General features: G+C 39.5%; 1 protein-coding gene across 1 annotated transcript; it reads left to right on the top strand.

The window, feature by feature from the left end:
- Positions 1 to 29512: 29512 nt before the first annotated feature.
- LOC127508758 (NACHT, LRR and PYD domains-containing protein 3-like) lies at positions 29513 to 39584 on the top strand. Its single transcript, XM_051887109.1, has 5 exons — positions 29513 to 31436; positions 32062 to 32235; positions 35381 to 35542; positions 38673 to 38719; positions 38800 to 39584. Exons 1-5 carry the CDS (start codon positions 29653 to 29655, stop codon positions 39381 to 39383), a joined length of 2751 nt encoding a protein of 916 aa, XP_051743069.1. The 5' UTR covers positions 29513 to 29652; the 3' UTR covers positions 39384 to 39584.
- Positions 39585 to 72089: the final 32505 nt, after the last annotated feature.

The following is a 72089-nucleotide window of genomic DNA, read 5'->3' as shown; positions in this document are numbered from 1 at the left end:
CGCTTTTCACGATACATATCGTTTCAAAGCAGCTTTACAGAGAATGCATGTCAACATTACAATTTGGAGACTGCAGTTAGCCAATAATGTAATAATTTAGGCGATTAACATACAATCACTGTTAGCAATTTAATTGAAGGTAGAAGCAAAGAGCTCCTGGAAAAATGAATTACATATTAACAATAATTAGGATATATAGAAATTTGCGAATGTGCGTGTTGATCCAGATGTTGCATCATCTGAAGTCATCGCAGGAGTTGGCGCCATCTCTTCCAAAGTTTTAGTCATCTGAGGTCTTAAGAGGCTGGATCCAAACTGAAACTGATGTACTCTCTAGTCACCTCGGGACGGGCGTCCCGAGGTAAAACAGAAAAGCAAATGGAGAATAATTAGCATAGCTGCTGTTCATAACATTAAGCAAAGATAGTCATGTGCAATTGATCTGATATGAGATGGATTATGTGAATGCTTGGCTGAAGAGATGTGTCTTTAATCTAGATTTAAACTGGGTGAGTGAGTCTGAGCCCCAAACATTATCAGGAAGGCTATTCCAGAGTTTAGGAGCCAAATGTGAAAACGCTCTCCCTCCTTTAGAGGACTTAGCAATCCTAGGTACAACCAGAAGTCCAGAGTTTTGTGATCTTAAAGAGCGTGAAGGATTGTAGGGCGATAAAAGATCGGTTAAGTACACAGGAGCTAAACCATTTAGAGTCTTATAGGTCATTAGCAGTACTTTATAATCGATACGGAACTTAATAGGTAACCAGTGAAGAGATGATAAAATTGGTGTTATATGAGAAGTAGTCTGTGGCTGTGAAAATGTATTGAAAGCCATCCACAGTTTCAGGTAATGGTCCAGTTAAATCAATGCCAACAAGCTCCCAAACAGCAGATACCTATCAAGTAAATGAAATGTAAAGTAGGTTTAGTGTGTGTGTGTGTGTGTGTGTATATATATATATATAAACTAAAATAACTATATAAAATAACACACATACCCAAAAAGTAGTAAAATCTGGCACAGATGGCAGCATTCACCAATCCCTGTATGCCCACCAATCGGAGAGGAATGTAATTCTTCAAAGAGCATCCTGGCTTCCTCTTTGGTTTTGATCACACTTCTACTTCCAGAAAAAAAGGTCTCCATCTACATTAAAGTGAAAACATGACTTTGACAGAAGTAGACTAAAAGGACATTTGCCATTGTTGGAAAAGAAAGATAAATATGGCAATAAATGAATAATACTGTAAAATAAACATAACTGAAATTTTAAGTTAAAATAACTACCCTAGGTTGAATTTGAGTGCATATCTACTAATGTTCTGCCTTTTGGACTTATCATACCCTAATGGGTATGATCCTACTGACAGGAGATTATATAGTGCTTCCCACTTATCCTCCATAGCTGTTAAAAAAATGCAAGAAAGAAAAAAAAACACCAATAAACAAATAAATTTAAAGAAAATAAAAATGTAAAAAATATATTTTACACCAAACAATCAAATCATTTTGAAATGGTTCACTAATCAGTGGTGCATGCCCCATATCTAGCCTTTTCCATGAAAAGCAGTGTGCTAGCTGTCTTGGTATAATAGAAATTAACATAAAAAGTCAAAAAATTGCCTTACAGGAAGAAATCCATGTGCAAGTAGTAATAAAAAATATGGGCGTGTTGTTCAGCGAGACAAAAATGACGCAATATTGGAGTAAGCCAGTACCAGTAATTACCAGTAAGTAATTACTTAGAGATTTTTTTAAGTAAATCTGACGGGTAGGATGAAATGTCAGAACACAGGCCCTGGCTCATAATCATAGTAAAGAACACAATTTAAGAAGCTGCACTTACATTTTATGGCTTGCCTAAACACTTTTCCTTTTCGGAGCTCCCCACGGAGGTGTTAGCATACACTTTAATTTTAAGTTTTTAATTACATTTTTGACATTAATACACAGGAAATGTTCCTTTCAACCCTAATATTTTTATTTTTACACAACTAGTAAAATAAGTATGAAAGTTAGAAAGCTGTTTGTACTTACATGCATGTACAGCTATACTGTCAATTGTAACGCAGCAGGTCGTGACATTTTCTGTGTAAAACAAAAGTAGGACTGCACACCTAATCAAACTGCGATATGGACTAGTATTTGTGAATAGTAATATTTAATATTTAGTATAATATAATATTAGTAAAATAATTAGTGTTCTGTGTATTTTTGTGATACTATTTAATAATATTAATGTTTTTACTGTATTTAATACTCATTTAACTATACTTTGTTTTGTCAACAGCTGAGACATTACCTTCTAGAAAGGCTTTTGCATAAATTACAACTGGGATTAAGCACAACACCACTAAATTTGGATTACCTTGAATTTTGTTGTTGTCAGGAGCTGTATCTTCTGCAGGCCCTATCCAATCATGTAGAAGTACCCCCAGCTATCACCCAGGCTTTGCAAGAGCTTTTTGACCTTGTGAAGGGACAACTGAAACTTCCAGCTCCTTCTGTCACAGGACAACCCAAAATGTTGATTAAAGAGCAATGCTTGAAAGAAATGCTCCATACTCAACTTCCTGTGCCTTGCATAGCTACACTGATGGGTGTTTCTAGAAGCACAGTCTTCAGACGAATGAAAGAGTATGATCTCTCTGTTAGGAGCATGTACAGTACCATCAATGATGATGAACTTGATAGTTTGGTTGCTTCCATCAAGAATGATTTACCAAACGCAGGCTACAGGATGGTCAGAGGGAGACTGGAGTCAATGGGCCACAGGGTTCAGTGGAGAAGAGTTGCAGCCTCCATGCATAGGGTTGATTCCTTGGGTGTCATCTCAAGGCTGTCAGGTCTTGACTGCATTGTACACAGAGTGTACTCTGTACCAGGGCCCTTGTCTCTGGTACGTGTAGACACAAACCACAAGTTAATCAGGTTTGTGATAATTTAGTGGATTCCTTTTGCTTGGTCAGGGAGTACATTTGAAAAATGTTTGTTTTCTTGCTTTATTTTTTTTTGCACTATTTTTCCAAAACATAAAAAGAAAAACGTGTAAAAATTATTCCGAATACTTAAAAGAGTGTGAGGAAAGCATTGGAAACATTATAAATACATTGAAACTACACTGTATAACTCTAATAAGTACTAAAAACGTCTTGGTTACGTATGTAACCCTCGTTCCCTGAAGGAGGGAACGGAGAGGTACATCAGAAGTGAACCAACGAATTGGGATATCGCAAGAGAGCGATAACTAAATGCAAGAGAGCGAGTGTAAACTAAACGAGCCAATGGACATTGGCATGCGTCACGTGCACTGCCCCCGCAAGCGGGTATAAATGCGGAAGCGGGTGCGCTCGCACTCTGTTTTTCGCTGAGGAGACGAGCACGTCTCCGTTCCCTCCTTCAGGTAACAAGGGTTACATAAGTAACTGAGATGTTCCCTTTCAGTCGGTCACATTCGACGTACGTCAGAAGTGAACCAACGAATTGGGATCCCTAATAAAACGCCACGGTTACTGACCCCTTCCAGCGCCCAGCGTAAGCTTCAGCCACCCGGCACACCTCAGGGCAGAGAAGGGAGCGAGCTTACACTGAGAGAGTCTACTGCTGTTCCGCATGACCCATTCAGTAAGACTTGGATAACACTGGGAAAGCGAGCCCGTAAGGGACGCTGCGGAGACCACAATCCACCGAGAGGGGGAAATTACGTTGGGAAGGGAAAGACACGGGCTCACCGTAGATCGATCGACATCTGATCCTCTGCTGGTGCACCGACTGAAAGGGAACTTATGCTTTAATAATTTTTATCTTTTCTATTTAAAAAAAACCAGTTGTTTAAGAAACAGTCCATTTTAAATGAGCCTTGGCCCACAGGACACGACGACGCTTCTGGACCATGTTCACGTAGGGCTTCCTTTTTGCATGATAGAGCTTTAGTTGGTATTTGCAGATGGCACAGCAGATTATGTTTTTACCAACAGTGGTTTCTGGAAGTATTCCTGGGCCCATTTGGTAATGTCATTGACACAATCATGCCGAAGAGTGATGCAGTGTCGTCTGAGGGCCCGAAGCCCATGGGCATCCAGTAAAGGTCTTAGGCCTTGTCCCTTACGCACAGAGATTTCTCCAGTTTCTCTGAATCTTTTGATTATGTTATGCACTGTAGATGATGAGATTTGCAAAGCCTTTGCAATTTGATGTTGAGGAACGTTGTTTTCCACAATCTTTTTACGCACTCTTTCACAGATTGGAGAGCCTCTGCCCATCTTTAATTCTGAGAGACTCTGCCTCTCTAAGACATCCCTTTTATAGCTAATCATGTTACAGACCTGTTATCAATTAACTTAATTAGTTGCTAGATGTTCTCCCAGCTGAATCTTTTCAAAATTTCTTGCTTTTTCAGCCATTTGTTGCCCCTGTGCCAACTTTTTTGAGAGCTGTTAGCAGGCATCAAATTTGAAATGAGCTCATTTAGTGGATAAAAGTGTAAAATTTCTCAGTTTAAACATTTGCTTTGTTATCTATGTTCTAATGTAAATAAAATATTGGCTCATGTGATTTGTAAGTCTTTTAGTTTTCATTTTATTCAAATTTAAAAAATGTCCCAACATTTCTGGAATTCGGGTTGTATTATATTATACTAAATATCAAATATTACTATTCACAAATACTTGTCCATATCACAATTTGATTAGGTGTGCAGTCCTACTTTTGTTTTACACGCAAAAAATGTCATGACCTGCTGCGTTAAACAGTAAATTACATTTTAATGACAAGATTCTAAGATTACATCCACATTTTCAGCATTGTGGATATCATAGGACTTTTAGGAATATTATGTGGACCCCATGGCTATTATATACTCCATTTTGAGAACCTGTGTTTTAAGGGTTCGTCAGCTAGCTTTATCAAACTAAATATTTAGCTAGCTAGCTATTTACAGTACATGGAAAAAAATACCTTCAAAAAAAGTAAAATGGAATCACTGAAAGGTTTGAGGCTTACTTGGGTTAAACAGCCCATTTATAGACTCATAACAACAACAATAATCAGAGCCATTAGGTGCATCACAAAATTGAATATCAAACAAAAGAAAGAAAAGGATTACATATCCCAAAAAGGAAAAATATCACTTTCTTAGATGAAACTGCGTTCTTACAAGGGACCTCACTACAATCTACCCCGACTTTGTATCGGCGCCCCGACGATATCAAGGAAGAATTTAGGGGGAGAGAGGGATTCAGGGTGACATAGTCAAGCTATGTTTGATTGGGCTTAGTAATTGTCCATAGGGTTTATGGTGCCCTCACGCTACATATGAATTGGTTGGAGATTTGGTAACCTTTAGAGGTTCTGTACACCAAGAACTCGCTATTTATCTTGTAACCTACAGAAAGCCCTGCTTGACTTGAGGTTGCTTCTCCTCCTTCTATGGTGGAAAGTAGTTTCTTCAGGTCTTGACTTGAACTTTCTTCTCCAGACAGATGAGTTGCACTTCCATCATTGTCCATTGTCCTCACCTCATCCAGGAGACTTTACTTCACTTCATCTTTAAGAGAAAAAAGTTGTCATTAAACCTTGGATCAAGTTAAGTTGCAGTGTTCAAAAGAAGCTGCAGCTGCGCATTATCATTGCAATGCGAAGATACTCACTGATCTTTTCCTTCATCTCCTTAGCTAAAGCAGAGTCACTTTGTTTCTGACCGAGGCATTCAAATATCTTCCAAAGTAATGGCAAGACTAAATACAGGGTGGTATGTGTCTCACCACAAAGTGCATCTGTGAAAGGACTGAGTGGCTCAAGAACTGCTTTTACAATTTCTGTAATGTCTTTTTGCATCAGATGCAATTTTCTTTCGATCTTCAGCCAGCACAGCAGAGACAACCTGCTGCTGCTCCAAAAAACCTTTTCACCATATCTTAAGTAGAATTCCAGCGAGTAGGTTTATCGTGTATCAGTTGATGGTCTGGGGATGACAGGTTTTTCTATTTTTTGGTCAGCTGGCATGAAAGCTTTGGTGATCTGGTGAAGGCTTGAAGCCTTGACAATGCTGCAGATACCCTGTTTATCTCTATTGCTTTATTCACATCAAGGTGGAGATAAAACAATGAATCCCTTGGTAGTCCTCAAGGGCTTTCTTGTTATTTGTGGCATTATGAATTGTGATGCCTGTCATTCTTGAAATGTCTAACTTCCGTCTTCAACTTTTTCTTCAAAAGCATCCTTCAAACTCTCAACTGTGTGATTTGTGTTGAAATCACAGCAGCAAAGGCACTAGTGCAATTCCCATGATTTAGTTATGTACTTCAGAGTTACAGGCATGAAAGTGTCTGCATCTCTACTTGTCCACAGATCAGTTGTGCAGCCGTAAAATGGTTTCCCTCTGAGATGTTGGATTATGAGTTCTCTAGTTTCATTGTAGATGCAGGGAATCTCAGTGTACATGCAAAAGTTTCAGCTTGGAAGCTGGTACTTTGGGTTGAAGTGCTGAAGCATTTGCTGGAATCCTCATTTTTCAACCATATAGATTGATTTGATGTGAATTCAGCAACAGCTCGGTTCTGTTTTTTTGCTTCAGGTGATTCAGGTTGCCGCTGACATGCTGAACATCCTCCTCAGGCTGCTGCTGTAAAAGGAAAATAGAATCAAATTTCTGTAATGACAACTCTGAGTGATGCTGACATGCTGAGCAATGTTGACATGTTGCGCTGCTGCTGTTGATTATTGCTGCTACTGCCAATACATACACGACACACTGCTGTGAGCAAGTACAGTGCTCAGCATATATGAGTACACCCCCTTTGAAAAGTAACATTTTAAACAACATCTCAGTGAACACAAAAACAATTTCCAAAATGTTGACAAGACTAAGTTTAATATAACATCTGTTTAACTTATAACATGAAAATAAAGTTAATAGTATAACTTGTATTACACATTTTTCAGTTTTACTCAAATTAGGGTGAAAAATGAGAACACCCCACAACTAAAACTACTACATCTAGTACTTTGTATGGCCTCCATGATTTTTAATGACAGCACCAAGTCTTCTAGGCATGGAATGAACAAGTTGGCAACATTTTGCAACATCTATCTTTTTCCATTCTTCAAGAATTACCTCTTTTAGAGACTGGATGCTGGATGGAGAGTGATGCTCAACTTGTCTCTTTAGAATTCCCCATAGGTGTTCGATTGGGTTCAGATCAGGAGCCACTGAATCACTTCTTCTTCAGAAATCCAACAGTGGCCTTAGATGTGTGTTTAGGGTCATTGTCATGTTGGAAAAGTGCACGACGACCAAGGGCATGGAGAGATGGTAGCAACTTCTCTTTCAGTTTAGAGCAGTACGTCTGTGAATTCATGATGCCATCAATGAAATGCAGCTCCCCGACACCAGCAGCACTCATGCAGCTCCACATAAGGACTGCCACCACTATGTTTCACTGTAGGCACCATGCATTTTTCTTTGTATTCCTCACCTTTGCAATGCCATACAGTTTTGAAGCCATCAGTTCCAAAAACATTTATTTTGGTCTCATCACTCCAGAGTATAGAGTCGCAGTAGTCTTCATCTTTGTCAGCATGGTCCCTGGCAAACTCTAGGTGGGCTTTTTTGTGCCTGGGCTTTAGGAAAGGCTTCTTTCGTGGACGGCACCCATGCATGCCATTCCTCTGCAGTGTACGCCGTATTGTGTCACGGGAAATAGTCACCCTAGTTTGGCTTTCTACTTCTTTAGATAACTGCAGTGAACTTGCGATTTTCTTCAACCCTTCTCATCAGAAGACGCTCCTGTTGAGGTGTTAACTTCCGTGTACGACCTGGACGTTTCTGTGAGATGGTTGCAGTTCCATCTTTTTTAAATTTTTGTACCACTTTTGCTACAGTATTCTGACTGATCAGTAAAGCTTTGCTGATCTTCTTGTAGCTTTCACCTTTCTGGTGTAAAGAAATTATTTTCTTGCTCAGGTCTTGTGACATTTCTCTTACATGTGGTGTCATTGCTGACAGCATGAAATGGGAAGGGGTTTTAACACCCTTTTATAGTCAACTGTCTGCTGGACACCTGTGTAATGAATAATTAGACTCACCTGTGGTTGAATTCTTGTTAACTTAGACATTTGTAATCTAAAATTTAGCTTTGCTCCAGAGACTTTCGGTGGGGTGTACTCATTTTTGCATCACCCTAATTTGAGTAAAACTGAAAATTTTGTTCTCTAAGTTATATTATTAACCTTACTTTCATGTTATAAGTTAAACAGATGTTATATAAAATTTAGTCTTGTCAACATTTTGGAAATTGTTTTTGTGTTCATTGAGATATTGTTTAAAATGTTACTTTTCAAAGGGGGTGTACTCATTTACGCCGAGCACTGTAAGACATGCTGCTGCTGTAGAATATAGCATACATGAATTACCCATATAAGATCTATACAGGTGGAGCTGGGGAAGGTGGAGAGTTTCTGAAAGTCATCTGCTACAGCAAATGCTGACCAAGTATTGAAGGTTGAGCAGCGAGCTCAATGGCTGCTGATACAACAGGAACCAATCCGCTGTGCCTTATAGAGAATGTTGTGATCAATCAAATTGAGTTAAGGCGGGTGCGCACTGTGCGATTTTGGCCACAATTTGGTCATCTGAGACAAATTTTGAGAATCCTAAAAGATTCCTATAATCCTAGGCAAAAATCTGTAGTCTTTGATCACTAGTTTGACATGTTCACCGACAGCTGATTAATGACCGTTGCGATCAAATTTTACCTCAGACGAAATTCTGGCAGTGTCAGAAGATTTGCCGCACAGTCCTGCAGTGTGACTTCTCCTACGACAAATGTCAAATTGTCTTCATTTTTCAAGATAAGCCATGATCAAAATTAACGCTAGAGATTTCTTTGTTAGCCACCATTTTAGTCCCGCGTGTAATGCAGCTCACTGTCACCGAATGTGTGTGGGTTGATGATATAAAACTCCGTACAAGTTTTCAAGCGCGCGTCCGTTTTTAACCCATCTTGACTGTCGTACAGTCTGACATATAGAACAGCTGTGATCCCACAGTGTGACATGATAGGATCATGTTCATACAGTCTGACAAGCAACAATCGTAAAGGACTATTATAAATCGCACAGTGTGCACCAACAGGGTTTCTTCAGGTTTCACCAAGTCAAATTTAAGACCTTTTTAAGACCATTAAGAATGAAATTTAAGACCTATATCACGACATCAAAAACACACACACATAAAAAGGAAAATGCAGAATCACAAAATTACTGGCAAAGTAAATTTATGCGATGCTGTCCCAGGGTTTGGGAGTTGTTTTCTTCTTACTGCATCCATATACTGTGTAAGTGATGGCCAAACTTCAAGAGCCCTCTCTATCACAGGCTGGTTTTCAAGCCACCGATGACCACAGAAAGATAACAGCAATGTAGTCTTCTCTCCTTGCTGGCACATTATGGAATAATGTATGCATGGCTCTTAGCAGTTTCTCCACTTGCCATATGGAAAAGCCACTTTTGACTGCATTATGTAATGTGTGGAGTCCACAGCTCTCCACAGCAACAAGTTGAGAACATCCATACCTTTCTGCGTGTTCTTGTTGGAAGAGTTAAAAACATTTAAAATTCACATTGGGCCCATCCACTGAAATGGACACCAGTCTCCTTAGGTCAAGGGGGTCCACACACTCCTGAGGAAAAAAACAAATAAACATAACACTTCAATTCATATTAATTTACACATATTCTGTTATTTCTGGTGTTGTTTAAAATTAACCAAGAAATTAGTAAGCATGCATTATACTGTGAATACTGCCACCCTTCCTTTTTCTATCAATTGTGTATATATTCAATGTCCATACTTTTTTACTATGCCTATTGAACCATGTATATAAGCCTATTTAATGTGCAACACAATTGTCCTAATACTCAACTATCTAGCCCTTGTCAGATAGGTCTTTTCCTTTCAGCCATGGATCTGCTCAAGGTTTCTTCCTTTATACTGTTATTGATGTTATACAAATTAAGATTAATTAAATACAGTTTAATTATTTCTTGCAAAATAGCCATCTAGCACAGTTATAGCTAAGGATGGTAGACACATACTGTTCAACAGGTAGCATAAATTGGAAAACTTGATAACAATCAACTTAATACAAAAGGAAAAGTAAGCCCAATCACTCATCTGCTAATGAAAAAAAAAAAAAAAAAAAAACTATATACGTGACCGTAAAAAATGCTGTAATAAAACATTTACTTACTTTCACATGCTTCATTAAGTCCTCGGCTGTAGCATGCCCCAACTGGGATTTCAGGTATCTTGACTGTAACTGCCCGCCTTCCCAGATTCAGACTTTCTGGGAAACATTCAGACTTTCGTCAAACATCAGCACGAACGGTCCTGTTACTTTCGAAATCAGGTCTCTCTTGATAAAATCTGCTAGTCCAAAGCGCGGCAGTTTTATCTTTCCTGCACCTGAATGATATAGCGATGTCAGAGTCCGGAAACATCGTCTGAAACAATTCACCGATTTCCTCATTCGCATTATAGGACTGGTGTCTAGTCACGGTGTGGAGGTCCCAGAGCACCTCCGCTCTTAGTGTTGGCTCTGATCCAAAAGCGACACGGAGGTCGCTCACAGGGGTTGCGGAGCTGCAGTGTGGTTCTCGCCTAGGCAGTGTGGAGCCACCAGATACTTGGCAGAACTGGCTGATGACTGTCGTTTGCTGGAGACCATTCACAACAGTTAGATGTTTCTCACTTTTTGCATGAGACTCCAGCGCCCGTACACCCAACGTTCCCAGTTTAATCACTTTCTTGCATACTAAGCAGTAGGCTTCAAATACATTGTTAGCAACTGGCCTTAACCAAGCCCTGAATTCAGTTTTTTCAAGCCAAGTATCGCTAAATTTGCACTTCCCCATAGCTGAAAAGTAAAATCTGTTTTACGTCTGTGGTGCAATCCGAGAGAAACTCGTGCCAATAACAGAAGCTGATTGGCTGTTGCATGTTGGTCTGATTTATAGTCGTAATACAGCGAATTATATTTGGACTAGTGAAAGAAAGAACTACAACACCACGGAGAAAAAAACAAAAACATTCTAAATTGCTGCAGGAGCATTGAAATTAGCATTAGAGGTAGCACTACATGGACATCGGAAAATTAAGACCTGTTTAAAATTATTTATGACCTAGAACAGCGAATTTAAGACTTATTAAGGCCTAAAATTTAGATTTTTAAATTTTAGACTTTTTAAGACCCCGCAGAAACCCTGACCCAGCTTTAAGGACCTATCAGCCTGTGCCATCTAGAGTTTCATGACATAACTATATTTCAGTAAGGCAACTGGCTGACCACCTTAATCATTATGCTTTCTTGAAAAAATGTATTTAATGCCATACATGGTCCACACGCAAATATTAAGGTTAACTGGCACACGCTCATCGAGACAGACAATACTACAGTTTTTCTTCTATGTCCCTTCAACTGGTGGACCACCACAGTAAGACAATTACCACCACATTGCATAGGTAAAATGTGAAATTGAAAATTATAAATCATATAAACCAATATATAACATAGCATAGGCGGAGGGTGAACCAACTCTAGGGTAAGGCTAGATGCGATTCCTCCATGAAAACATGTCTATGTCATGAAATAGTTACGTGTCGCCTATCAGCAACCTATACACATCCCAATATAAATGCAAAAAAAAATGTGATCTTCAAATTCTGAATGAATTAGGCCTATTATGGAAGCCCGTTTCCACCATTAAATAAAAAATTAAAAACCGTAATTGCGACTTTTTATCTCAACATTGTTACTTTTTATCTTGCAATTCTGACTTTTTTTTTATCACAATTGCGAGTTTAAGTCACAATTCTGAGATATAAACTCGCAATTGCAAGAAAAAAAGTCGGAATTGTTACTATATTGCGAGTTTATATCTGGCAATTCTGACTTTATAACTCGCAATAGTGAGAAAAAAAGTCAGAATTCTGAGATTAAGTCGCAATTACTGTTTTTTTTTTTTTTTTTTTTTTTAAGTGGCGAAAACGAGCTTCCATACTATAAAGCCTAGAAAGGGCATAAAAGCGCTCCCTTTAACCACTAAGCTGTCACTCATCTTAATTCATTGCGATCTCACAAAGTTTTACTAATCGATTAAGCTGACTGAACAATGAATATCTTATTTGGCCTACATAATAACTATATTTTTTTGTTAAAAGGTAAATTATAACGAGAGGATTTGAGTGTGCAGATCTCAGCACTGGACAAAAACTCATGCGTTCAAGAAATCATCAAGTAAGTTTGTGATTGGCTACATTGCTCAAAAATACGTTGTAAATAGAAAACCTGTTTATTAGTTTCGACGCTCTCAAGAGCACAATCACCAAATCTGTTTATGATGAGACTGAGAGCATTAGTGAGAGTGCAGAATTCAGTTAGAATTCCGAGTTCAGCTCGCGCACTTAACAAAACTCCGGCGTTTCAGCGACTAATCTGAACACCTCTGATTGGCCATTGCAGTTGTAAGCTCAACAGAATCGTGTGTGATTGGTTATAGGGCGCAAGATCTATATTAAATGCCGCAACCAACACTTTTCATTTAATTTTTATTTTTACTTTATTACTCTTTTTAGTTTAAATGTGCAGACGCATTTTTGGCCAAAGCCCCCGTTAATTTTTGACCCATTGCCAGGGGAAGGCTAAGCCTTCCCCAGCTCCGCCTATGATACATAGCCTAATCAGCATAAAACTTGCCACAGCGCACCAGTAAACGTATTTATTATGAGTGTGTAGTGAAAAAACAGCAAGCAGACTTTCTAAACATTTTAATAATTTATTGTTTTAAGCTTTCTACAGATATATTTCTCGTGTCTGTGAGGGAAGTACGGTTCATGTTTGTTACGTGCTCAAGTTCACAGAGATGACAGAACGCGCATCCTGGTTGATTTCATTTCACAAAAGCACACCGTTTTCTGTTATTGTTTACAGAAATAAAAGTAGACCCTTTACAGTTTGTATTACTCTTATCTGTATGACCAAAATGACGGAGTATTTTAAGTTATCGCACCTGCGCCTCCATGTCATGCAGCGAGCGCGCTCTCCACACAAACGGATATGCACCAAATAATAGTGCACATTTATCTAGGACTACCAGGCTAACATTAGCGGACTTGTAAAGTTGCTACTACTTACATGTTTCAAGTGATAAGCCGTATTTGATGGTCGATGAATGATAGGCGAATGTTTGTATTTCCTGCGTTAACGATCTCTCCCTCACGAACTGCGTGACTTCGCCACGTCTTGATGTATCCAATGCCTTGAAGTATTATGTCAATTTAGGTAATTTTTTCAGTATATCTTGTTCACGTTGTTGTTTTAACCTTTGTATTTTCCGATTTTTTGTGCTCCACTATCGTAATTTCTTTCGGACATTTTGCCGCTATGCTGCCTAGCAATAGCAGTGACATAATGAAAATGATTTACATGATTTGATCAGCAGCTGATTGGACAGATGTGACCCAAATGTCACATCTATCCAATCACCTGATTTTTTAATGTTTCTTATGGGCCAATGAGGGTCTTTTTTTGTTCGCGCTGTAAATTAAAAAAAAAAAAAATAGCCTGGCCAATCCGGGGCCCCTGCACACGTGGGGCCCCTAGGCTGCAGCCTAGGTAAGCCTGTGCGTTAATCCGCGCCTGGCAGAAATGTTATCAAAATGAGTAAAAATACCCATTTAATTAGTTCCTGTGTTTTTATATTTACAACATAAGCCTATTATTTCATAGACACAACACCTTCCGTTTTTGCTCTGTGAAAGAAAATAGAACAAACAGGAGAATGCATCTCCGAGCAACGCTGTTTTGTTCCTCAAAGAATCAGTGTATTTGAATGAATCAGATGAGTGATTCAATTACGTTGCCCATTCATAAATACAGCCGCTTGTTCAGTTAAATGAATTATCATTTTTGAATGAATCGGTTCAATAAAGGATTCAACTGACTCATTAAGACGGAGACTTGCCGCCACCTAGTGGGGGTTTTAGTTTCATACTTAAAAAGTAGCCTACTATTTCATTTATTTCAATCATTTAATATTTCTACATTAAAATTTTACATTTAAAACATCTCTTAACATAATTTATGCAATTATAATTTGCTATGTAAATCCACACATGTCATGTCTGAGCTGCATTAAACAGTATGTGTAAATCCAAAGATGGAATTTATTGATGTACTGACTTCATTTTTTTGGTAATAATAGCCATACACAGGGCCGGCGCGTGCCTATAGGCGAACTAGGCCGCCTAGGGCGGCAAAAAGGAGAGGGATTTAGTTTTTAAGTTAGTTAATTAATTTATTTATTTTTGGGACATTCGTTTGGAATTATTTCACTTATACCAAAAAGTTATCACCCGATTAGTTATTCTAAATCTAAATTATCTTTCCCTCATTCTACCGAGTACCAAACCCCACCCCAACCTAGAGCGGCATATCACTGAACAAAAAACCCGGCGTTTTGAGCGGTGAGTGGACTATGAGTTTGCACGACCGCAAATTCTCTCATAAAAACAAATAAATTTAGACATTATGTAAATAAGAGATTAAATGTGTGACAGCTTCATTTATTATAACAGAACTTTGTGAGATATGACGTCCCCATTTTCCGGGGATAGTCCCGGTTTTTGGTGCTCCGTCCCCGACTGGGGCTGTCCCTGGAAATGTCACCGTTTTACAGCTCGTTCAAAATAACCCGCAAATACATTGCAAAAAACGTCTCAGGTTACACATGTAACCATGGTTCCCTGAGAGGGGAACGAGACGCTGCGTCGCCGTGGCAACGCTTTGGGGATACCCTCCAGCGTAAGCGCTCCTGAGGACGTGTACAACTAGTCCAATCGTGATTGGTGCAACGTCATCCCATGACGTATGCCGGCGGAACATGGAAGCTATAAAAGAGCTGTCAAACACAGCTGTTTCAGCTACTGATCTGAAGCAAGCGGTTGACAGGCATGCAGGAAGTATGGCAAGGGGACGCAGCGTCTCGTTCCCCTCTCAGGGAACCATGGTTACATGTGTAACCTGAGACGTTCCCTTTCGAGGGAACTCGCGCTGCGTCGCCATGGCAACGCTTTGGGGAACGAATACCCGCGTCGCCATACTGACGAAATGCCTGTCCTGATGTGAAGCAAAAAATGGCACAAACTAGGACATAAGCAGTTGGGAACCGGGCGTGACCGGTAGATCCAAACTATAGAATCTAATAAAGGTGTGAGGGGAAGACCAACCCGCCGCATCACAAATGTCTTGGAGGGAGGCCCCCGACCATAATGCATAGGACGATGCCATACTTCGAGTAGAGTGGGCCTTAAGAGGCAGAGGTGAAGGCAACCCACGCACCTCATATGCCTTGGATATGGCCTCTACAATCCACTTGCTGATGGTAGGTTTAGTAGCCGGGCAACCCTTCTTTGGGGGCCCGAAGCATACTAATAACTGATCTGATTTTCTCCAGTTAGAAGTCTTCCTGACGTAGCACTGGAGGGCTCTGACTGGACAGAGCAATTGCAGCCTCTCGCGTTCAGCCGACGTTGGAGGATGAAAGGCCTGGAGGATTGTGGACCTCGCCACGTTGGTGGGTACCTTTGGTACGTAACCCGGTCTAGGGTGCAGAAAGGCTTTGACTCCGCCAGGGGCAAACTCCAAACAAGATGGAGCCACAGAGAGAGCTTGTAAGTCCCCAACTCTTTTAAGGGATGTAATAGCCAACAAAAACACCAACTTAAGTGTGACAAATTTGTCAGATGCTGTATCCAAAGGCTCAAAGGGTGCCAAAGACAACCCTTCTAAAACAACAGTCAGGTCCCAGGAGGGAATTCTGACTTGAGCCGTAGGCCTCATCCTCAAAGCTCCACGGAGGAAACGAGTTATTAGATGGTGTCTCCCTAGGGATGCACCATCTAAAGGTGTGTGGAAGGCAGATATAGCCGCCACATACACCTTCAAGGTAGATGGTGTAAGACCAGCCGAAAAGCGGTCCTGGAGGAATTCCAGCACTGAAGCCACCGGGCAGTTAACTGGGTCGAGTTGACTCCTCCTACACCATATAGAAAATACTCTCCACTTGAGAGTATACAGTTTCCTCGTGGAGGGAGCTCTAGAGTTAAGTATGGTATCTACCACCTCAGCAGAGAGACCCTCCTTTATGAGCTGGTCCCCCTCAGGGGCCAGACCCAGAGTTTCCACATCTCCGGCCGGGGGTGAAATATTGAGCCCTCGGCCTGAGTCAGGAGATCTCTCCTGAGCGGAATCTCCCACGGGAGACCGTCGAGGGGAGCTACTATGTCCGAGAACCACACTCGGGCTGGCCAACATGGGGCTACCAACAATAAACTGACCCCATCCTGCCGAACTCTCTCTAGAACTCCCGGGAGCAGAGCGATCGGGGGAAAAGCGTACAGCCGCAGCCTCGGCCACGGCTGTACCATAGCGTCCAGCCCCAGAGGGGCTGGATGAGCAAGGGAGAACCACAGAGGACAGTGTGAGTTCTCTTGGTTTGCAAAGAGATCCACTTGCGCCCGTCCAATCTTTCTCCAAATGAGCTGCACCGTCTCGGGGTGCAGTCTCCACTCCCCGGGCCTCAGCCCCTGCCTCGACAGGACGTCTGCCCCCACATTCAGATGTCCCGGGATATACATTGCCCTCAGAGAGAGCAATTTTCCCTGAGACCAAAGGAGGATCTGATGAGCCAGCTTGCACAAGGGGCGCGACCTCAGACCCCCCTGGTGATTTATATAGGCAACCACTGCCGTATTGTCTGTTCTGACTAGGACATGGTTGCCTCTGAGGTCTGGGAGAAAATGCCGCAAGGCTAGCCAAACGGCTAACATCTCCCGGCAATTTATATGCCATGAAAGATGCTTTCCGCTCTACAGACCTTGGGTAGAGCGGCCTTCCATGACCGCCCCCCACCCCGTGTTGGATGCGTCTGTCGAAATTATCTTGCGATGACAGGACGCCCCCAAAACAGGGCCCTGGGACAGGAACCAGAGTTTTTTCCATATGACCAAGGAACGAAGGCATCTGCGCGTTACCTTGATCCCACGGAATGGGTTGCCCCTCGGGGAAAACCCCCTGGTCCTGAGCCACCACTGTAGGGGTCTCATGTACAGCAGGCCAAAAGGTATCACGTTGGACGCTGCTGCCAAGAGCCCTAACAGTCTCTGAAACTGTTTTACAGAGATGAGTTGGCCTAGCTTGATCCTGGACACCATGGCCAGAACCGACTCGATACGTGCGAGAGACAACTGTGCCCGCATCGTAACCGAGTCCCATATTACTCCTAGATACCCCGTCCTCTGGACGGGAGTTAGCATGCTCTTCTTCGCATTCATTCTCAGCCCCAGGTGTTTCATGTGGTCGAGCACAACATCTCGATGTTGTGCCGCCAATTCTTGAGACTGAGCTAACACAAGCCAGTCGTCTATATAGTTGAGTATTCAAATTCCCTGAAGTCTGAGGGGTGCTAGAGCAGCATCCATGCACTTCGTGAACGTGCGAGGAGAAAGAGCTAGGCCAAACGGAAGGACCCGATATTGGTACGCTACGCCCCCAAAAGCGAACCTCAGGAACTTCCTGTGTTCCGGAAGGATGGAAATGTGGAAATATACATCCTTTAAGTCTATCGTGACAAACCAGTCCTCGGACCTGATTTGGCTCACGATGAGAGGCAACGTCAGCATCTTGAACCGAAATCTCCTCAGAGAGCGGTTGAGCTGACGCAGATCTATAATAGGACGTAATCCTCCATCTTTCTTGGGAACTATAAAATACCGGCTGTAGAACCCGGTGTTTCTCTCTGGGGGGGGAACGATATCTATGGCCCCCTTTGCCAGTAGAGACTGAACCTCCTCCTCCATCACTTGTGTCAGCATGGGGCTTACTACCGTGTTCAAAACTCCGTTGAACCTGGGTGGGTGAGACCCAAACTGAAGTCTGTAGCCCTTGCGAATGGTGCGAGTGACCCAGCTTGACACATTGGCTAATTTTTCCCATGCTGGAAGGAAATTCACTAAGGGTACCAGCCTCTCGGGGCTGGCCCCAGCCATACTCGATGGAGCAGGTTGGGTGCCCTGAAGCGCGTCTGCGGCAGGGTTCAACCGTTTTATATTTTCTACAGGCCTCTCTATTGAGAGCGAACCCCTCAGCGTCACAAGATTGTGCAAACACTGAGTTATGGGTTCGTTGGAAATCGTTGTGCCCCGAACACAACGCGGCGGGGTTAACAAATCGATTTCCTGAGGGCTCCACGGGGGAGCGGCTGTAATAAGCTCCCGCCCTGGAGGGGGCGCCCTCAGAGGCCTGACAAAAACATCAGGACCTCTTTCCCGAAGCCCGTCTAGAGAGAATGACGTTCCTCAGATCTGTCTTCTCTCTTTGGGGCTTCGGTTGAGAGTGTTGCTTCTGCACCTTAGGTTTTGCAGGGGGCGCTCGAGAGGCAACACTCTCCTTCTGTGCCTGCCGGTATGAGGAGCTCGGCGTATATGGGCGGGGCTGCTCTTTGGGTGCAGCCCCTTGGGATTTGGATTTTAGCGGGATGAACCTCTGAAATGCTGCCGCCTGTTTTTTTGACTCCTGAAATCTCTTGACGACCGTAGAAACAGCATCGCCGAAGAGACCAGATGGCGACAGCGGGGCATCAAGGAGGAAAGTTCTATCCCTCTCCTTAATGCCCGAGAGGTTCAGCCAGAGGTGCCTCTCCGTTGCCACTGAAGCTGCCATGGAGCGGCCGATGGCACGAGCCGTCTCCTTTGTGGCACGGAGAGATAAATCAGTGGCCCGACGGAGCTCTTTAATATCGTCGGGCCGCACCTCCTCCGCCTCATCCATTTCCCTCAGCAGGTCGGCCTGATAAGCTTGTAAAAGTGCCATCGTATGTAAACAGGCACCGGCCTGACCTGCTGCCATATACGCCTTGCCCACCAAAGATGATGTAGTTCGGCATGGTTTGGTGGGCAGTGTCGGGGCTTTGAGGGACGACGCAGCGTCAGGAGACAAATACGCCGCCAGGGTATCCTCCACCCTGGGCATCGTCCCATAACCTTTCTGTTTGAGCCCCACCAGGGATGAAAAAAGATGGACGGTGGGGCTCGAAAGCCTCGATGAATATGGTTTATTCCAGGATCTCGCCACCTCGGTGTGGAGATCCTGGAAGAACGGCAAACCCCGACGTGGAGGTCGTTGTGCTGACTGGAGGAAACGTTCATCAAGCTTGCTTTTACTACGCTCCTCCTGTCTCTCGGCTGGCCAATCGATGTTTAATTTCGCCACGGCCCGAGAAACAACCTCCACAAGCTCCTCATACTGTGGTGATTGGGCTGGCGAGTCACCCAAATCACTCATATCACAATCAATACTGAGAACATCCACCTCCTCAAAAGCAGATGGACTCAGCATTAAAGGCTCGCACGGGGCGGAAGAAGCCGCGGAGCGGGCTTCCGGATCCCGGTATTGAGCACTGGGCCCAGCGGTTGAGGGTTGAGAAAGGGCCGCAGCCGTCTCAACCCCCGCCGCCAGGTCCATCTGCGAACCCCACGACTGCAGGCAGTGAGCTGCCTCAGCAGCCGCGGGACCTGAGCCGTGAGGAACGCCAAACTGGCCACTTTCAGAAAATAAAGCCAGTCGGGAGCGGAGCGTTTTAACAGGGAATGCTTCACACGCTGGGCAGTCAGCCTTCTCAAAGGCTGATCGTGCATGCACCACTCCCATGCAGTAAACACAAAACTCATGTGCATCTCCCTGCGTTATAAAGCGCTGGCAGGGAGGAATGCACGGTCTAAAGTTCTGCTCACTGCTTTCACTCGCCATTTCTAGTAATATATAGCTTTTTATTTTTCTCTACGGGACAAACAACACCAAATAAGACGGACAGAGACACAGAACGCTTGCTGAAGATCAGAAAGCTGAAACAGCTGTGTTTGACAGCTCTTTTATAGCTTCCGCGTTCCGCCGGCATACGTCATGGGATGACGTTGCACCAATCACGATTGGACTAGTTGTACACGTCTTCAGGAGCGCTTACGCTGGAGGGTATCCCCAAAGCGTTGCCACGGCGACGCAGCGCAAGTTCCCTCGGAAGGGAACCCCGACCAACATACAGCAGCCTGTTGGTTATCGGAGCAATCGTGTAGTGATTATATTCCCCAACAGAGGGGGCTGTGCAGCTACATAGTCACTGCTATACTTGGTCGCGCGCGCGCCGCTAACCTGGACCAGAGCAGAGCGCCATTATCATCAATTATCAAAAGAAACATTGTTATCTGTTTCGACTTTCAAGGTAGTAACATAACTATTCATGTTAAATTAAAGTAATATGGTTATGTGTTTTATAATAGGGTGCGGGATTGTTTTGGACAGTTTAAACGTCCCCAGTCACAACGCAGCAATTTCCACACGTCTTATCAAGTGGTGAAGGTACACTCAGACAGTGACGCCTGCAGCTGTACGGCTGTACGCACTGTGCGTACCATGAGAGGGCGCTAGTTAATGCCGTTTTTATTTTTTACATCATTTTTAAATTGATTATTAAAATCTATCTGCATACACTCATGACATATTAAGAGAGCAGGAGAGAATGAGAATAAATAAAGGTGTGCGTTTGTCAAATGTGTGTATGTGTGTGCATGGGTGGGCGTGGGGGATTTGGGTGAAAAGAAATCTGATTGGCTAGTTAGTTTTTTCCACACATGAAAAATTACGTTACAAATAGTTAATGTTAGAAACAGGCTCAAAATGAGTAAACGCTCTCTAAAACAGCAAAATTCGACTGAAACATTTGCAAAAAGGCCTAAAACTATTGAGTAGGAATGGAGAAATGAAGCCTCTTAAATCTTTGAAGCTTTTCTCTAAATATTTCGGGAAAGGTTTCAAAGCATCAAGAGTGTCGAAAACAGCGCCATCTTGTGGTAGGAAAAATTTACAGCAGCCATAAACCTGAGTGCGCAGTTCCGTTGTTTATATGACAGAACATATGATGATGTCATATAGGCTACAGGCTTATATATTTAAAATGTTTCTCACACGCAAAGTGAAGCATTCACGTGACTGGGGGGTTCTGTGTTCTGTGCGTACCCTGAGATAAAATCCTGCAGGCGCCCCTGCACTCAGATATGAATAAATAATACACTTGCTTAAAATGAGTCTAAAATGCAAAATAATAATTAAAAATAGTTACAAGTTTAAAAAGTTGAAATTTCTGTAGGCTACAATAGGCTAGCCCAGCTCGTAAAAATGAAAATATTACATTCACTAATAAATGTTAAAAAATATTTGTTAAATGCTGTTTTATTTATCTAATCTAATATTTATGTTGTTTTATTTTTGTAATGCGATTTTTCAAATAGTGTAATAGTTTTTTTTTTTTTTTTTTAGTTAGGCCTGGTTAATAGTGTAATATTTTTTGGTGAATTGTTAAAACAAAAATCCAAATAAAATTAAATCATAATAATTATTAATGTAATGATATAGGGAACCTGCAACAATTAAAAAAACAAAAACGTTCAAAAATGTATTGTCCCCGTTTTTTATTAATAGATAATAACAAATGAGATTTCGGTGAGATTTTCGCCTATGTGTGTGTGAGAGAAAGCGGAGTCACGTTGCTCACCTTTGTGTACACAATATTTATAAATGCCATATATTATAACCTCTATTCATAATGGAGAGATGTGCACGCGCAAGTGATGGGATTTTGGGTGTGAGAACCGCTTGCACACCGTCGCTTCGCAACTAGTTACTAGATTTACCACCGATTTGCGGCTTTCGTGTGTCTCTCATTGAAAATGAACTAGAGACTTGTGCTTTGCGCGTCCAGTAAACTGTCTTTATGTCGAAGTAGGCTACTGCCGGCCCAATTTATCTGCGGCCCACCAGGAATTCTCCTGAATCTTTCAGGAGATATTCTTACTATATAACATAAGTGTTTGCATTTGTAGTTAGTGGTTACGTGCTGATTATTTTTTACATTGCAGAATGAAAAAAGAAAAAAAAGAAAAGAAATCCGAAAACATGCTTGTACATGCTTTTATATTAGTGCAAGTTTATTATTAAATCAATAAACAAAACCTCCAGTCTTTCACATGCATCTCAAAGATCGAGTTTAATTGTTAGTGTGAAGTGGGGGCGGCACGACCAGGTTTTGCCTAGAGCGGCACTTGAGCTTGTGCCGGCCCTGGCCATACACAGTGTCTTTGTATTCTGATTGAATTTACTGATTAAATTGAAAAAATCTGACATAAGATGACATATATGACAATAAATTTAAAAATACAATTAATCTCTGGCTTTACTGCTCAGTGTTATTTCAGGATTTTGATTTTCACTCAACTGAGACAGCACATCCTATTGTATTATAATGGCTATTTAATATTTCTACTAAACTTATATATTTTAATTTTTGTCATTTGTAGCATGGGGCCCAAACATAAACTCAAGTCCTGCCCTGTTTATAATACTCCAAATGTAGATTGGCGCTCGGGAGTAATGCTGATGAATGCATTAATCAAGTCCTTTATATTCAGTTGTTCAACGATGTCTGTGTGAACATGCATAAGTGTCAGATCAGATGAGTTAATCTCTTCTGAGACATGCTGCTCCTCAACCAGGTTTTGAGACATTTGTGGGTGGAGAAACTCCTCTCAGATGAAGCAATAGAAACAGGAAGGCACAGGCAGAGTTTTAGCAGTTTTTCTGCTTCTACAAATAGAGATCATGTTTGAGAATGAATTCTGGAGAGGCCTGCTGCAACATCTTCCACTGTTTCACACAGAGCAGCCCCTCTGAATGCATTTCCTAACATCTGTAGCTGAAGTTTCAGCCGTTCCACATCAATATCTGGAATGGGTGAAAGACCGCCCCTGCAGAAGAAAATCAACACCTACTTCATCATTGCAACTTTGGCCCCGCCCATTGCATAGTGAGATGAGGAAGAGAGAAAAGCGCAGGATTACTCACTGGACTGAAAATAACACCTTCCAAAGGATCCTAATGCTAGGAATGTGGTTATTTTATTTATTTTCAACAATGTGAATGTCTCAGTTGAGCATTGTTTATTTTTTATACGGTACAATTCACTGTGGATACTTTGGTAAATCAGTCACAATTTTGGAACAGGCTTTGCAAACAAACGTCTACGATATGGACTCGACAGTAATGCGTAAAATCAAAATGGGTATAAACAGTACACGAGGGTTAACAAATGATCAAGATTAATTTCTCTCACTGGTCATGTGACATTGTCGAAAGTGAAACTATTTCAACAGAAGAAGGAAGAACATGAACAACATCCATGGACCCTCCCCCTAAACTCAGTGATGGAGCAGTGACCTCTGATCCTGAGTGAGTACAATGTGATTTCACTGCTAGCGAGACATTTCAAAGACAGTCTTCAATTGGTAATTGGTAAAGGAAATCAGATCAGCTTTATTTGTGTAGTGCTCTTTAAAATATATATTATTTCAAAGCCTCTTTAACTGAACAACTTCCAATGACAAACCGAAGGTGACTGCAGCAAAGAAAAAAGCACATGTTTTTGTTCAGACATGCAGCAAAAATCTTTTTCCATGAAATCTGAAAGTTACAAGCCTAATCCAAGACACCTTTGAAATCCTGAATTAAAATCGGATTGTTCTTAATGAGTCTCGGTCAGAATGATTAAAACAGATATCATGCTTTTGTCCTACATTGTGCTAAATGACAATGACCAGGAACACGGGTTAAGAGTGGCTACTACAGGAGCCTGGAGTAATGAAGAAGTGGCCTGTCTCATCTCAGTAGTTAGTATGGTACCTTCAATACCAAATATCTGCTGATAAAATTCAGTCTAGCTTTTGTGGTCACAAGCAAATGAACAATCCTGTGAAAATGTGCAACTGTCAGAGCTGGTTGTAAACGTAGAGAGGAAGCAGGATCAAGTTGTAGCAGCAAAGGGTTTATTCACCAATAACTAGAATACAAAACACTCAAACTGGAACAGAAACAACCAACATAACCAAAGACGAGGACAGACAAGGGAGTGCAGGAGGAGTGAGTCTTTAAAAGGAGTGCTGATGAGGATGTGCAGGTGCAGGGAATCCATGTGATGAGATGAGCTGACTGGGTGCAGGTGTGGATCAGGAGGGATTCTGGGAAATGGAGTCCGGGAAGGTGAGACGAACAGTGACTGTGACAGTACTCCCCCCTGGAGACGTGATGGGTGAACCGGGTGATACAGGGCAGGTCGTCTCCAGGATGGAGCTGGCCACTAGGGAGGCCAGGGAGGTGTTGGCCACTCGGGAGGCCACGGAGGTGCTGACCAGTCGGGAGGCCACGGAGGTGCTGACCAGTCGGGATGCCACGGCAGTGCTGGCCACTCGGGACGCCATGGTGGTGCTGGCCACTCAGGTTCCGTGGCCTTGGCCCAGACCCCAGGCTCGGCCTCCAAGTTTGGGGATGGATAGCTCCCCCCACCCCCCAAAAAATACTTGGGCGAGACTCTGGGTGTTTTGGTTAGCAGAGACTCTTGAAAGCGCCTGTGGGCTGGAACGGAGCCTGGAGCGGGTTCTCGGGCTGGAGCGGGCTCGCGGGCTCGCGGGCTCTTGGAGTGGAGCAGGTTCGTGGAGTGGAGAGGGCTCGTGGAGTGGAGCGCTCTCTTGGCATGGAGCAGGCTCGTGGAGTGGAGTGCACTCGTTGACTGGAGCGGAGGCTGGAGCGGGCTCGTTGACTGGAGCGGAGGCTGGAGCGGGCTCGCCGACTAGAGCGGAGCCTGGAGCGGGCTCGCCGACTAGAGCGGAGCCTGGAGCGGGCTCGGCGACTGGAGCGGAGCCTGGAGTGATCTCGGCGACTGGAGCAGAGCCTGGAGTGGAGCCTGGAGCGGGCTCGGCGACAGGAAGCGGAGTCTGGAGCTGACTCGGGGACAGGAGTGGAGTCTGGAGCTGACTCGGGGTTCCAGGACATCCCTTCATACTCCACTAACAGGCCAAGGGGCACAGGCGTGGGAACCATTACGGTTGAGGGCTCAGGCGTGGCGGCGGCGGCCATCTTGAACGAGGGCTCTGGGCTGGCGGCCATCTTGCTCACTGGACTGAGGACTGGGATGGCATTAGCAGCAGTGGTAGGAAGGGAGGCGGACTTCAGCGCTGATCTGACAGATGTTGACATTGGGTCCGCAACCTTGGCCCCCAGGTCAGCGCTGTTGGAAGCCCATTTTCGCCCATGGGGAAACACAGGCAGCCAGGAATGGACAGGGCCATTGGAGTGGCATGTGAAGGGAACTGGCGTGAGGTGAACTGGAGAGGCCTCATTCGTTTCTGACAGTCACATATGGATTCACATTTGCTGCATCCCAATTCACATACTGTCCATCCTAAATTGTATTTGAAATTAGAATTAGTATGTCCCAAATCATAGTATGTTCAAATCAGTATTCCAAAGATACCCGGATGGCCTGCTTTTTCCAGTTAGAATCCAAAGTGCAGATCCGTGCACACTCTAAACGCTAATATTGCCCCAAACCCATTGCACATTGGATAAGGGTTCAATTAGAACAACAAACACGAATAAAAAGTGTCAAAAAACGATAAACGTGGCGGATGTGTGTGACCGACGGTTAAGTAGAGCGGTTTAGATAAAAGGGTTTGAGTGATTAATTATCAGTATCTAAGTTGACGAAAAGATATTTATTCAATGTTATCCACATTATATTTAATCTGCAACAGCATTGTGAACTTTTGTAATGACACATTTGGACATTAACTTTTAAATGCGTCATTATGAAAACATGAGGAGAGTCTTCACATGAAAGACCCACGACTGGCAGATCAACGTGCTATACTACATTTGTCTCCGATATGGTAGGAAATAAAATTAAATTGAATGTGGAGGATTTAAACTGTGACAAGATGCTTCACATATTGGCTCTGCAGTGATCAGCCTATCTTGAATTCTGTAATGTCATTTTTAACTCATCATCAGTAATCAAATCATATGTCAATACTTATTTATGAAAACTGGGAATGACTTTTCCCTTGCCATATTTGTCCTTTTCTGTGACTCAAAGAGAAAATAATAACATTTCGTTACATTCACTTATGTAACGATTCAGCAGCCTCACAGCCTCACAACCTTCACGCCGCTGCCACGAAGTTCATATTCTTATTAATGTCTAAATTGTTGTACATTTCTGTTCTGCGTGTTCCAGTAGTACTGCCTGCAAAATGAGTCTCGATGAGCGGAGAAAGAAGGAAGTTTGTGTTCAGACGTGTAAAGCAGCGTCTCCAGAACGCAGCCATATGTCTACGAAGAGTAACGCATCCATAAGCTATCCACCTAATCTCAGTGATGGAGCAGTAACCTCTGACCCTGAGTGAGTACAATGTGATTTCACTGCTAGAGGGAGACATTTCAAAGACAGTCATTTTATTTGTGGAACATATTCACATAAACACCTTGATAACATAATTAAGGTGAAAATGTCAATTGCTGAAGTCTCACACTGGGCATATGATTATACTATACAGTGACAACCGTTCTGGATATATGTTTACAAAAGCGACTGCAGTTTGAACAGAAAAAAGTCAGACCTGTTTTTACCCCTGCGGTATGTTCAAAGACATTTAGTTCAGTGCTATTGTATCTTGTTCTCAGTTTATGACTGTTAATTATTTATTTTCAATTTGATTGAGGATCTTCTAATGTATACTAATACAAATGGAACAATTTTAATCTTGTCATAATATGGGTGCAACAGATCACAAAACCCATGGTTCAGATCATATTGCGGTTTTTGAGTCACGGATTGAATAATTTTTTGAATCAGCAAAAAAGAAAAAAAGGAGAGTAACTTTGCTACTAGCCTAACTAATAAAGTTTAAACACTGAACAGTGAACAGTCAGTAATAAAATAAGAACTAATTACGAGCATAGATAATTATCATGATAAATGTCAAATTTATTTCAAAGTGTAAAGGCAGAGCTCCTAAGTGAAAGTTGTAGAAAGTAGACCATTCATTGTGGTTTTAAACTATTCTTTATTGTCAGAACAAAAACTTGCCAAACAGGGAAACATTTCACAAATCTGAGGTAGAACATTCAAAACATTTTTGAATTCTTTACACTTTTCCAGTCATTTTTCCTTAACAAAATAAATGTCTTAATAGAAAAATGAATTTCTTAGTTTTTGCATGTTCAAACAGGTGCTAGTGTTTCAAGTCATGAAACGGGTTTGTGTTGCCTGATTTTGATGACGTGTATCTACAGCACAGTTTGCAGTGCAGGCTGCAATATTAATAATATTACATGTATTGTCTTTTAGAAATGCACATTTGACAGCAAGTTGAAGGTAGTACCTTGAGTTGGGATGCAGATGTAAATTTATGTTTATTAACAAAAACAGTAACATCTGTAAAAACTGTAACCTCATTTTTTTTATATGGTAAAATGTAAATATTTTGACTGTTTGAGTTTATTAAAATTAACCATTGGCCATCCATAGTAGCATACATTTAGATCGTGATAACCACAGTTAAAACCACGCATATAGCACCTCAGTACCATGGTAAAATGTAACTACATGATTTCTATGGTATTTGTATGAAAAACATAGCCTAAATGCACAAATGCTATAGCTTAATCACAAAAATACTGTAATTATATTCCATTACTCCTTAAATACATTTAATATGTCTACATTAATAATAAAGTTCAATATGAACATCCAACATTTCTGCCACATTACCATGGTGCAGTTAGTGTTATACATAGTAAATGATGGCAGTTTGTTGATTAAAAAGCCTTCTTACTGTTTCGTTGCCCACAGTGTTTCTCCTGTTTGTCAGCGCTGTTTCATTTTGCTTTAAGCTAGTTTAATTCATTAAGACGTTTGTGTTCTTTGCTGAATTCAAGCGCTTCCCACTGGATTTCACAGCGCTGTTTAGTGGTTGGTTGACCGAGACCAATCAGCGAGCAAACGCATCTGTTCTAGTAAGCTCACGCCGCACTGCCGTTTGAACTTTTGGTGCATAAACATTATCAAACATTTATCGAACTCTTGATATAATTTTTTTTTATTGAGGAATATTGTATCGTGATAATTATCGCTATCATTTTATCACCCAGCCCTAGTTGGACTTTATTACAAAAAAACAGTACTGAACCATGAAAATGTACTGAACTTTTTAAAGAAATAAATATAGAAATATGAATCTCTATATAAAGCATACAGACTTTATTAAAGCCACAAAAAGACAAATATTTTGCTGAAAACTGCACAATCTTTCAGCCTAGGGTGAAGTCATTATGCACATTACCAACGATTTGGGATAAATATAATGTAATTTAATGGAAAACTATGTGAGTGGTGTGGTAGGATTTTAAACAGCTTCCTGATTCATAGCTGGGCGCCATCGGTGTGTGTATACTCAAAACAATGTGTTTGAATTTTAAAGATGCGGCACTGTGACCCCTTTTACAATGACAATAAAAAAAGAACTGAAATCTGATTTGTTTGTTTATTCTGATTTGGCTGCATGAACATATCAGTTTGCTTTCTCATGTCACTAGCTTTAAATATAAAACTTCGCTAGCTAACAAATGCATAACCGTGACCAGCTAGATATAAACAAATGCAAATAGATGGTAACAATTGTGACATTAAACATTTGAGTTGGACTTGTGTGTACTTTTGTCACATTGTCTTAACCACTTGAGGTAATGTTAGTGTCCTCTCAGCCTTGACGGCAAACATACTGCTGTTCTTTCACTACTAATGCAGCATCTAGTCAACAAATTAATTACTTCATAATAATATCAAAACATGTACTGTAGTGCTCTGTATACATAGCGTTTTGTTGTCTATGTTTTAAATCCTCATCTGAAGTGTCCCGCTCCGTGCAGCATACAGTCTCATGTGTCAAAACAAACTCTATGAGGCGTCAGTGATTTGGCCTCATCATATAAAGTAATTGTGTCTCTTTAGAAAATTTGGACTAAACCACTCAATTCATATGGATTAGTTTTAGTTTTTGAAGTGTCAAAGTGTCAGTCGCATAGATGAATAGGGGGGGGGACAGAAATCTCTTAGATTTCATCAAAAAGATCTTTATTTGTGTTCTGAAGATGAACGAAAGTCTTACGGGTTTGGAAGGACATGAGGGTGAGTAATTAATAACAGAATTTTCATTTTGGGATGAACTATCCCTTTAATCAAGAGTTCTGAGTGTTCTCACATAACTCTGTCCTCATTCATTTGTAAGTTCGTCTGTAAGTGTTTTTGGGCTGTTTAATATTAGGATTTTGTTTAAAATCCTCCACTATGGCACCACCCTGCAATATTGAGCCCCACCCCCCAGCAATATATGTTCCCGTGGCTATGCATACATGTTGCATCTTAAAGCAGTCTATTAAACTGTGGCTTCTGTATAAGTGTAGGGGTCAAATCAGGTTTTAGGGTTTTGGTGTACTCAAAACATTTGTAAAAAAAAACAAAAAAAAAAAAACATTTTCTGGGTTTTTTTGTGTGTGTGTCTTATTTCATCTCACTGTTTCTGCAGACTGAAAAGAGATGATGAGATCAGATCAGTGACACACCATCTGACCCATCTAATTAATCAGAAAAGATGCATGGGAAAACACTGTCACAAAACCAGCATGAAGAACAAGTATGAGATCTTATTTGAGGGAATCAAACTAAAAGAGAATCAAACCTTCCTGAACAGGATCTACACACAGCTCTACATCATAGAGGGAGAGAGTAAAGGGGTGAATGAAGAACATGAGGTTTTACAGATGGAGAAAACAGCCAGAACACAAGACACTCCAGTCTACTGCAATGACATCTTTAAACCCTTACATCAACCAGGATGTGAGGAGAAAGACAAAATCAAGACTGTTCTTACTAAAGGCATCGCTGGAATCGGAAAAACCGTCTCTGTGCAGAAGTTCATTTTGGACTGGACAGAGGGAAAAGCCAATCAGGATGTAGATTTCATGTTTGTGCTTCCATTTCGTGAGCTGAACTTGATTAAAGATCACCAGTACAGTCTTCATAGACTTCTGCTGGACTTTCATCCTGAACTTCAAGATTTGGACTCCAAGATTTATGAGGAGTGTAAAGTTGTCTTCATCTTTGATGGCTTGGATGAAAGCAGAATGACACAAATGTTTTCAGATGATGAGAAGGTTTGTGATGTGAATGAGTCTTCATCAGTGGGTGTGTTGATGTCAAACCTCATCAGAGGAGAGTTGCTTCCCTCTGCTCTCATCTGGATCACCTCCAGACCAGCAGCAGCCAATCAGATCCCCTCAAAATACATCAACCGTGTGACAGAAATTCAGGGATTCAGTGAACCTCAGAAGGAGGAATATTTCAGGAAGAGAATCAGTGACGAGCATCAAGCCAGCAAAATCATCTCGCACATTAGAAGATCAAGAAGCCTCCACATCATGTGTCACATACCCGTCTTCTGCTGGATCTCAGCCACTGTGCTTCAAAACCTCCTGAAAGAAGATCTGAGTGCAGAAATCCCTCAAACTCTGACTGAAATGTACATCCACTTCCTGCTGACTCAGATCAACACGAGGAATCAGAAGTATGATGAGAGAGATCCAGAGAAACTCCTGAAGTCCAACAGAGACGTGATTGTGAAACTTGTTGAACTGGCTTTCAAACAGCTGATGAAGGGCAATGTGATGTTCTATGAGGAGGACCTGATTGAGAGCAGCATAGACGTCACTGATGCATCAGTGTATTCTGGGATTTGCACTGAGATCTTTAAGGAGCAATCTGTGATTCATCAGAGGAAAGTCTATTGCTTCATTCATCTTAGCTTTCAGGAGTTTCTAGCTGCTTTATATCCGTTTTACTGCCATGTATTTAAAAACATGAAGTCATTGAATTTCTTTCTGGATATGTGGTCCAGGTTCAATGAAATCTCTCTGTATGATCTCCTAAAAGCAGCAGTTGATAAGTCCTTACAGAGTGAAAATGGACACCTGGATCTTTTCCTGCGGTTCCTGCTGGGGATCTCACTGGAGTCCAATCAGAGACTCTTACAGGATCTGCTGACACACACAGAGAACAGCTCAGAGACCATCAAGAGAATCACACAGTACATTAAAAAGAAAATTAAGGGTAATTATGAATGTCTCTCAGCTGACAGATGCATCAATCTGTTCCTCTGTCTGCTAGAAGTGAAGGATCAGACTCTTTACAGAGAGATTCAGGAGTTTGTGAAATCAAAGAAACACTCAGTGAATCGACTCTCTCCGTCTTACTGCTCAACAGTTGCCTATATGCTTCAGATATCAGAAGAGGCGCTGGATGAGTTTGCTCTGAAAAAATACAACACATCAGATGAGGGTAGAATGAGACTGATACCAGCTGTGGTGAACTGCAGAAAAGCTTTGTGAGTATTCCTTTATGTGATTGGAGAAACTGTTTTGTTATAATAAAATAACATTATAATTTCTCTGTCAATTCTTTTTTTTTTTTTTTTTTTTTGACAACAATTTAAAGGGAAATCAGAAACTGTTTGAAGAGAATTAAACTGTTTTAATGCAAGCAGGAATCCAGAAAACATGAAAAGTGTCAGTGCAGCAAAAGACAGAGACTGTTAAACTGTGAAGATGAATGATCAGGACTTGAATGATAAAGTATATTATTGCTAAATGTACAAGAACAGTGACTGTCATTCTTAAATGTTTTGATCTCTTATTTCAACATTGTATTATTTAAACATTTTACTGCACTGTTTTGTCAAATCAGTTGCTGTGGAATATAAAACAAAGTGTATTGGTCATGTGATTTCAGCAAACAGAGCTTTACCTGCATCAAATATATGACTAACTTGTCTTTAGTCAGTTTTATAATAAACTTATAATAATGACCTGATTGTCAGTCAATATTCAGAGTCCACCCCCTGATGAAAAATAGAGCATCAGACATGTGATCAATGTGCAGAAAACAGAAAACAATATTTAATCCACCATTTCCTCTTTATTGAACCCTGTTTCATCCTGTGTGTGTTACAGACTTGCTGACTGTAATCTCACTGATCAGTGCTGTAAAAGTTTGTCTTTATGTCTACAACCATCCAACTCCTATCTGAGAGAGCTGGACCTGAGTCACAATGACCTGCAGGATTCAGGAGTGAAGCTGCTCTCTGATGGACTGAAGAGTTCACATTGTCAACTCAACAAACTGAGGTAAGAAAAACAGATAAAGGTTCACTTGGTTATGAAATTAAAGATGCCCTCTGCTCTGGTCCTGATCTCCTGGACCCAGTTGTACAAAAAGTTTAATCTGAATCAGAATGATTTGGATATCCCATGTTTTGTTATCCAGTACCAAATAATCATCTTACTTTTTTTTTGCCATTTTTTCAAAGCAAAATTGGATAGGATCACCCTGATCCAGATCCATACTTTTTCAGATTACCACATTTGGATTACTATTGCTCTATGGAGCCCCTAAAGGGACATGGTGATGTAAATAATATGAGATTGGGGGGGGGGGGGGGGGGGGGGGGGGATATTTCAATGCTTTTACGTAGCTTTCAGCCAAGGAACTTTGCATTCACTAGCAAAGAAATTTTGACTGGTTCATCTCTTATGATTGTGCCAATGTAGTTTAAAAAAACACTTTAAATAAAATATAATATCATTTTTTTTCTTTTGAACAACCTATTTTCAAGATTTAATCCAATCCGATAGCTGAAATCCGATCAGACTACTTTAGAACAGGGGTGTCAAACTCAGTTCCTGGAGGGACACTGTCCTGCAGAGTTTAGCTCCAACTCTAATTAAACGAACCTGATCCAGCTAATCAATGTTCATTCATTCAGCTTTATTTCCAGACTCAAGGTCCATTACAAAAGAAACATACAACAAACACCAAAAAAAAAATACATACAATACACATTTAAAAAAGACAATTATACCAATAATTTCTCATAGGTGACTGGTATCGAATCACACTTTGCCTAGGATTCGACAACAGCATAATAATATCATTCTGTGAATTATCCAGCCGACAAATACATTTATACATCAGATTTCTCATTAAAGCCATCAAAGTTCTTACTCTTGACATACAAAATAGATTACTTGCACTGCTCCACCTCATTTTTTTTTTTTTTTCAAAATAATTCTCATACAATCATTGTAGGCAATCTGAAGCTTACATAAGCTCACTTTTTTTAAACTTAACCCATAAAGGAGCAGTATAAAAAGAGGTACAATATGTTCTAAAAAGCTTTATCTTAACACATATTCTTACTAACATATAGGCTTGGGCATATAACATATGGCGCTGCCTGTACATATCCTCATCATCACCCATTTCATCATTAATTATATGTCCCAAATATTTTATTTTAGTACATACATTTAGTATTTGCCCTGCCAGATAAAAATCTGGAAAATTTAAGATCCTTATCTCCTTTTTTTTCTACATATCATGACAGCACTCTTTTTTGTATTATATTGCACATCATATTTGATCCCATAATCAGAACATATATTTAGAAGCTGTTGAAAAGCAGCACTACTTGGAGAAAAAATAACCAAATAATCAGCATACATAAGATGATTAATTAAAATATTAACAGCATACATCCAGTCCTACAGTCACTTAATTGTTCTGATAATTTATTCATATAGACAAAAAGAGGTCTATTGAGAGTAGACCTCCCTGTCACACTCCATTACCTACTCCAAAAGGAGCTGAGACACTATTAACCCATTTTACTATCATAGTCTGATTAGCATACCAATATATCAAAATTCTTAGTATGCTATTAGGCACACCCCTTTGTCTTAGTTTACCAAACAGCCTTTGATGATTAACTCTATCAAACGCTTTAGAGGCATCAATAAAGCCAATTATAATAGAGGAACTTTGTCTTTTATACATGTCTACTATTTCTTTCAGGGCATTAAACACAAATCAGTACTATACTGCGCCTTAAAGCCAAATTGGTTGTCTGTAGTACCAAGATATCCCCCTAATTGATCTAATAAAATTCTTTCCAAAACTTTAGATAACATACTAGCCATCGCAATTGGTCTATAGTTATCCAAACTTCCCACCTTGCCAGCTTTATCCTTGATAACAGGCAGCAGGGCTACCGACAACATAGACTCTGGCAACAGCCCATATGCTATCAAGCCATTAAAGCAAATGGCAAAAAGAACCGCCACCCTAGGGCTCGCAGTTCAGCAGTAATTTGATCCAAGCCACTGGCTTTCCTATCTTTGAGATGCATTATTGCTTTATGGACTTCATTACTTGTAATGCCCACCATATCAGAACAATGTCTTCAGGGATTACTAGAAACTTCCTGGCAGGTGTTTTGTCTTTAGAGCACAGAGAGACAAATGTGACGGCAACAAACAGCATTTGTATAGAATTTGGCAAATAAAATCAGCCACAAATGCAGAAAAAACTGCAGATATGAAGGGGTGAGACCTAACACACTCACACAAACACACATGCACACACACACACAAACACTTTCACATGCACATGCACACAACTCCTGTTTTTTTCTGCTTATTGCTATTGGTTTTATTTACAATTTCATATTTTAACGGTAGTGATTTTTTTTTTTTCATTTGGTTTATTGAAATGAATGATCTGTGAATACTATCTGACTCTAGTGTGGCATCCTACGCTATTTCCATCCAGCGCTTCAGTGTTCTACATCAGAATGCTGGCTCAGTATTGGCCGGCTCACACGCAGGCATCGTGCTGCTCATGTGAACAGCTTCGGCCAATACTGAGCCGGCGTTCTGACGTAAACACGGAAGTGCTGCAACATAAATAGTGTATGAGAATGACAGGGCAGAGACAAATTTGTTAAATAAAGTTGTTATTTTTGTTTTGTTTTTGTGTACAAAAGTATCCTTTTCGTTTCATAATATTAAGGTTGAACCACTGTAGTCACGCTATTTTAACTATGTTTTTACTACTTTTCTGGACCTTGAATGTGGTAATTTCGTTGCTTTCTATTGAGGATAAAAAACCTCTTGGATTTCATCAAAAATATATTAATTTCTGTTCCAAAGATGAACGAAGGTCTTATGGGTTTGGAATGACATGAGGGTGAATAATTAATGACAGAAATTTTATTTTTGGGTGAACTAACCCTTTAAGAAAACACACCAAATATTAATTACACAGGTAGTATATTTATTTTCAATGGTTTTTCTACGTTAAATGACGGCAAGTTAAATTTGGATGAATAGAAATCAAAATTGTGGTTTTCCCTATATCCAAATGAACCTATATTGCCCAATTTTCTTTTTACATTCCAACACTACAATTCAATATATTTGTGTGTGTGTGTAGATTATCTGGCTGTATGGTGACAGAGGAAGGCTGTTGTTATCTGGCTTCAGCTCTGAGTTCAAACCCCTCACACCTGAGAGAGCTGGATCTGAGCTACAATCACCCAGGACAATCATTAGTCAAGCTGCTCTCTGATCCAAACTACAGACTGCACAAACTCAAGTATGTTCAACACTAACAATCATCCTGTCATGTGTGTTTGGACATGTGTGTGCTATAAAGTCATTGAAGACTCATATGTACATAGATCCCTGCATACAGCACATACAGTCATATGAAAAAGTTTGGACACCCTTTTGAATTCCATGGTTTTCTGTATCAGGGCATAATAAAAAATTATCTGGTCCTTGGCAGGTCTTACAATTTGTAAAATAAAACCTCAGATGAACAACAACACATGACACATCACACCGTGTCATTATTTGTTTAGCAAATGGGTGAGAAAGTTAGAACACCCTTACTGTTAACATAGGAATTTAAGAGGGTAAGTAACAGTCAGGTACTGCTAATCAAATACCTTTGATTAACTGATCATCAGCAAGTGTGATCACCTCTATAAAAGCTGAAGTTTTGGCAGTTTGAGTGTCTGGAGCCTTCAGGTGCGTGTTCACACAAAAGGAAAGACTTTAGCAATTTTAGCAACGATCTTAGAGAAGAATTGTTGCTGCCATTAATCTGGGAACAGTTACAAGGCCATTTCAAAACTAATTTGAAGTCCATCATTCACGGTGAGGAAGATTATTCACAAGTGGAAAACATTCAAAACAGACACCAATCTTCCCATGAGTGGACATCCCAGCAAATTCACCCCAAGATCAGACTGTGTAAGAACTACACATCAGGCTCTACAGGCCTCAGTTAACATGTTAAATGATACAGTTCAAGACAGTACAATTAGAAAAAGACGGGTCAAGTATGGCATGTTTGGAAGGGTTTCCAGAAGAAAGCCTCTTCTCTCTAAAAAAACATGGTAGCACGGCTAAGGTTTGCAAAGTTGCTTCTGAATAAACCACAAGACTTCTGGAACAAAGTACACAGTTTGATGAAAACCAAAAGAGCATATCAGCACAAACATCAAAAGTCAAGCATGTGGGTATAGGGCTGATGATTTTAGACTTGTTTTGTAGCCATGGGCCCTGGGCATCTCCTGGGCATTCATCTACACCACAATGGCTGAAAAAGAAAAGAATCATTAGAGACTGATAAAGTCATACAGAAAATGATTACTTCAAGTTATTGCTGATAAAAGTGTACCTACAGGCAATTGAATCATAGGGTGTCCTGACTTTGTCACCCATGTTTTTTTCTATTTTGGCTTTATTTTTGCTAAATAAATTATGACTGTGTGATATGTCATGTGTTGTTGTTCATCTGAGGTTTTGTTTTTCATATTTTAAGACCTGCCAATCACTAGATGATTTTTTTATTATGTCTTGATACTTAAAACAATTTAATTCAGTAGTGTGTCCTTACTTTTCACAGGACTGCATATACACGTACATACTGCAAGGAAAATAAGGATGTCTTGAACTCTGTGACTGAAGATGATCTTGATTCAGATCATCAGCTGCTTGTGACTCATAACAGCAGCATCTTAAAAACAACCTCAAGCCTCTGATCCCAAAACATCAATTCAAAGCTTGTTGCTGCTGTAGAAATGAATTCTCAGTGCTGTCTGAGACATGCAGCAAAAACAGATCAGAGATACAGACTCAGAGATCACAGTCTAAATGAGAAGAAATTATATTTGTCCTCATGATACTGAATAAAGCAGAGCATCTGAACAGAAAGAGATTTCTGCAGTTAGTAGATGAATATCAGTTGATTAAAACACTTACACAAATGAAAGGATAAAGACACAATTGGTCAGTAAACTTGAGTCTGTAGCTCAAGGCTTGAGAATCTTATTCAATGATAGAGGCTGTGAATCAGGATCTTCATCAGAAGAGACACTGGCCTGTGTCTGAGATATAGTTCACTATTTTCCAGGTCTTAAGATATACACCGATCAGGCATAACATTATGACCAACTTCCAAATATTGTGTTGGCATGAACTCCACTAGACCCCTGAAGGTGTGCTGTGGTATCTGGCACCAAGATGTTATTTGGATTGAGATCTGGGGAATTTGGAGGCCAAGTCAACACTCAAACTCGTTATTGTGCTCCTCAAACCATTCCTGAACGATTTTTGCTTTGTGGCAGGGTGCAGTATCTTGCTGAAAGAGGCTGCAGCCACCAGGGAATACCGTTTCCATGAAAGGGTGTACATGGTCTGCAACAATGCTTAGGTAGGTGGTGCTTGTCAAAGTAACATCCACATGGATGGCAGGACCCAAGGTTTCCCAGCAGAACATTGCCCAAAGCATCACACTGCCTCCGCCAGTTTGCCTTCTTCCCATAGTGCACCCTGGTGCCATGTGTTCCCCAGGTAAGTGACGCACACGCACCTGGCTATCCACATGATCTTGAAGAAAATGTGATTCATCAGAGCAGACCACCTTCTTCCATTGCTCCGTGGTCCAGTTCTGATGCTCACGTGCCCACTGTTGGTGCTTTCGGCGGCGGACTGGGGTCAGCATGGGCACCCTGACTGGTCTGCGGCTATGCAGCCCCATACGCAATAAACTGTGATGCACTGTGTATTCTGACACCTTTCTATCAGAACCAGCATTAACTTCTTGAGCAATATGAGCTACAGTAACTTGTCTGTTGGATCGGACCACACAGGCCAGCCTTCGCTCCCCACATGCATCAATGAGCCTTGGCCGCCCATGTCCTTTTCGCCGGTTCACCACTGTTCCTTCCTTGGAACACCCCACAAGAGCTGCAGTTTTGGAGATGCTCTGACCCAGTTGTCTAGCCATCACAATTTGCCCCGTGTCAAACTCGCACAAATCCTTTATGCTTGCCCATTTTTCCTGCTTGTAACACATCAACTTTGAGGATAAAATGTTCACTTGCTGCCTAATATATCCCACCCACTAACAGGTGCTGTAATAAAGAGATAATCAGTATTATTCACTTTACCTGTCAGTGGTCATAATGTTATGCCTGATCGGTGTATGATAACTTTTGTTTGTCGAACAGACAAAAATTTAAGTCATTCACATGTTCCTTATGAGCTCAGTTCAGACTTTTCATGTTTGCAATTTAAAAATGTTACTTAATTTTGTCTGTTTTTGATAAATTAACATGAGCATTTAGATGATAAAATCATTTTCAATTTAATACCCACTTTTATTTTTATAAATAATCATTATGTAAATTGACTGTGACAATTTGTTTTTATAGTGTGGATCATGGAGGAGAGATCAGAATTACAGCAGGACCACAGAAATGTAGGTCACACAGACACACACTCAACTTAATCATTGTTTTATTGTGTTATAAATGTTATAATCTCTCTTCTTGTGTTCAGATGCATGTGATCTCACGCTGAATTTAAACACAGCAAACACTCATCTCACTCTGTCTGAGAGGAACAGAAAGGTGACACGTGTGGAGGAGAAGCAGCCATATCCTGATCATTCAGAGAGATTTGACCATCCTCAGGTTCTGTGTAGAGAGAGTCTGACTGGACACTGTTACTGGGAGGTTGAATGGAGCGGGTGGGTTAATATATCAGTGACGTATAAAGGAATCAGCAGGAAAGGATGGAGTAATGACTGTGTGTTTGGATACAATGAAAAGTCCTGGAGTCTGAACTGTATTAACAGTTTCTCTGTCAGACACAATAAGAAGATCACAGAAATATCTGTCCCTTCATTCTCTAACAGAGTAGGAGTGTTTCTGAACTGGTCGGCCGGTACTCTGTCCTTCTACAGCGTCTCTGACACACACACACTTACACACTTACACACATTCAACTGCACATTCACTGAACCCCTCTATGCTGGGTTTGGGGTTGATTTTGGTAGTTCAGTGTCTCTGTGTGAGATTAAACAGCTTCCTGTGAGAAACAATTGGGAGACACAGTTGAGTGAAAGAAACACACTCACATGATCAGGTTAAATCATTCCTTGACCAATTTCAGTTTGCATATGTGGGATTACAAATTTAAGAATCTGTTTAAGATCTGCTGATCCTACATCCTGACATAACATCACATGAAATACTAAGGTGAAGTGCATTGTTTAACATTCTAAGGAGATAAAGTCTTGCAGCCCAGGTGTCTGAGACATTAACCTTTTGTCTTTATGCACATCCTGACCATTTGGCATGACAAGCTCAAGGCACAGCTGTGCCTTTGTCTCTATGATAATGTAAAGGTATGGGCGATACTGTCAGACTGATTGGATTAGCACCTATGCATTTGAATGACACTGTTATGCTGAGGGCATTCTTAGTTCTCATGACCAGCTACTGTTTATACTATTTGGGGTACTATTATCTACACAGTCGGGGGTAATTGCCTGTATTGTCTTTAGATGCTTTTGTTTTAGTGGTCACTTCTAAGGCTGTGTGTAAGGGCAACACCTTTAAGGACTGCCCACTGAATGCCTATAAAATATCATGTATACACTGCCTTAGTTAGACTTGATGACTGCAGCTACCGACAGCACGTGTTCTCAATAAAGAATCCTGCTGAAGATACATCGAAGTCTTCTGGTCTTTGCTTCTGAGATTTCCAACAGTTTTGGTGCCATGACCCGGATAGAGCTTCCCACCTGACTTCGCTCCAGACTGAATTTTTCCATCTCAACCATGATTTGGTGAGTGTCACTCTATCCAAAGAACCGCTACAGACCAGTACATGTGGTTATCCTCTGCGCTGCCAGAGAAGTGTTAACAAACAGCTGCAGGGTTTTATTAACAGGTTAGTCATCCTCTACATTGCTAGAGAAGGTTTATCCTCTGTAAAGTTAGAGAAGATTTATTCTCTGCTTTACAGGGAAGGTGATTTATCTGTTTAACCAGGGAAGGTTAACAACAGTTACAGTGTGTTAACAGTAGTTTATCCTCTGCTTTGCCAGGGAAGTGGTTATCCTCTATGTTGCTAGAGATGGTTTATCCTCTGTAAAGTTAGGGAAGATTTATCCTCTGCTTTATAAGGGAAGGTTGTTTATCCTCTGTTTAATCAGGGAAGGTGGTGTGTTAACAGAATATAGTAATGCTCTACTTTGCTAGAGTAGAAAGTTCATCCTCTCTTAAGTCAGGCTCTTACAGTGTGTTAGCAAGTTGGTTCTACTCTGCTCGCCAGGGAAGGTTGAATACATTACGATGTGTATAAACTAGGTTATCCTCTGCTCTGTCAGGGAAGTGTTGAAAGAGTACTGTTGTGCCAGAAAGACATTACAAAATGTTGAGAAAGAACGCTAGACTAATTCCAACAACTGAGCAAGGTGCACTAGCTACCCCTTTATGGACAGATAATGAGTTTAAATCATTGTTAGGAGAGCACATGGACTCAATAGTGACTGAGTCAGTCAGGTTGGATTTGACAAAGAAATTTGGGATTCATCCAGAAAAAGTTTGGTCCATTGAAGAATGCAAAAAAGTACTTGGTACTTGTATTCGGAAGAAAAATATTGTAGGAAACTTTTTCCTCGTCGAAGCAGAGACCAGGAGACGTTGGGATATCTTTCAAGCAGAAGTTACTCTTTATTGAGAAACGCGCTGTGCGTCGCTGTAGTCATCCAAGTCCAACTAAGGCAGTGTACTTGGTAGTTCATATACATTCAAGGGGGAAGGATACATAGAGTAGAGGTGGAGACAATCTAAACAAAGCATGCAAATGTAGTGCAGGAATCAGCCCATTCCCTACATTTCCCAGCCATGATCTAATCAGCATAACGGTGTCATTCAAATGCATAGGTGCTAATCCACTCAGTCTGACAGTATCGCCCATACCTTTACATTATCATAGAGACAAAGGCACCGCTGTATCTTGAGCTTGTCCTGCCAAATGGTCAGGAAGTGCATGAAGACAAAAGGTTAATGTTACAGACGCCTGGGCTGCCTGCCTTGATCTCCTTAAATTGTCATTATCTTTACCTCAAAATGTTAAATACAATATACTTCACCTTAGTATTTCATGTGAGGTTATGTCAGGATGTAGGATCAGCAGATCTTAAACAGATTCGTAAATTTGCAATCCTACAGTCCACCCTTTGAGAGTTCTAATAACTCTCACATAATACAAATTTAAACCTTCTTAAATCCCTTCTATAACCTATGTTTGTTAACATAAGTCCCATCTTCCAGTCATGTAACTTGTAACAGATACAGGCACATACATCTTATTCTATGTCATGTCCAACATTTACATAAGTGTTGTTCTTTAACTTGAGTATACTGTTGACACACATATACAACGCAGGGTGGTAACATGTTGTATAAACTACATGATGACACAGAAGTCCTAAAAGTCCATGGCGCCTGAATATCTGTGGAGTCTGTTCCCTGTAGAGTCCATTTCCAACGCATTTCCATGTCTGTTCCAAGTTGCTCAGATATTGTCATGAAGGTTGTACATGGATATCTGAGGTGATGTTTTACACCAGGTGCTGCTTATGAGCTGTCATGGCATATACACATACCTGCAACACAAGAAAACAAAGAAACAGCAGACCAGCAGTATTCATGCATAGATTTTAGTACGTTAGACCTCTGATGATCGTACAGTTTTTATGTCTATTTTTCTGATCATCATAAACTTCTAGTGATCGTATAGTGGTTTTGTTCCTTTTTTTAACCTAGTCTTAATCAATTTGACACCTATAGACCAGTAGGGTGGGGATAAACTGAGAGGGGGAAACCTATGAGGAAGTCTTCACCACAGGGTTGGCCCCCGAGGCCTTATGCACTTTGGTTCTTCCCTGGGCTCCTCACTGGTCTGTGTGTCCTATTCTCTCCCTGTTGGTAATTTGTAAACTTTACTGTGCTACATCTCCATCTTTCAATGAAACATCAGTCATAGCAGACATCATAACCCATAGAGGATGGATAAGTGAATGGAGTGTGCTGTAGCATAACATTTAAGGCTGTGAGGTTACTTAACCAGTGTACCCCAAATGGTGGAAGTGACAGTCAACTTTCTTTTGTTCAGAATGAGTTTTTCAGCTTTCTTGTAGATTACTGGGGAAATTAAGCACTCACAGCCCAAATGGTTAGCATGTCAGCAAGCTGTTGCTCCAAGTGTTTGGAGAAGAGGGGAGGGGCAGTTTCACTGTAGCAAGTAGACTGAGTAGGAGCTGAGTAAAGCTGTTCATTTCTTTAAATGTCTTTTTGTTTTTCCTACACTCTTTCATCCAATGTCCAGGTTTACCACAGTAATGACAACTGCCTTCTCTCTTAGGACATTTACGTTTCTGTCGATTCTCTGTGTTGACCTTAAAGGATGCTGCTGCAATCTTTACTCTTGTCTTGACATCCGAGTCTCTTTCCCAAATAGCTAACCTATCCAAGTTGTTTTGCAGGGTTCCATTGGACCATGTGAGGTCTAAGAAAGGCAATGCATTTCTGTATTCTGATGAAAGCCCATCAAACCACATGCGGACCAGTGGTCCATTATCCTCTAACACCTTCTCTGGAGTGTCAGCTATTCCACTGTATGCTGCAGCTGACTGACAAAATCTTTCAGTGTACTCACTTACAGTTTCATCCTTCTTCTGTACACAACTAGTGATCTTTGACCAGTCCACCTTTGGTCCAACAAGGTTCTGTAACACTCTCAGAACTCCTTCTCTCAATTCACCTTTGCAGGAATTCTGAAACTCAGAATTATTTACAGCACTTTCAAAATCACTGAATTCTGACTCTTTCAGGATTTGTGACATTAGCTGGGTGACTTCAGCTAGGGACATATCATAGAGCTTCATTTTCCTGGACAACTCTGTCCTAAACTCAGAAAAATTTCTCTGCACTGATGGCAAACTCTCAGCAAGTCTTTCTATGTCTTCAGGACCTAGAGCGGTTACTGACTGCTTGTAACTGCAGTATGGGGGTTACAGATATAACTGTGTCAACCCCTTTTACCCTACTCTGAGCCTTTTGTCTCGCTCCACACACTTCACCTGCATTTACATCTTTATTCATGAATCCAGTATTGCTATTGCCCTCTAGTCTACAGAAAGACTCTTAAGTCAGGATAGCTTTCATCTGACTGTTGGTCTTTTGAGTCACATTTGGTTGAGGCTTTGTTGAGGCCCAACTTCTGAGTGAGACGAGACACTCGAGTGTGCAACTGTTTGTTCTGCTTTTCTAACTTAGCAATACGTTGGATTTGTTCTTGTGCAATGGATAGAGTAAATTCTCTGTGGCAGCAGATAATGCCCTTCATATTTTTCTTCCGAATACAAGCACCAAGTACCTTTTTGCATTCTTCAATAGACCAAACTTTTTCTGGATGAATCCCAAATTTCTTTGTCAAATCCAATCTGACTGACTCAGTCACTATTGAGTCCATGTGCTTTCCTAACAATGATTTGAACTCACTATCTGTCCATAAAGGGGTAGCTAGTCCACCATTCTCAGTTGTTGGAATTAGTCTAGCGTTCTTTCTCAACATTTTGTAATGTCTTTCTGGCACAACAATACACTTCAACACTTCCCTGACAGAGCAGAGGTTAACCTAGTTAATACACATCGTAATGTATTCAACCTTCTCTGGTGAGCAGAGTAGAACCAACTTGCTTATACACTGTAACAGTTGTAACCTTCCCTGAATTAACAGAGGATGAACCTTCTTCTCTAGCAAAGTAGAGGATGACTATTCTGTTAACACACCACCTTCCCTGATTAAACAGAGGATAAACAACCTTCCCTTATAAAGCAGAGGATAAAACTTCCCTAACTTTACAGAGGATAAACCAATATTAGCACGTAATGCTAATCTTCCCTGCCTGAACAGAGGATAAACTTCATCTCTAAAAGAACATTTTTAGAGGATAACTTAGTTAACCAAACCCTACAGCTGTCTGTTAACTCTTCTCTGACGGCGCAGAGGATAACAACTTTGTACTGGTCTTAATGGTTCTTTTGGATAGAGTATCACTCACCAACCCTTGGGTGTACAGGAAAATTCAGCTTGGATCTTCTTTTGGATCAGATCTTTGTTGTGCTTGAAGTTTCAATCAGGATTGAGGTGAGAAGCTCTATCCGGGCCACGGTGCCAAAACTGTAGGAAACTTTTTCCTCATCAAAGCAGAGACCACGAGACGTTGGGATATCTTTCAAGCAGAAGTTACTCTTTATTGAGAAACACGCTGTGCGTCGCTGTAGTCATCCAAGTCCAACAATAGCAGTCTACTTGGTATTTCATATACATTCGAGGGGGAGGGATACATAGAGTAGAGGTGGAGACAATCTAAACAAAGCATGCAAATGCAGGGCAGGAATCAGCCCTTTCCCTACATTTCCCAGCCATGATCTAATCAGCATAACGGTGTCATTCAAATGCATAGGTGCTAATCCACTCAGTCTGACAGTATCGCCCATACCTTTACATTATCATAGAGACAAAGGCACCGCTGTATCTTGAGCTTGTCCTGCCAAATGGTCAGGAAGTGCATGAAGACAAAAGGGTAATGTTACAGACACCTGGGCTGCCTGCCTTGATCTCCTTAAATTGTCATTATCTTTACCTCAAAATGTTAAATACAATATACTTCACCTTAGTATTTCATGTGAGGTTATGTCAGGATGTAGGATCAGCAGATCTTAAACAGATTCTTAAATTTGTAATCCTACAATATGAAGGGCATTATCTGCTGCCACAGGGAATTTACTCTATTCATTGCACAAGAACAAATCCAATGTATTGCTAAGTTGGAAGAGCAGAACAAACAGTTGCACACTTGAGTGTCTCGTCTCACTCAGAAGTTGGCCGTAACAAAGCATCAACCAAAAGTGACTCAAAAGACCAACAGTCAGATGAAAGCTATGATGACTTACAGTCTTTATGTAGAATATAGGACAATATCAATACTGGATTGATGGATAAAGATGTAAATGCAGGTGAAGTGTGTGGAGCGAGACAAAAGGCTCAGAGTAGGGTAAAAGGGGTTGACACAGTTAAGAGTTTGCCATCAGTGCATAGAAATTTTTCTGAGTTTAGGAGAGAGTTGTCCAGAATTAAAATTAAGCTCTATGATATTTCCCTAGCTGAAGTCATCCAGCTAATGTCACAAATTTTGACAGAGTCAGAATTCAATGATTTTGAAAGTGTTGTAAATAATTCTGAGTTTCATGAGTTTAATTCTGAAGATTAAGAGATTGAAGAAAATGAAAAATTTAAATGCATTTACACTAAAGAAAAAACTTGTTCATGAAAGAAGACAAATAAAAAATATATATATATCTTGCTGTATCAGTGAAGTTGAACTTGTGAAGTTAGTTTACAGGTGCATCTCAATAAATTAGAATATCATGAAAAAGTTTTTTTTTCTTTTTTTTCTGTAATTTAATTCAAAAAGTAAAACTTAAATATATTCTAGATTTATTAGACATAAATTAAAATATTTCCAGACTTTTTTGTTTTCATTTTGATGATTACAGTACCACTGATTACAGTGGACTGAAGCTGGAGTCAGTGCATCAAGAGCCACCGCACACAGGCGTCTTCAGGAAATGGGCTACAACTGTCACATTCCACGTACCAAGCCACTTCTGAACCAAAGACAACGTCAGAAGCGTCTTACCTGGGGTAAGGAGAAAAAGAACTGGACTGTTGCTCAGTGGTCCAAAGTGCTCTTTTCAGATGAAAGTAAATTTTGCATTTCATTTGGAATTCAAGGTCGCAGAGTCTGGAGGAAGAGTGGAGAGGCACAGAAACCATGTAGCTTGAAGTCCAGTATGAAGTTTCCACAGTCAGTGATGATTTGGGCTGCCATGTCATCTGCTGGTGTTGGTCCACTGTGTTTTCTGAAGTCCACAGTCAACGCAGCCATCTATCAGGAAATTTTAGAGCACTTCATGCTTCCTTCTGCTGACAAGCTTTATGGAGATGCTGATTTTATTTTCCAGCAGGATTTGGCACCTGCCCACACTGCCAAAGGTACCAAAAGGTGGCTCAATGACCATGGTGTTACTGTGCTTGATTGGCCAGCAAACTCGCCTGACCTGAACCCCCTAGAGAATCTATGGGGTATTGTCAAGAGGAAGATGAGAGACACCAGACCCAACAATGCAGATGACCTGAAGGCCGCTATCAAAGCAATCTGGGCTTCCATTACACCTGAGCAGTGCCACAGGCTGATTGATTCCATGCCACGCCGCATTGATGCAGTAATTCATGCAAAAGGAGGCCCAACCAAGTATTGAGTGCATAGAAATGAACATACTTTTCAGAAGCCTGACATTTCCGTTTAAAATATCCTTTTTTTTATTGATCTTATGAAGTATTCTAATTTATTGAGATAGTGAATTGGTGGGTTTTTGTTAAATGTGAGCCAAAATCATCACAATTAAAAGAACCAAAGACTTAAAGTACTGTGTGCAGTGATTTTATTTAATACACGAGTTCCACAATTTGAGTTGAATTACTGAAATAAATTAACTTTTCCATGACATTCTAATTTATTGAGATGCACCTGTATATAGTTGATATATATATATATATATATATATATATATATATATATATACATATATATAAACATGTAAGGTCACATGTAGTCATTTTTAAAGAGTTTTCTATTGATTTTACAACTTATTTATATTACATATTATCTGTATTAATATTTATTTAAACTAAATGCTTAATAATAACTGATAAACTAAAATTGCTTGTGTAATGGATTTATAATAATATAGATCATAGTCAAACCAAAAATTATTCAGACATTTTTGATATATTTTTACTAGTGGGTGCAGGACACTATAGTTCATTTATGTAAGTGAGGATAGCAAAATAAAGTAAACTGTGACATATTATACCCAAAAATTCTTCATACAGTGGATTACCAGTAAAATTGATAAAAAAATTTGGGACCAAAAATTATTCACTTTGACCTGACCGTGTTTTGCTTAAGTGATATCTGACATAATCAAGATTTTTTTTTTTCTGACACAGTTTAACTCTGAGTTCTTGTCATATTTATATATAATATAGCGAATAAACTGAGATAATGTGTGAAATGTTGAAGGTGTCTGAATAAATTTTGGTTTGACTGTATATAAATCATAGCCTATATAATCATAAAAATATTCTAATTATCATTAAAGCCATACAATTTCATCGTTAAATATTTGTTTTTACTAAAGTGACCTTTAATTTGGAGGAAGAGAAACTGGAGGAGTGACTTTATTGCGTTGGATGTGTCAGCAGAGATTGTATATAATGGGGAGATAAGAGGGTCTGTATCTCTTACCATTGGAGAAAGCGTAACGGCTAACTTAATCACGTGCGGCTCTTCTCAGCCTATCGTGTAATGGCAGTGACATCAGATGCAACGTTCCCTAGTCTGCCTTATCTTAAAAAATACATTTTTATCAAGCTAAAATGTACATATAGTTCCCAACGAAAGTATTGTTTAGTGTAAAACATGCTGAAGATTAGCAAACAGGCTGTCAATTAATTAAATGATTAGCTATCTCCCCACAAAAGCGGTTTAATCACCAAAGTGAAGCCTCTCATCCATTGACATCCATTCAAAAAACAGCCTTTGGTCTCCTTCTCTGCGTACCGCCAGGGGCGGGGCGTTAGCATTAGCCGTTACGCTTTTTTGGCTAAAGGTTGCAGGCTTGCCTTCCAGTGGCTTTGGTGTCAGTGTCACTTTACTCACATCTGATTGGTCCAATTTTGGTTTGAAATCTCTTACCCAGAACAAAACCTGGAGCAGGTTGGCTGTGGAGCATAAGTTACTGTGGTGATGAACACCGCTAAAATCCAAGTCACTTTCATGGTACCTAAAACTCAGGATTGGCGAAAACTAATCTGAAACTTACCTGGCCAGTTAATCCGGCTTCATGGTACAGGACCCAGGAATTAAAGCATGTTTATCAGGCTTGGGAGACACATAGACATAAAAGGGGGCTTGAGCACCTGCCCTTTTTCTTCCTCGAGAGAAAGTGCCCTTTTTTCTGGTGTTTTTTTTTTTTTTGTTTTGTTTTTTTTTTTTTAAATAAATGAATATATATTCCTGTTTGTGCACAGCTTCCCTGTCAAACAAATATATTTACTGAATAAAAAAATACTATATATCAGGTCGGCTTTGTCGAGTTCAGATGCCCTCCCTCCGTCAACGTGACACGCCATTCCCGCACACACGCGCGCCCTGCCCCACCTCGTGTTTGCTGTTGGCTGACAAATTGTGACAACTATAATATTTAACTAATATTATATTTTTAATTGTGCTGGTTGGCCAAAAACAAGGATTTAATCGTGCTGTGTAACAACAACAATTACCAGGCTTTTGCCGCTCTCTGTAGGCATTTGTTATAATACATATTATGCACTTTTAACATTTCAGGGGAAAAGACTCTTGATGTGTTTAAATATGCAGATTAGCTTGTTTTGGTTAATTTAGAAGAAATCTACAGATGCAAACAGACGGAGGGTAGTAGGCTTAAAACAAACACCATCTAAATGTGTATTTTGGAAGTTTTCTTTCCATAGAGTAAACGAAGACATGGAAGCAAAAATAGACCATAATCTTAAAATTGTCCACTACATGAAAGAAATGTTCCAATAACACCAAAATAATTAAAACGATTTATTGATTTGAGCAAAATAAACAAATTATTAGTGAAACTATGTCCCGCTCCTTGGTGCAGTCATTTATTCTAAATATATAGCTACTTAAATAGTAGCATAGAAAACAAGCACATTTAGGCATAGTTTCCTTTGCTGTTGTGATAAACCTAGTGAATACTAAAGAAGACCAAGGTCTCTGTTTGAACTGATTATTTTGTAGAAATCTGTGGAGTATGAAACAACTGCGTGAGTGTGGGGGAATTAAAATAAATTGGTAAGGAAGTCAGAGTTGTTAATGTCAGGTACTGCTGCAGGAAAACAGGCGAAGGAAGATGAAGATTCTCAAAACATGTAGTTTAATGTGATCAGACAGGCAACAGGTAGCAACACGTACATAAAGACAATACTGGACAAAGAACTGAACTCAGGCAGGAACCTAAATACACAAAGGTAAATGACAAACAGCTGTGGAGATGATTAGTGTCCATTGTGACTGATGAGTGGCGGGAACAGAGAAGCACATGACAATCAAAACAAACAGAACATGACAGTGACCGTGACAGTCCTGGAGGTGGGCGGAGTGATGATGGTGGAGTGGTAAAGGGAAGACAACGATCCCCTGGCGGCGTTGATGGAGGATGGCCGATGGCGCAGACCCAGAGCTCCCCAGAACCGACAGTCCACGGCAGAGTCGAGGAGGGGAGGAGCCCAGATGGTGTTGGGCGGACTGAAGGCATCTGGGGGACGACCGATAGAGACTCAGCAGGTGGATCCAGGGGCGCAGACGGAGAGCTGGCGAACTCCTGCGACATCGCAGGCTTAGGAGACCCCAGTGATGTCACGGCGATGACCGGTGAAGGTAGAACTGGAGATCCTGAGGGCTGAGGTGACGCCGGTGCGATGGAGGACAGAGGCGACCCCGAGGGGAAGGAGGAACCCCCTGTAGCCATAGAGGTGGAGGGATGGAGTGGAACGGACGGCCCACAAGTCTGTGGCGGAAGAGGTGGGACGACTGACCAAGGGGGATCCGGCCGGACGAGGGAGACCGGAGGAGCCGTCAGTCGGAGGGTCTCCGGTGGAACCGTAGGTGGGAGGAGCCTGGATGGAGCCGGAAGGTCGACGGGCCGAGAAGGAGAGAAGAGGTCAACGGCGGGAGGTGAAGCCACAGGATCCTCTTGCTTGGGCGCTGCGGATGGATGAACGACCTGCGGCTCGACGTCACAGGGATTCCCCGGCGCAGGGCTGGAGACATCCGGCAGCGATGGGACTGGAGGACTGGCTTAGCACTGCGGTGACGTCAGCGTGGGCAGATCAACGGTAAGGAGGTCAGAGTTCATTGTGTAGTCCATAGAAAATAATGCTGCTGCTGATGACGATACCGGGTGGGATAGGGTGTGAGTTGAATCCTCACTGAAATCAATCAGCCAGTCCTTCCTCTCCGTGGACGTCTCTCCGTCATCTGCAGATGTTGTGGGCTCACACCCCTGGTCAGACGTCAGATGGAGTTCCCCTTCCGGGGCGATGGTCACGTCTGTCCTCGTAGTTTCGGGCTCTAGTTGACACGTCGTGGCCGGTGGAAACTCTCCGTCTGCGGGGGGCTCACACGAGTACTCCGCGGTCCGCGGTTCTGGACCGGGACGTGACGCTCTCCAGACACCGGATGATTGCATCTCTCCAGCTTAGTCCGGTGGTGTCTGGGAGGTCAACGGGATGGTGGAAGTTAGCCCCGATCCAGAACAACGACTTTAGGGTCTCATCGTCGTAGGGGCAGGTGAGTGCTAGACGAAAAAAAACTCCTTGGTGAAGAACAAAAAAAATCGTGGCTCAGGTGCAAACTTCATTGCGCTGTCCATTTTTTTGGTCCGGTATTCTGTCAGGTACTGCTGCAGGAAAACAGGACGAAGGAAGACAAAGATTCTCAAAACACGTAGTTTAATGTGATAAGACATCAGAACATGACAGTGACCGTGACAGTTAATATATTTAATGTTTTGGTTATTTTTTTTAAATAAATAATTATGAGAAGTGCACTTTTTTCCACTTGAGCCCCTGCCCCCCAAAATGTCTGTGCATGTCCCTGCACGACAACGAAACAAAAAAAAAACAAAAAAAATAAAGCATTCTCTTCCTTTAATCCTTCCCTATTCTAGCTTATGCTACTCTAAGCAAGGTCTGAAACTTGTATTGTGAGCACTTCTTGTGTCTATTTGCCTCTTCACGATGACTCGCTTATTGTATTCCTCACTTATAAGTCACTTTGGATAAAAGCGTCTGCTAAATTAATAAATGTAAATGTAACAAGTGAATAGGGAAATAAATTATATATCAATATTCCTACGAAATATTACATATTATTATGAAAATGTTGCCTATCATTACTCCTCTATTACACTTCTTGTTTTTTCATTACATATTGCTCCAAGAACACATTAATATGCAAATTAGATACAGTGTATGCATTGTATTGAAAGGGACTACCCGTTTATGGACATTTTACATGTTGCTTAAAGTAAAATCATATATCAATTCTTTCTGTTATATCTTTCATAGCATTAGTTGAGAATCATCTTTATACAAAGTTTGATTAAAAAAATTCTGAAACCTAAAAACAAACTAAAAATTGTTTTTTGCCTACGTGTCATTTCATGTCTTTTTTATTTTTTAAACTGAGTCCTGGTGTCACAGAGGACATAGCATAATATTTGAATAAAATATTTTTTCAAAAATATTTTTACATGACTGGTGGCAGTAAGCAACCAGTCATTATCATGTTCATTTGACTGCTTTAATTGGGATAAACTCACCTAAAACGTCAATCATACTATAGAATAGAGTCATAGGAATATATTCATAATAATAAAATAATGTATTTCCATGCAGTGAGAGTGATAGGGAATGCGTTACACTCTTACAGCCATCGGCTCGCCACTGGCAGGTCACGTGACCTGTCAGTGGCTGCCCCTGCCAGCCAGCTGAAGATGAAACCCCTACTGCATATATGTATAACTGTGTATATATATATTTATACCTTGGTCTGTTTAAATACTCGATTCTGATTGGCTGGAAGGTGTTTGACCGTGTAATGCAAAGGTACTTCCAGTCAGTTTGATTACAGATCGAAATTAATCTGCCACTATAAACATTGGTAACCATAGTAACACAGTTACACTTGCAAACAGAGTGAGAGACATATATGAAAACGTGGTAACACTTTACAATAAGGTGTATTAGTTAACATTAGTTAATGCATTAGTTAACATTAACTAACCATGAACAACACCTCTGTTGAGCATTAGTTAATGTTTGTTAACGGTAACTCACGCATATATTAATGCATGTATTCATGTTAACTGCACAATTAGTTAACATTAGTTAATGCATTAGTTAACATTACGTAACCATTAACAACCCCTCTGTTCAGCATTAGTTAATCATTGTTAACGTTAACTCACACATATATTAATGCATCTATTCATGTTAACAGCGCAAGTAGTTTACATTAGTTAATGCACTATAATATGAAATAATCACGAACAATGCCTGTAAATAGCCTTAATGTTTTAAGGTTAACTTACTGTACTTATTTACATTAGTTTATGTAACAGTTGACATACTAAGGGTGAACATTTCTAACTCACCATCTTACCCTAAAGGTAAAAATGCCATTGTGTACCTTATCAGCATTATTTAATTACAAGGCATTGATTTGGGCTGTAGGCCTAAACATAATTCTGAAGTGGAAACCATCTGAACATGAACAGATATGTTGTGAACAGATATCATTACTTACATTCAACAAAGCATTCATTAATGGAATTTGTGAACCTTATTGTAAAGTGTACACTATTTCAACATTAACTGATGTGTTACTAACATTCGTTGACCCTTTATTAACATGACTTACCATTAACAAAGCATTTATTAATGCAATTTGTGAACCTTATTGTAAAGTGTACACTATTTCAACATTAACTGATGTGTTACTATTTGTAGAGTCAAGTCAAGTCAAGTCACCTTTATTTATATAACGCTTTTTACAATGCAGATTGTGTCAAAGCAGCTTTACAGTAATAACTGGTATATAATTTTGGCTGCACAGCAGCTCTTAAAGAAAATGGTGTCAATGCAGGCAGATGCAAAGCACTGTTGAATATCAAATGTCAAATGTCAAGTGTCCCCAACTAAGCAAGCCAAAGGCGACAGCGGCAAGGAACCCAACCTCCAACAGGTGACATCAGGTGGCAAACAGGTGGCAAATAGGTGTTAAAATGGAGAAAAAAACCTTGGGAGAAACCAGGCTTAGTTGGGGGGCCAGTTCTCCTCTGGCAAACAGTGCTTTGTTACGATTCAGGTAGCTATCATAAGCCCGATAGGATCGCAACATTCAAAGTATTTATTCCAGTTCAATCCAGTTGAGGATCGCATTCATCACGCGGGTATGGACGGTTTGTTGAGGAACTGTGCCACTGGCTGTCGTGTTGATGAGGCCTTCACAATGGATGATCTAGTTGACTCAATCTCTGCTGATACTTCAGGGGTACGTTGTGGTCGTGTCAATCTCACCTGGATACGGCCCGGATCCGGTTGACTACGGTAAACCTTCGGGATAAACAGAAAGACTAATATTAGCGTAGATGCCATTCTTCTTCTGATGTAATGAGTACATCTGGTGTTATAGGAAGTGTTCCTGGTTCCGGCTGCCTAATTTATGCAGCCTAATAATCCTTTAATGGATTTGGAAAAATAAATTGATAATGTGTTATGTATATTCCAGGTTAAAGAGATGCGTTTTTAGTCTAGATTTCAACTGACAGAGTGTGTCTGCTTCCCGAACAATGCTAGGAAGATTGTTCCAGAGTTTAGGTGCCAAACAGGAGAAGGATCTACCGCCTGCAGTTGATTTTGATATTCTAGGTATTATCAGCTGGCCTGAATTCTGAGATCGCAATAGACGTGAAGGACTATAATGCATTAAGAGCTCGCTCAGGTACTGGGGAGCTAAACCATTTAGTGCTTTGTAAGTAATTAGCAAGATTTTAAAATCTATATGATGTTTAACAGGAAGCCAATGCAGTGTTGACAAAACTGGGCTAATATGGTCATACTTCCTAGTTCTAGTAAGAACTCTAGCTGCTGCATTTTGTACGAGCTGTAGTTTGTTTAACAGACGAGCAGAACAACCACCCAGTAGAGCGTTACAGTAATCTAGCCTTGAGGTCATGAACGCATGAACTAAATGTTCTGCATTTGTCATTGAGAGCATATGTCGTAGTTTAGATATATTTTTAAGATGGAAGAATGTGGTTTTACAGATGCTAGAAACATGGCCTTCAAATGAAAGATTGGTATCAAAGAGCACACCCAGGTTCCTAACTGACGACGAAGACTTAACAGAGCAGCCATCAAGTGTTAGACAGTATTCCAGGTTATTACGTGAAGAAGTTTTTGGTCCAAAAATTAGAATCTCTGTTTTTTCTGAATTTAGTAGTAGGAAATAACTGGTCATCCAATTTTTTATATCAGCTATGCATTCCATTAATTTTGTGAATTGGTAAGTTTCGTCAGGGCGCGAAGAAATATAGAGCTGAGTATCATCAGCGTAACAGTGAAAACTAACGGCATGCTTCCTAATGATATCTCCTAAGGGTAGCATGTACAGAGTGAACAGCAACGGTCCTAGTACTGAGCCTTGCTGTACTCCATATTGAACTTGTGATCGATATGACATCTCTTCGTTTACTACTACAAACTGATAACGGTCAGATAAGTATGATTTGAACCATGACAGTGCAATTCCACTAATGCCAACATAATTTTCGAGTCTATTTAAAAGAATATTGTGATCAATAGTGTCAAATGCAGCACTAAGATCCAGTAACACTAATAGAGAGCCTTTATTAATATGACTTACCATTAACAAAGCATTTAAATGAAAAAAAATATATATATCTGTAATTGTTTAACCATTTTGTAATATTTAGTTTGTTTGCTGTGCAACACAGAAGGCGTTTTCTCCTATGCAGCGACTGACAATGCATAAGATACACCAATGCACAACATAAATTCCCAAATCACATCAACTTTATTTGTTCGCTGTACTCCAAATCTTTATAATCCATATGTTTGTGAGGAACAGATCCAAATTCTGCACTTTTTCCGGCGATCTTCATCTTCATTCTCAGCAGCGACATTCATAGTCAAAGTCCACGCTCGTTATGATTCAAATTTGAAAGTTGCGCCTTCGAGAAGCTTTACGGCATGGTTTACAGCACTGATATCAAACGCTCATTGGATCTCACCTGCTTCGTCACAGATTGCGACATGCCGTGTTTCAGTGGACTGACATTTGAAATGAGTGTGGGCCCTCACGGAGAGAAGCCGGATTCATTATTTCATGGATTAATAGCTTAAATTCTGCTCTGAACCCTATAAAAACTATTACCGCCAGAGAGGAATGCGACTGGAACTCATCATGATTTGAACTACTTTTGGTACCACCTTTGACATTTTCGCAAAAATAAATTATTGTTATTATGCTTGTTTGTCTGTTATTCTTTTATTTATAATAGTACGGAGTTTTAAGAAATGGTTATGGGTAGGTTTAGGGGTAGGTGTGGATTAGTGGCTCAAAATATCGTTTTAATGTTTTATTTTTACTAAAATTGTCATTTTCCTGAACATTTATTTCCATTATGTTTTATTATTTTAACATTCTGTATAAAATGGGTATAGGTTCAGGATGGGGTTTAGGGATCTTACATTTATCTACAAAACGATAAAAGGAAAATTATGCATATATCTTTATCATTATGACATGAAAGATTTGTAAATATATTCGTAAAAATATAGTAAGTATTTTTACGATTTAGTGCTATAAATACGTCAATGTTGTACGTTTCAGCACCTTTCTAAACATACAAAAATGTACTTTTTGTGTCTTTGAAACTTACGTATTAATACCTACGTATTAACAATGAGACCAGGCTGGTAATAAAGGTTCTGAAAATGTATTTGAAGAATGGCTTTCACTCATTTAAGGTTCAGTAAAATCAATAAGGTTCACAAATTACATTAATGAATGCTTTGTTAATGGTAAGTCATGTTAATAAAGGGTCTACAAATGTTAGTAACACATCAGTTAATGTTGAAATAGTGCACACTTTACAATAAGTTTCACAAATTCCATTAATAAATGCTTTGTTAATGGTAAGTCATGTTAATAAAGGGTCAACAAATGTTAGTAACACATCAGTTAATGTTGAAATAGTGTACACTTTACAATAAGGTTCACAAATTCCATTAATGAATGCTTTGTTGAATTTAAATAATGATAGTAAAGTGCATATAAACATGAACAACATATCTGTTCATGTTCAGATGGTTTCCACTTCAGAATTATGTTTACAGCCCAAATCTATGCCTTGTTAATAAATAATGCTGATAAGGTACACAATGGCATTTTTACCTTTAGTGTGAGTGGTGAGTTAGAAATGTGTCAACTGCTACATAAATTAATGTAAGTACAGTAAGTTAACATTAAAACATTAAAGCTATTTAGAGGCATTGTTCATGATTAGTTCATTTTATCTAATGCATTAACTAATGTTAACTACTTGCGCTGTTAACGTGAATAGATGCATTAATACATGCATGAGTTAATGTTAACAAACATTAACTTATGTTGAACAGAGGTGTTGTTCATGGTTAGTTAATGTTAACTAATGCATTAACTAATGTTAACTAATACAACCTTATTGTAAAGTGTTACCATTTCATATTATAGTGCATTAACTAATGTTAACTACTTGCGCTGTTAACATGAATAGATGCATTAATATATGTGCGAGTTAACGTTAACAATGATTAACTAATGCTGAACAGAGGTGTTGTTAATGGTTAGGTAATGTTAACTAATGCATTAACTAATGTTAACTAATTGTGCAGTTAACATGAATACATGCATTAATATATGCGTGAGTTAACGTTAACAAACATTAACTAATGCTCAACAGAGGTGTTGTTCATGGTTAGTTAATGTTAACTAATGCATTAACTAATGTTAACTAATACAACCTTATTGTAAAGTGTTACCCATTGCACTTGTATTTTTAAAAACACCTGCAGCTTTTTATTTTTTTTAATTACATAAGGACACCAAATATAATTTTTTTTTTTTTTTTACATTGAATCTATCTATTATTTTCTGACGAATTAAAATCAGAAATTGTGACAAGTGTCTCCTGTCTTTTTAAATTTATTAATTTCTGTCCAAATATCACTTCTACCACAAAACAGTTGGCAAATTTGGAACTGTGAGACCTTTCTGACCACATGTTTTGTCAAGATTAGAAAAAGTTTTGACTATAAAGTAACTAAAATAAATGGTAACACTTTACAATAAGGTTCATTAGTTAACATAAACTAATAATGAACTGCACTTCTACAGCATTTATTAATCTTTATTAATTTCAACATTTACTAGTACATTATTAAAAGTTAACATTTGTTCATGTTAGTTCACAGTGCATTAACTAACAATGAACAACTGTATTTTAATTAACTAACGTTAACAAAGATTAGTAAATACAGTAACAAATGTATTGCTCATGGTTAGTTCATGTTAAATACATTAATGTTTAACTAATGAACCTTAGTGTAAAGTGTTACCAAATAAATATTGTAATATGAATCCTGACATCACCCACTAGGGGAGGAGCTCACTAAAAGAAATTAAAGTACCATTTCCATGGTAACGCAACATCCGATTTCAAAATGGTTTTCATTGTCTGAATCTTGAGTTCATAAGCTTTCAAATGATACCTAATTTATGATGATTACTAAGATGTGATATGAAAAAAGGCACTAAATAAAAAGTCAATGCGTCGCAGGTTAAAGCGACTCGTCATGCTCTTTCTAGTGAATTTATTACATCTGACTTGATACCTTTGTAGAGTGTAGGCATGACTGTATCTGAGAAAAAACTTTCTTGACAGTATGACGTAACGTGGCTCCAAAGTGTGAAGCATGTTTCTGAATCCACCATTCTCTACAACGGCATATAGGCCTAATTGAATGTCTTTGCATATAAAAATAGCAATTGACCTAGTGATCCACTTTGCTTTATCTGAAGCGCTGGGTATCTTATTCAATGTCTCAATCATAGTTCGCTGACTTGCAGCTACTTCTGCTTTTACAGGTTGTTTGGCTTTAACTCTGGATGGTGTCAAGTGTGACGGTCTTGCCTGGGCGATCTTTCTGCCGAGTGGAGCTGCACAATGGAGATACAAAATGTGGAAATAAGGTAAAACTTAATGGAGAATAAATCAGTTCCACCGCATGTCACATTATCTCTGCCTCTGTTTATTTAAAACAGTACTTTCTTTTTAATCTTTTTAAATCAATGAAATCTTTTAGCGTTTTGATCGTATAAATGTAAATTTTGTAGATTGACAATTATAATAAACATCTTCAATGAATGAATCACAAATCAATGAAATACTGAATCAACGATTAAATCTGAACAATTCAATTAAATTCAATATGAAGGGAAACATACCCATCTAGTGGTAAAAATGTGCAATTCAATTCGAACCAATAATTAATCCATTTAACACATTAAAACAACATATCTTACAACATACCTGCACAATGGAGATACAAAATGTGGAAATAAGGGAAAACTTCATGGAGAATAAATCAGTTCTACATAAAAAACAGACAATGCACAAATTAATTACGATTGGGCCTCGTAATACAAAGTCAAAATAACAAGTTCATTGCTGGATATATCCAAAATAAAGCAGTTATTTATATTAGTGATGTGACGTTCAACACCGAAGCTTCGAAGCTTGTATCAAAAAACGAAACATCTCACAGTGAAGCACTGTGTCGGAGCTTGATTCGTTTTGCCATAACCACGTGACTGCTTCGGATTCTGATTCAAATAACGCGAAACTTTGCGTAGGTGTCAAGTGTCATTCGCTTTTTTGATAAGAATAAATTATAATACGAATAAATATGTACATGTGTTGTTTTGTGCATGTTCAGTTTGTATTTATTCCCAGTTCATAAGTACTTCAACTGACCATTCTATGATAATCTTCGTTTATTTTGGTAATATATGCCTAAGCTTGCCCATTTTGTACACTTTTCATAGCAGAAACAGACTTATTACATGACAGTTCAAAAATGGCTGGGTCTTCTGGGACGCAAAGGCAGCCTTTTCCACCTTTTGACCACAAGATGTCGTTAGTGTGCGCTGTTTTGAAAAGCTTCGAGTAATGAGCCTACGATACAGTTGAGGGGAAAGCCTCGGTGCTTCGCAAAGCTTCATTTCGCCATCACTAATATATGTTTTGAACACTTTAAACTGATAATTCTCCATGCTCAAAACGTGCAGCTCACCCACAGCATGTCTCGTTATCTCTGCTGCTATTTCATACACTAAATGCCATCACGCAGCAGACAGATGGCGCTGTCCCCATTTATGCATTAAAGCTGCAATATGTAATATTTTCTGTCCGCTAGAGGTCGCTAAAGGCCTATTCAAAACAAAGGCGTAGCTTGATGACGCCAAGTTTGAGCGCGGAATCTTGGGACATGTGGTCTTCACCGCACAGCTGTAGAAAACAATTGGGATAGGACTCGGGAAGAAATCATGTTCATGGATGTGATTATTAACGTTACTGTAGTATGAAGCAGAGCAGGACCGAGTGTTGTGGGAGCTGAACGAAGCCGCTGGAGCGATTGCGCAACACACGCCTCACGAGCAGCGGAACTTTTATTATGTCACAGTCACCGGCGCTGCTTCCGCTTTTCAAGTCATGAGTATGAGGTAACGCAGCTCTGTTTATCATATTAGGAGTGTGTTGAAAATGTTATAACGTTACTCTGTGCGTTCGCTCGGCGGCTGCTGTGAGACACTTGTTGCACATTGCAATAAACTAGATCGATTTTAGAATATTAAATGCTGGATGGCTTGTGTTGATAAATGGCATGCAATTAATTTTAAAACGTATTGTATGATGGAGAAAATGCTGTATTACTGTTAGTAAAAATAAAGCTATAGAACGGTTTTTTTTTTTTTTTTTTTTTTTTTTTTTTTTAAATTAAGTCACCAGTAAATTGTATGGCTCCTACAGTAAATGTTGTATTGTCTTATATATGTTTTATTTTACCAGTTGTGGAATCCAACCATTCATCCATCTGAGGTAACGTAGTTAGCTTACTTTGAGTATTTCCATTTTATGCAGTTTTACACATTTATTAATAGTAAATTAATATATTTTTTTTTTAATTCAACTTTTTTTATTTTTTTTTATTGTTCAACAGTCAAAACTTAAAAGTACATCATCACAGCATTCAATAATCATCTTTGCAATAACACATTCAGCCACTAGTCACCATCAGTGGAATACAATCATAACAAAAGCACATGGAAATTAAACAGTTGTTAATCAGTCCTACTTATTCAAACCATTTTTATATGTTGCCAAAAATGATCCCATGTTTTTTCCATTTCTCCCTCACTATGCAGTCTCCCTAACATGCTCTCGTATGAAGCAATTTCAATCATCCGATCAATCCAATCTTTCAAGTCTGGGGTTTTGGGGCATTTCCAATTGCGTAAAATCATCCTGGCAGCTGTAATACAACCAATCTTAATTAGGGTAAACACATTTTTTGCTACGTTGGGTACCACTGATTAATCTCCAAGAAGGCATAGACTTGGTTCCACAGGTAAATTAGATCCCATCCACTCTTCCATTACTCCCAGAATTTTACACCAGAATGGGTGAACTAAGGAACATTCCCAAATCATATGTAAATAAGTACCCTCCTCTTCCTCACATTTCCAGCATAGATTATTTCTAGCTATACCCATTCTGTAAAGCCTAGATGGTGTATAATAATATTTATGTACTACTTTGTAATGAATGAATTTCCCCCTAGCTTCCCTTATATTCTTACCCACATTAGAAATGATGTACAGCCAGTCGATTTAATGGATATCTATCCCCAAATCCTTCTGCCATATAGTTTTCAGGTTATTACAGGTATCTGCAGTTACATTAAGCATTGATTTGTAACACACAGAAGCAGTCTGAGCTTCATATGGCAACTGAAGATAGGCATAAACAGGGTTATCACTTGCATTGAATTTGTTCTTGACACAGTGTCTAATCTGCAGATATTTCCGTAAATTAATAATTAATAAATTTAAGATCATCATGTTTGCAGCGAACAATATATTTTAGACCTAGTGGAGTAATAGTAATAATAGTATCTAGGTCTGAATTGAAATAGGCTATATTGTACGTTTTAATGGATCATGCTACAAACATAACGATCTTATAATACATGATGCATTGCTGTGTCCGTTATCCCATAATTCCCACTTTTGGACACTTTTGCTTTAACAGATGTTGGACAACATTGCAAAAACAAGCTGTTTTTATATTCATATATTTATTGTCCAACATCCCCAATTTTTCTGATGCATGTCCTTGATTTAATTTCATATGTTGGTATTAATTCAGTGTTTATAATGCTAATACTTGAACTTCAAAGAATTTTAACCCAAACTGACTGGGTTTCTAGAGAGCAAAGGTTTTGTGGAAAAAAGTGGAAGACTTAAACACAAAGTGTGTAAAATAAACTGTTAAAAGGATTTGATGATCACAAGTGATAGTATTTTATTCTGTGTTGTCATCATTCAGGTTGGATTTCAGCTTTACGTTTTTTTTTTTTTTTAACAAAGCAGCTTATATTACCATAGAAACTAGTGGACTGCCGACTCGCTTTCACCCCAAAATGGCTGAAACGCAGGGCCGCTGCTGGGCGCCGGTGTTGCAATGGAACGTTCTACTGAGTGTCGCTTCTTGTTAGTGTATATTCTTTGTATAATAATATATAGGTCTGAATTGAAATAGGCTATATTGTACGTTTTAATGGATCACGCTACAAACATAACGAATAGAAAGTTGTGAATAGAAAGGGCAGTTTTGGAATATTTTTGTTGGCCGACGAGGAAGCCTCCATGATGCCTGTGTACTTCCGACTGTCCAAGCTGTGGGACATTATGAACACACAGACATTTTTCCCTGCACACACTAGACTTATTGGAGGGGAGAATTCAGGCTACTATATTATTGGCGATGCTGCCTATCCTGCTCAGCCATGGCTAGTGAAACCTTTTACAGATACAGAAAGACTGACAGAACAACAAGAAATGTTCAATGCTAGGATCAGTGGGGCCAGAGTTATGGTTGAAACTGCATTTGGCAGACTCAAAGGAAGGTGGCGTTGCCTTTTGAAACGTAATGACTGTGATTTGGATTTGGCCAGAGAGATGGTTGTTGCATGTTGTGTTCTGCATAATCTGTGTGCAACACCATGAAGTGTACAGAGCAGACTGGATAAATGCTGCTGATGTGCCCCAATATCAACAGCCTTCCACATTTCTTCCAGAGCGGAAGAGAGTCATCCCTGAAATCTGTTGAGACACTTTAGTCACAATGTATGTGCAATAATGGAATACAAAATGACTAATATTAACTATATTAACTAAAACAACATGAAACAAAACATCACATTATTGAAGAAAAATAAAACGTTATTGTTGTGAACAATGTTGTACATTTTTGCATTAAAAGATTAAATGACACGGGGATCCTGGCTTAGGCACAAAGTGACCCACCAAGGATATGTATCGGCATTTCGAGGCTCCAGTTTGTCTAAAAGATGGTAATTTCATGTCACCTGGATGCCAGTTGTTCACAAAGTCAGGACCTGTAACTATGGATACTGACATACACACACACACACACAAATAGAGTGGTGCAGGTATAACGTCACTTTATAGGCCAACCCTTAAGTTAGTGGCGCACGGGTTTCCTCGATCGAAAGCCTATGCATTTTTCCCATAGACTTTTGGAAAAAAGCAAAAAATAAGCTCTGTTTAACAAAGGGTTATGATAGGGCTGCACGATAATGGTTAAACTGATAATCACGATTATTTTGCTCAAATGGGACAAACCACAGATTCAGATTGCCCTGCAAATTCGTAAAGCAAAGAATGATGCTTTTTGAGATACATATATATATATATATATATATATATATATATATATATAAATGGGCTAGGGACATTCTAAAATGCTTAACGTGGCTTAATGTACTGAGTATTTACTTAAGTATTTTTCTGTATAGTATGCTTTATTAGTATAACACTTAGTTTACTAAGTTTGGTCTTTTAATGTCACTGTCGTAGCCTACATTAAGCGTTTTCTTTATGGGAGGAAAATGCTTAATTAAAAGTTGTGTTCATATTCTGGGCTCATCTGCTTTTCTGTACATAGTATGCTTTATTAGTATGGTGTTCACTAAGTTTGGTTTGTTAATAACACTGTCTTAGTAAATTAAGCCACGTTAAGCTTTTTCATGTTAAGCGTTTTAGAACGTCCCAGTGGCGATATGATATGATCAACTGATTAACATTATGAAAACTGGTAAAATCATAGGAACTTCAAAAGATAAAACAGCGAAACTCCTAATGTTATTTCCAATAATTCCAAATTATGTTCATTTTCCCGATTGAATTGTCACATAGGTTGCAAAAGTGCTAGGGGGTATTGTAATTGTATCATTATCATTGTCATTGTATCATCATCATTGTATCATGCGCTCGTCCGTGTGAAGACTGCACAGTGTGCATGAGCGCCAAGAGCACACTGTTGCGCCACTGATAACAGCGGTAACGAGCACTCAACGTGATTTCAAAAACAACACATCCCAGCGACAGATCGCCTATTATTTAACACAAACGAATGAATTGCTAATCATCTAGAGATGTTTCTTTTATATTAGTAGCCTATACATCCGTGCCGCGAGATGTTTCAAAAAGTGGTGGGGACAATATCGAACCTGTCAAAAAGTGGTGGGGACATGTCCCACTCGTCCCACCCGCAAATTACGCCTATGATACTTACACGTTTTGTCCATCAAGATCATTTTCACAGATATAACATAACTTTTATGAAGTTTGAAGTCTAAATGCAGTCACCAGAAGTAAAAAGCTAAAGGTAGGATATAAACGAACTACACCACGGTCGCTCGACTTCAACGTCACCATCACTAAGCTTCCGACAACTCTTTCGGTTTTTATCTAAAAACATTTTCCCAGCACGTTTGAGTTAGAATAGTTTATAAGAGTACAATTATGAGCATAATGAGGCTGTAAAAGCAGACTGAGCTTACTTTCTCAGAGTGATGACGTTTAATGTCCCCGACTGCCTGTGTAGTCCCATTTAGCCACTTGTTAGAAAGCACCTTTTTCAAGACACATAACAGCTTAGAAAAATCACAAGTGGGGTAATATTGATGCATTTTATGTCGTAGAATAAAACGTGAAACTGTCTTGAGCTTGCGTTCACCACAGACCTTATTTCAGCCATTTAATCAAATTCCCATTCAAAAAACCCATTGACTTTGGGGCGATGGAACCCAAAAATGAAAATAATGTAATTTATTACTCACCCTCATGTCGTTCCGTAAGACCTTCGTTCATCTTCAGAACACAAATTAAGATAATTTTGATGAAATCTGATGGCTCAGTGAGGCCTCTATGCCAGCAATGTAACCGAACCTCTCAAGATCCAGAAAGGTACTAAAGACATAATTTAAAACAGTTAATGTGACTACAGTGGTTCTACCTGATTATAAAGCGACGAGAATACTTTTTGTGAAAAAAAAAAAAGACTTTTCAACAATATCTAGCCATGGGTGATTTCAAAACTTTTTCAGTTTCAAAGACATTTTATTTAGTTTCAATTTATATTTTCATTAGGATTTTCAAAAAGTTACGTTCATTTTTATTGGCACAAAAGTAATTCCATAGTCCCTATACTTTGCTCAGTCCTTAACAAGCTTTCAAAGGGCTCTGCTTGAACATGATATATAATATATATATTATAACATTACTGTCTTTACAAGTGTTCTTGTAGCTTGAACTGTTATATGTTCCCTTGTGTTGTGGACTTAAATTTGCTTCTTGGTGCCAATTCCTGTGCCTGTTTTTGTAGTCCTTTTTTAATTCTTTTGTTGATTGTTTCCCTAGTTCATCAATTAACCCTCGTCTGCATTATAGTCCTTGTGTTTCCTTTGTTCTTATGTCAGCTGTTAAATGTACATGTATCTGTTGATGCTGTATACCTGTGTTCCCGGTTTTCTTCTGGTTTCAGCTAGGATTGTAAAAGAAACGTATTAACATTTACAGGCGTAAGCACATTGTAATTCTTGGTATAGTAAATAAAAAGCCATGTTCTATTGGCATGTAATTTTTACATAAAACTTGGCTCATTCACAAACTCTTTCCCCTGATCAGTTAGGACCCTCTTAAGAGCTTTGAACTGATGCACAGGTTTAATTAAACATTCTGTGACCTCTTCGGCAGTTTTAGACCTCAAAGGGTATGCTTGGGGCCACTTTGTGAGATAATCGATTACCATCATCTGCCAATGACAGTTTGCCAATAGGTCCAGTTTCAGTTTCAATTATATTTCTGTCATGACAACTCTCGGAGTGTTTGGCATGGTAATGAATATGACAATGTTGATATGTTTGGTCTTGGCGGAATAGATCTGCTACGCTGCTGCTGCTTTTATTGTTGCTGCTGCTGCAGAGCAAGTATGGGACTTGCTACTGCCAATACATACACACTGCAAGATACTTCACGCGCCTTATATGCACCTCATGGCAGCCCACATGTCTAACGGCTAGATCTGCTTGGGGTCTAATGTGTAGGCAGATCTAGTCTGCCAAGACCAAGCATATGCCCCATTTCTGATACTCAAAATGAATGGGCCAGGCACACATAGCTAGCATACACATGGTTCCTATGGCTCTTCAGAGCAGCAGTACATATGTTTTGGCAGTAGATCTGCTGGGGGGGGTGAGGACTGAATCGTCATCTTGCCTTCTGCATGATGGGGGATTTTCTGACATACAGTACACTTGGCTTGTCAGGGCTCAGCGCTAAGGATTTTTTCTACTGGCCCAGTCGGGCCAGTGGTTCAAATTTTTACTTGCCCCACCAAAATTTTCACTGGCCCCACAACAAAAAATTAATGAAAGTAAAAGACAAGAAAATGGGCCTATAAAATAAGCATAGTTATTGTTTTCGTTGTCTTTGTTACATTTAACCTCAATAAATAGGGTTATGACACCAAAAGCTACTAGATTAACTCACTTATATTTTAAATATTGTTAGACAAATAAACAGTAAGTAATAAAATAGTAACAGATAATCAAATTTACGAGTAATAGCACAAATAAATACAACAGAACAAACATATAAATGAAATAAATGGTGCTTTTCAAGTTTTTCATGTAGGTTTAAACAGGAGATTTTCAGGTACAGAAATTGTAATCTAATGTATAACTATATAACTATAGAATAGATTAAACTTTATTAAAGTTAATCAGTCAAGAGCAGTTACAAATGCATAAAAATGTTTTTAATGTTGAAAATATAAAACGTTAAATACTGTTATTTGGAATTATTAAAAAACTGAAGACACTTTAAATGTGAAATTAAACCCACCAGTGGGTGGCAGCAAATCACTGTTAATGAGCGAATCATTAATTGAGATTCAACCTATTCGTTCAAACGGCTGATTCATTCAGGAAGTGTTGCTCAAAGACGCAAAACAATTCTGTGGACTTTGGAACTATTTTCGTTGGCGAAATACAGCGAAACACACGATTTGGTGTCTTAAATGTAACTCACTTGATATTAAGTTCTTGTTCATTAAACTGTATGCTGAATAAAATTCACATTTGTAATCATGCTAATATTTGGAGAAAAACGGCGCTCTTTGTGTAATAGGCCTATTGGTTAACTATTTTAAATGATATAAATATGAAATATATACAGGGGCATTTTTGCCCCTTATCTTGAATTCTGGGGCATTCTAAAGGCATTTTAATAGACACGCAGTGAAAAGTCTAACCTACTACGCGTAGTGCATGCGTGCACTCAATGGGTGTGTTTTTGTTTGTTTTTTGTAAAGTGAGGGACATACTCGATAATATCAGATCGTTAAATTAACAGTTACGATATCGTAGACGATATATAATGCACACCCTACAGCACTGGCCCGATCGGGCAAGTGACCGTTCTGTCTACTGTCCCGAGCGTCGTTCACACCGGCCCCGGGCCATCGGGCAGTCCTTGTTGTCGAGCCCTGCTGTTCAAATACCATGTCACCTGCTCAGTTGGGGGGTAATTCATGTAGCCTACGTTATATTGTACAGCAGCAGCATGTCTTACTTGCTCACAGCAGCGTGTTGTTCACTGTAAAAAATGATTTTATGGCTAAGTAAATAAAACAGGAAAAATCATGCATCTTTTGCTTAGAATAATCTTGTAAAAGTGAAAATTCTAGAATATTAAGTAAAATCTAAACATGTACTCAATTTTTACTTGTATATATTAGACATCCAACAGACAAGTAAATTTCACTTGTGACTCTCTGGCATATTTAAACGAATTAATAAAGTACTTGAAGCTATTTAAAAAAATCAAGTAAAATTTGATTTGTCTTGAAGCAAGAAATCTGCGCATGCGCGGAAAGAAAATCCGCGATCATCGAAGGCTTCTCCAATCTGCACTGCACTCCATCTGCGCTTGAGTCTCGACAGGTAAACAATAAACTGCATTATGTTGTCGATTTTTAGATTTAATTTATTCAGTAAATGTAATTTCATTGAATGGTTGTGTTGTCATCACCTTTGTGTAATCAGAATTGTGTTGTCAATTCTGTGCATTTGAAAAGTTTTGAGTGTTCTTAATGATGAGCTAGCTTCGTAAAACGTTAGCAACATAACGTTAGTTTTTGATAAGTTTTAAAGTTTAAGTTAAATAAATACGCATAAAAAACTTGAATATGTTACTTAACTGTGATCTTTTTGTTTAATATGTGTTATTTTGTGTGCATTGGTTCTTTATGGAGGGTAAATATATCGTGGCCACGATTTAACAATATGTGATCAGGTTTTCGTTCCCTCATTTTAAGTAAATGCACCATATGATTCATTCCCCCATCCCCTAATTAATGTACTAAATCGTGCATACTGTTTAATAAATAGTTCTCTTCTTTTACTAAACCGTGACCACGTTGTAAATTGCAATAATTCTTATTTAAATCAAAACGCGTGAACTAATTAGTACAATGTGCAACCGATTTAGTAAATCGAGGGAACAAATTCTTAATTCGTGGTGAGGATATATTTATTCTCATGTTGTGCGTCACATGCTAGCAATTAATGTGACGAAATGGCGACGAGAACTTCGTACGGTCATGCAGGATGTTTTAATGTGTCTTATCTGATTTGTGACGTTAGATATGACGTTTCGTTGTTGAGTTCTTTTGATCACTTTTTTTAACACATGCTCTGCGTGATCTCATTCTGGGCGACAGGCTAAACGGCAAAAAAAATAAAATAAAAGTAAAACTCACAGATGCTCTCCAGGGGTTGTTTTTATGTTAGAGACGTTTCAGCAGTGTTTCAAAATTACTTTCTCATCATCAAATTAGTGAATTTAATGATGTGAAAGCAAATATTAATTAAGTTTTAATGTAAAAATATTTGCTGTTTACTGATTATTGGTTTTTTTGTGTCTTTTTTTTTTTTTATTTCAGAATATTTCGCATGTGCATCCAGTCCTTTGTGCATTTGATGTAAACCGGTTGAGGGGGACAGAAGAGAGAGACCAATTAATTGTTGCCCTGAAGTCCACTCAGTGGTACAGTTGATTTTACATTGATTCAAGCATTTTGATATGAACTTTCTTCAATCAAATCTTCATTAATTTTTCACATGAGGCGGTTGTGCAAAACATGTTAATTTACTACATTGCAAAGATCTGAACTTCTAAAACATTACCGACTGAAGCACTGGCACAGCACACAAAACCGTTCAATTCCTTGCCCTTACTCAGATTGTCCTTGCTGCTTTAGGACCTGGAGTGCCCTGCACTCTAATTTGTCCCGAGATCTCAGAGAGTCATTGGACTCTACACAAACCCTCTCGTTTAGGTGTCTCATTTGTAATTCAGCAAGTAACCATTCAGAAAAACAATACTTTGAGCACATTCGAGGTCATCTAAAAAAGTTTGAAACAGTGACCTGTGTTTTCAATAATTGTGAGTACAGTACAAATATATATTAAACTTTTGCATCCCATAAAAGCAGAAAGCATACTCCCCACTCACTTGAACATTTCAAACCATCCATCCTTCAAAATTACACTTGCCAAACACCCGAAGATACTGAATTTAGTGTTGATGAAAATAATTTATGTGAACCTGTTGAGGAAGAACAAGATTTTGGCAAAATAATCAACAATAAGGTGGGTTGCCTTTTTCTTAAATTAGAAAGTGTTTTCAATGTGTCTAATAAGTGCATTGATGAAATAATAGATGAATTACAATTTATAACATCAACAGCTTCAAGCCCAGTTATCAAACAGATTATTGAGACAACTTTAAAAAGTAATGGTTGCAATGTTGATGAGTCCGTAGTTTTAGACCTGGTGGAAAATCTTACCTCCCTTAATACTTAATAAAATGCAGCTCTTGGGGTGGATGGACCTTTCAAGACCTCTTACAAAAGAGAGAGATTTCTGAAGGAGCAGTTTTCTATTGTTGAACCTGTAGAGTACATACTAGACGAAAACTGCACATTCCAGTATGTTCCCATTTTGCCATTGTTGACACAGATTTTAGTAAATAACGAGGCATTCAGGAATACACAAAGCTCTAAAGGTACTTATGAATCCTTTTGTGATGGTTCACATTTCAAAGAAAATATCTTTTTGTCTAGAGAAGTAAGAATCCCTTTTATACTCTACATTGATGACTTTGAGGTGTGTAATCCACTTGGGACGTCATGAAAAAAACACAAAGTTTCTGCCGTTTATTGGGTCTTGGGAAACATTCGCAGTGCATCACGCTCCTCATTGACATCCATCTATCTGGCTGTTCTTTGCAAAGCAAATGATGCAAAGAAATATGGATATTCTCGTGTTCTTGAAACACTGTTGACTGATCTCAAGAGCTTGGAGCAAGACGGTGTTTTTGTGTCCTCTTTTGGGAGATTTATCAAGGGCACAGTGTTCTGTGTGGTTGCTGACAATCTTGGAGCTCATGCAGTTGGAGGATTTCTTGAAAACTTTATCGGATCACACATCTGCAGATTTTGTACTGGGGCACGGTCCCAATTCCAACAGTTAGAGGTCAGATCTGGTGCATTTTCACCAAGAAAAAAACAAGAACACGAAACACATGTTCAAACAGCTTTGAGGACTGCAACCCATTGCTTTGGGGTGAAAGACAAATGTCCAATTACTGACCAACTGAATCACTCTCATGTAGTATCAGGGTATCCTCCTGATGTGTTTCATGACTTGCTTGAAGGAATTGTACCAGTTGAGCTGGTGCTGTGTTTGGATGTGTTGAAAAGGAAAAAGTATTTTACTCTTGCTGAGCTCAACCATCAAATCAAAACATTCCCATACAAATAGAGTGACAGAACAAACTCACCTCAAGTTGTTGCACCAAACTTTGTGTCTAAAACCAGCATTGGTGGCAACGCCCATGAGAACTGGTGTTTATTGAGGTTCCTGTCACTTATGGTTGGAGATAAAATACCAGAGGATGAAAAGGCATGGCAGTTGATAATGACTCTTAAAGATGTCGTTGATCTTGCTCTGTCACCTGTCTTTTCAGATGCAAGCATTGGTTTTCTTGACAGCAAGATTTCTGAACATCGACATAGGTTTCTTGAACTTTTTCCCCAACAGAGGCTGCTTCCGAAACATCACTTTCTTGAACACTACCCTCAGCTTATTAAAGCCTTTGTCCCCCTTGTGGCATTATGGACAATGAGGTTCGAGGGTAAAGACCGCTTCTTCAAGAGGGTTCTTTGGCCAACTGGTTGCTTCAAGAATGTTTTCATGTCTCTGGCAGGAAAGCATCAAACAATGATTGCGTTCCATTTGTATGACTCTGATCATGCAAGGCCTGCCATTTCTGTAACAAAAATGTCTAAAGTGCCACTTCAAGTGCTAAATGAAGATATAAAAGAAACCCTGAGAAAACAATTCCCCAATGCAACTGCAGTGCACGTGACAAATAAGGTTGACTATTTGGGCACAGATTACACCGTCGGAATGATGTTAGCATTTGGATCAACAGCTTACACTTACACCATTGGAGGATACCTGAAAGTGTCTCTAAAACACTACATTTGCGTTGATTAAAAGGTTATGTGCCTATTTTATAATACATTCTTTCTTTCAAGTTATTTTCATTATTAAAAAAAACTGTCATAATTCATTTTTTCTCCATTACAATGTTTTTGCATTATATTATGCTAATGGTGATAAGATTGAAGTAATGTGATGAAGTGTGTGTGTGTTTATGTGCAGGTGCATGACTGTGTGTGTGGAGTTTATGCAAGAGAGAGGAAGAGAAAGACACTGGTTGCAGTTATAAATTTAAAATTAAGCAGCTAAATCTAGACTAATACCCTTTCTTCACTTTTTTTTCCCTTTTAGATTGAGATCGTGAAACACATCAACAATGTTCTCACCTAGCCCAGCTGTACTACGAGTAATTCTACAGAACCATGACGTACGGAAATTGTTCCTTCCATCTGGGATTCCAAACACAGTCGATGATCTTTTGACAGTTGTAAAAGAGACTTTTCAATTGGATGAACATTTCAGTCTCATGTACATGGACACTGATTTTGGTCAGTTTTTTACTCTGACCTCTACTGATGACATTAAGAACAAGGACTCAATCAAAATCGTTAAAAAAGAAGATCCATCTGTCATTCTGACACTGACACCTGTTTGTGACTCTGACATCTTATTACCTCCAAGAGATGTGGACCAGCATTCTACAGATGACCAACCCTCAACTAGTTCTAGGAAAACCATGCCCCATCTGAGGGTCGCTCAGAGAAGTGGCTGGAAAAATTTAAAGTTCCTGAGTTTTCCTTTGA

The sequence above is a fragment of the Ctenopharyngodon idella genome, chromosome 3, assembly GCF_019924925.1.
Source record: "Ctenopharyngodon idella isolate HZGC_01 chromosome 3, HZGC01, whole genome shotgun sequence".
Lineage (NCBI taxonomy): Eukaryota > Metazoa > Chordata > Actinopteri > Cypriniformes > Xenocyprididae > Ctenopharyngodon > Ctenopharyngodon idella.
Note: the sequence above shows the minus strand (reverse complement) of the source record. Positions and strands in the feature narration are given on the sequence as shown.

Bases quoted from the DNA above. Each gene is read 5' to 3' on its own strand.
- LOC127508758 (XM_051887109.1), top strand. From the start codon at position 29,653: ATGGGAAAACACTGTCACAAAACCAGCATGAAGAACAAGTATGAGATC. The intron at 31,437-32,061 runs GTGAGTATTCCT...TGTGTGTTACAG, and splicing joins GTGAACTGCAGAAAAGCTTT to ACTTGCTGACTGTAATCTCA. The intron at 32,236-35,380 runs GTAAGAAAAACA...GTGTGTGTGTAG, and splicing joins TGTCAACTCAACAAACTGAG to ATTATCTGGCTGTATGGTGA.